Genomic DNA, 72,089 nt, shown 5'->3' with positions numbered 1-72,089 from the left:
CGCAGTAGGGATCATAATCGTTAAAAGTTCGCAGGCCGACTCAAGAGAATGCTACAACAAGACGATCACTGTGGCACGAAAGGAGAAACAGTTATCAATGATGACTATCGCCAAAAGTTTTTTATCACCAAAGGACTTAGAGGATACGATTGATCCCTGCATTCACAAGGAAGAACAGACGACTGGTCCAATGGGAGACTTATGAGAGATTGTAGTCAATGAGCAAGACCCAACCCGAGTCCTCAAGATAAAAAAAAACCTCGATGATGCGTTATCGTAATGGCTAATCGCATTTCTGAGAAAAAATTTGGATATCTTCAATGGGCACACGTCGACATGATAGACATCAATGCTAAGATCATAAGGCACAAGCTAAACATCAGCTCGGAAGTGCAACTAATAAGACAAAAGTGAAGGCCGATGGATGCCAAACGGTCAAAAGCGTTAAAGGAAGAGGTCGTCAAACTTCTCAGCAACAGTTTCATTCGTGAAGTAAAATACCCCAGCTTTATGGATGCATATTCTAGATACAACCAGATCCCAATGCATACACCCAAAGTTACGTAAACAAAAAAGTGACAATACATTATCATCGATGGCGTCTTGTCCACAATTACCAAAAAAGAAAAAAGAAAAAAGAGCAACAACAGGGGGAGAAAAATAAAATGCTTAAGCAGTTGGAGCCGAGGGTGGAGCAGTGTCGTCCGTCGAACATCTTCGGCTTAAGCAGCCGGAGCCGAGGATGGAGTAGTGTCGTCCGCTGATCATCTTCGACTTAAGCAGCCGGAGCCGAGGGTGGAGCAGTGTCGTCCACTGAACATCTTCGGCCAAATCCTCGCCATCGGAACTGACACCCTCATCTCCCAGCTCGCCAATCGTAGTAGCATCGACTGGAGATTTAGGTTCCTCATCAAGAATTTGGTAAAAAATTCCTACCCTAAACTTCCCCATTTCCACTAGAAAATGTTTAGGAAGATAGGAGAAATTCATATCTGGAGCATGCTTCCAAGTCTCCCTCAATCGATATAACGAAGTACTCCAAGCGTTAACTTCGCCCTTATGCTTTTCCTGGGAAATGGCCTATTCCAAGAGGCCATCTCTTCCTTAAGGGTGGTGACCCTAACTTTGGACACCTCGTTTCCGGTCTCGAGGGCCTACAATGTTGACTGCAATTCTAGCATTTGAAGCTTCATCGAGTCTTTTTCCTGTTTGATAAGAGCTTGAAAATACATATTTTGTTAGTGATTCAAATGGATTATTTGTGGAAGAATGTATTTTTAATGTGAAATTTGAGTTAATTATTTCATAAATATCTTTTATGGGATCACGAGGTGTATTTTGAGTCTTTTTAGGTTAAAAATGATATTTGAATGAAGAAGAATGATGTCGATGGAATTTGTGACGAGTAGGAACAAATGGTGCAAGAATCGGAGTTAAAACGAGAAAGTTGTGCTGTGTTGAATAGGGGTGTGGAAATTCGGTTAACCGAACCGGATTACCCAGTTTTCGAACCGAACTGGTTTTTTGGTTCAAGGGATAATCCAAACCAAAACCGAACCAAAACCAAACTGGATTATCTCTTGAACCGGTTATAGATTTGTTTATTGGTTAACCGGTTTTTAAATAAAAAATTTTAATTTTTTTCTTTATTAATTTCATCCAACAAAGCCAAAATAGTTTTTGAAAAAAAATTTGTCAAATCCTCTATCTACTGAAAATCCAAAAGAAAAATAGAAAATCTATAATCACAAATCCAAAGAAGAAAAACATTGTAGCAAGAAAGAGAGGCTGCCATCTTTTTTTTTCTTCTCTTTTCCCTCCTCCCTCTCTTTTCTCCTTTCATCTTTTTCTGTTCTTTGTTTCCTCTCTCTTTTCCTTCTTTCTTTCTCAACTCATCTTCTCAACAATTTTGACTTGTAAATTATGGTTGGATTTGAAGGGGTGAGTCATTAACCAGGATCTGAAAGGATGAGTCATTAACCGGGATTTGAAGGGATTTGAAGGGGTGACTATAGCCATCACATCATGGAGATGGAAAAGAAAAGAAAAGAGAAAAGAGAAAAGAGAAAAGAGAAAAGAGAAAAAGAAAAAGAAATAGAAAGGAAGGGAAAAGAAAAGGAAGAGAAGGTGATGTTCTGCCATAGATTGGGTTTTAGATTGCAATCAGCGGAATATGAAAAGTAAAAGAAAAAGAAATAAATAAAAGAGAGAATGAAAGATACGAAACTTTGGGTTTTAGATTTAGGATTTGTGTAGGGTAAAACCAGTTTGAAATTACCCTAAAACTGTTAACCAAATCGGTTTTTCGGTTTAGTCAATTTCGAAAAATGAAACCAAACCTGTTACTTTTTTTTTCATAGCCCTAGCATTGAAGATGAGACGTAAAACTTGGAAATATGTCAATATGAGCATGCTTCGATGTTTTTATCATAACTTGAGCTGTATAAATCGGAATTTGATGATTCTTGTGGTGTTGGAAAGATTATTTAGATATCTACAACGTTTGTGTGAATTTTCCAGATGATAAAGATTTGAGACTTGTGAGACAGAAAGAACAATCACCACAGTGACCGTTTCTATCACTGCGGCAATGGATCACGAGCCTGTTTGGGTTATTGTATTTTCCTAGTCCAAATCTGAATGGTTTAAGGCATTTAATTCTTTCCTAATTAACCTCCAAACCCTAGCACTATAAACAAGGGTATTTATTTAGTTTTTAGGGAGGTTAGAGAAGGAGAAAGAGTGGCTACTATTTTGGAGACCAGAATTCTTGCCGTTTTCGTTCACCAATTAGAGAAGGTTTTTTATTTTTCTTTCTTGAACTCGGTTGTTTTTATTACTGCAATTATGAACTAAATTTCTTTTCTAGGGCTAAAGATGTAGCCCAATTTATGAATATGTGTTAACTTTATTGCTGTTAATTTTAATTGAGCATTAATTCTAAGTTTTATTATTGTGCGTAATGCTTTCAATTCTTAAGCGCGTAAGAGTTGAATGATTTTATGGGTTGTGTTGAGATCGAGAGATGAAACCTATTAGTCTAAGGTAATAAAACCATATATTGAGCTAACGCTAGAGATAGGTTACCGCGATCTGTAAGGCTTTGGTAAATTCCATAGAACTTAATGGTCTCTTGGCTTCTAAATCCACTTTAGAGATATTTAGGGTTGTTGCCTAAGGGTTAATTCGCTAATTGTTCGAGAGAAAGTTAGTGAAATATTAGGGAGTTTGGCCTTTAGGATAAGCTTAATTAGGTTAGCAATAATTGTTAATGCATAGGATTAAATTGGTGTGAAATCTGTGTCCTAGGTTTAGTCTTATTGATTTTTTTACCACAGCATTAATACAATTATGGTTTTGTTTACTTTTTAGTTTGTTTTATTTTTTCATTAATTCATTCTTGAAATTCTGTTTCATCAAATAGCAATAAAATAGACTAGTTTGGTACTTGGTAGGTAGTTCTCTTGGGATTCGATATTCGTTTACTCAAGCTTTACTACTTGCATGATTTCATACACTTGCAAATAGCCTGTCACTGTTTGATCCTTTCCTTACTCACCAACACTTCCTGAAGCTCCCTGATCTCACGGTCCGACGATGAAAACAATGCTTCAAAGGCCTTTTTTTATTTGACCGTCTCGACCTTAGCCACGTTAAGCTCTCCTTCCATCTAGCGTGCCTACTCCCGCACAGCCTTTTTAACTCACTCAAGCTCCGCCATGATTTTGTTAGCACTTCCAAGCCCGGTGCTAGCTTCGTACTGAAACATCACACAAGTATTGGAACCCTGCGTCGGTAAACATAAGTTAGGGTAGCTTGGACAACACAAAAGAAAAAATGGCAAAGTAAAACCTCTTACATACCCTCATGATGTCATGCACAACATCCATGAGTTTATCACTGGAGGACAACTTCCATTTTTCCTCTTATATCTCATCAATTACGGCCTGATAGAGGACCATAGTCCCAGAAGCAATGCAGGCTGTGACTCGCACTCCCCCAATGTCCTCTTGCTCCTCACCCTACGATGAAGTGGTCTGTGACTCATCTTGGACCCAGAAGATGGATGGATCTTCATCCACCCTCGCCTTCTCTACGATGATAACCAACAGGCCATCTCACTGATCTTTTTGGCACCCCCCTTCTGGTGCGATGCAATGACATCAGGGGCGCTTCCCCCTGCTACTTTCTTTGAATTGATCTCGCATTGCTTTTTCATGGACACAAGCTGGTGAGATTCCTGCACTGGCTACTAAAGCCTTGTAGATGTTTGTCTCGAAACTAAGCGAGTAGATGCAACACTAGTCTCAGGTCTTTTGGCCCACATTCATGCAACCGCAAAGGACAATCAATGAGGACAAAAGAAAAAAAAAAGGGAAGCGAGCAATCAAATTGAAAAGCCTTACTTCTCTCAGGGACTTTGACAAAAATAGTAGGAAGGCTCGCTGACGTGAGACAAAATCCAAACTTGACTAAATTTTTGAGAGTAATCAATTTACTAACATCTTGGTTCTTATCCAACAATGAGCTAAAGTGCGCAAGATGTGTTTGCGACTCTATCGACAATCTCCTCTAATCACGATCAATTGTGAGCAAAAACAGTAACACATTAGCAATCTGGTAGTTCTTTGAAAACCAAAAATCTCGAAGGCATCTTACCCCTATCCTCCAACGACATGTCCCCATCAATCGGGCAAAGAAAATAGTCAGAATCCCATTCCAGGATCTTGTTTGGTATCCCAATCAACCTTACACTAGTACACTTGGTCTTACATAGGTGATACGACCAACCCTCCCTAGTTTTCTGTAAACTATACATATATACAAGCTCATCAATAGATAGCTTGCCAAACCTAGCCTTTCAAAAAGCGCTATACATGCCAATCATATATAAATATGAATTGGTTGTAAGTTGCAATAGAGCGATCTGAAACCACTCCATCACTATATCAATAAAACGATGTTTAGGAATCAATACCCCACACCTTAAAAGTGTCTCTGAAATAGCGACATAGCCCTTTGGCGGACTTTCAAGATGAAGAGTACTCGCCATGCACAGAGCGCAAGCAAAACCGTATTCCCGATGAATCCGTCCCAGTTCTTCTACGGGAAAAGCCATAGGGGGTTTCCCTTCGGTCTTATTGTTGCCAATGGGGGAACGTCTTCAGCATAGCCAACATCTGGCACCCTCAAAGGATCAAATCTAGCCACACTCAAATGACTCTTCATGGACAAATCTGTTCAGTCATCAGAAGACATAGTCACATGTCAGTTGCTATAGCCAGCCATTCCACGAGTCTGCTGTTAGATACCTGAAACACATAGGACAAGTGTAACAACCCATGTTCAACCTAAGCCAATGCGCTTGCACTTGCCCTTAGGGCAAGTTCTTGAAAGTTTCTCGACATCAAACACTGACCAACCCTATCAACCCAACCCCAAAACAAAGCAAATACCACAAATCCTATAAACCCTAGCCACACAAACCTTGAACAAACCTACATGCAAAGAAAAAGTAGATGAAACTTACCAACAGAAGTGCAATGACCCTCCGATATACGAAGAAATGCCAAGACAAAACAAACACCTAAAAAGCTGCATAATAACCGCTTTGATAATTCGCAAAGAAGTGAGAGTTGAGGTTTCGGAGCGAATTTATAAGGAATGCACCATAAACGGGAAGAGATCTAGACCGTTGCCTTTATGCCACATGCACTCCATCAGTCAAGATAGTGCACTCCCAGAGAGAAAAAACTAAGCATCATACACTGCTTGGTCAGATGACGCTACCATATGATTGACACACGCATTCAATACAAATTAAAATCCCCAAGCGGGACAAATACGTTTCTACCCCTACTCCCTCCCAAGCCATACAACCTCCTAAGGTGGGTTAGCCCAAACGAAAAATGGAGGGAAAAGTAGAAAAACAAAAGAGAGATCACAAAAAAATCAATTATTATTCTAGATAGTTTATCAACATGTACATTGTGTAAAAAAAAAAAAAAACAATATATATATATATATATAGAGAGAGAGAGAGAGAGAGAGAGAATATATATATATATATATATATAGAGAGAGAGAGAGAGAGAGAGAGAGAAAGAGAGAGAGAAGGTGATTCTTCGCCATTAAAACATGTACAGATGGCCTTAGCCCTTGCTCAGAACCGACGACCCTTGCAATTTTGCACCCCAAATGCTTCAACTTGCCGCCGCACCCTATCTCACTGCTTCCGAATGGTTGCAATGGTCTATTTATCCCTTCGCGCTTGCTTCTGAAGAGCTATTCTCTCTAACCGCAACTTGGCCACCACTTGATCCCTGTCCATGATGAGGCGACAATATAGTGCCACCTCCTCCTCATGCGCAACGTGGGCAATGTTTGTCGACCTTTTCGATTTAGCTAGCCTCACCTCGGCCAATCGGAGACTTTCTACATTTTCACTCAACCTCACAAAGTTGTTGTACGCTTCTTGGAACAATAGCATCAACGACGAAAATAATTGCATCAACGAAATGTTAAACAATGATGCCAATAGCAAAAACAAAACAAATACAAACAACACCGCGTACCTGCACTTGGTCAGTAACTAGTTTTTTTAGCAAATTAGCCTTGCTAAGAAGCTTGTTCACCTCCCATTCTGCTAATGTATCACAATCCATCAGGGCTCTCATTTGTTCACGTAGGTGCTTTGGGAAGGACACCATTGCTTCCTTTAGGGTACTTGATCCCACAACAACATGAATGGATGATGAGCCACCGGTCACACGTGCAGCAGACCACATCCACTCCCTATTGTTTCTCATTCACCTACCAACATATGGCGCCAACATCGTGTGACCGCCACTACCTATATTGCCCCCCACTACTGCTGCATCTTGCTCATCATCACGTTGCATGGGTGTAAAGGTAATTTCATCTTTTTCCCTTGACGTCTAAAAGGCTCGGTCTCATCAGTAAGTGTTCGCTGAAATTCCTACATTCATTCTAGCCACCCAGGTTTGCTATTATTACTATGATTTACACCCAAAACAATGTTCACAAACCCTAATTCTCAAGGCAATGCTACACAAACAAAAAGAAAGAACAAACTATAGATAACATAAGTGTATGCAATAGGCCATATTTATACGCACCCACGACACAGAAACAACTCATTGATGACTCGCCATGGTAATTGTTTAACTCCCAACTCTCCATAATGACTCAAATGAGGGCGACACACCTCTACCCAAGGCACTGTCAACTCCCAAATTCCAAGCAACGCAACCCTTGATTTGACAAGGTGTTAAATAGTAATGATGTGACAACTCAAAATTCACGCCCAATGAACAATCGAACCAGTCATTGATAATCCTAAAGATTATATTGTTTTTCTTATGATTTTAATAGGATTTTTAATACTTCTCATTGGATTCTGGCCTGATTGTTATCTAATTTGGTCTATTTTATGTTTCAGGCCTAAATCTTGTTTTGGAGTGGAACAGCGCAAAATTGAGCTCATTGACCTAGTTTTGATTGTTGTTGAGAAGATCGGAGAAGTTCTGAGGTTGATTGGAAGCACCCTTGAAGCTTGATCTGACAGGAAACCAAGAAGAGTGAAGATTAAAGTGAAAAGACAAGCGGAGAGCAGTTTCGTAAATTCAGGCCTCAAAGACAGAATTTCATCGCGACAAGGTTTTTACTTCGCCATGGAAAAACATTCCATGGAATTCTTAAGTTGCAATTTTGTTCAGCGAAAACTACGATTTTTTGTTTTTATCAAACGGGGCATTTTAGCTTAAGGTAGTTCATCCTTGGGTTCTTGGCTACTATTTAAAGAAAAGTTAGTCATTTTTTGAAGGAGTTCATCATTTGTAAAGGATTTTAGAGGAGAAGAAGAGTTTTTGAAGATTTGTACTCCAAATTAGAGAAGATTTATATCTTTTTCTTTGATATTATGTTGAACTCTAATTTCTTTATGTATTTGCTGTTTATTTTCATTTTGAACATGAACTAACTCGTTTTTGGGTTAGGGTTTTGATGGATCTTAGTTTACAATGATTTAATCTATAAGATCTTGTTGTTTTATGATTCTATTGCTTGGATTAAGTGTTTATCTTTGTTCTTAATGCATTTGAATGTTGGGTTTTTTATTCAAATGATTGTTGAGCATGATGAGACTAAGAAGTGATTCATGTGTTAGCTTCTTGAGATTAACACCATAGATTGAGCGAAAATTGGAGATAGATAAATGCGATCTATGAAATCTTGATAGGTTTCCACTTGCTTAAGGGACTTTGAACTATTGAATTTCATTTTGTTGAGTGCGGAAGTCTAATGGGGATAAGTAAGGAAATATAGCCTGAGAAGGTGTATTTTACAACCTAGGGAGTCCGATTTGTAATCCTTGCATGTGAATTTGAGAAAAATAGGAGTTATGTATTGAATTGGAGTAACTTGGTGAGATCAAAACCCTAAACTCTCTTCTTGAATTGAAATTCGTTGTTGAATTGCTTTTGTTGTGTTAAATTTAGTTGTCTATTCCATTTTGTTTTAATTTAGTTTTTGTTAGCTCCTGCAAATCCAATATTTTTGTGTTTTCAATTAGTTATAGGATTAGGAAAATCGGCACTTAGCACTCAATCCTCGTGGGAACAACACTATGCTCATCATATTATTACTTTTTACGACTAGTGCAGTTGCTACATATGCATGTTTGTGAAATCATGCATCAATCATCAGTACTACACCATTTACAGTGACTAAGTTTTTGAAGACTGATACACCCTCCAAAAACTTGGGGGTTAATGATCACGAGACGTCATGGCAAGCGGATATTAAACGACCTGGATAGGATAAAAACACGAACATTTAGTAAGATAATGAAGTGATCAACAAGTTCGAATAAAAGACGATGTTAGCATGTGGGTATTAAGCGACCTGGATAGGACGTCATGGCATGCGGGTATTAAGCAACCTGGATAGGATAAAAACATGAACATTTAGCAAGATAATGAAGCAATCAACAAGTTCGAATAAAAGACGATGTTCAGAATAACACATACAAGATACGCGAAAATAAGGTCGCATAAAAGCGATCGATAAAATACACATATATGTATAAAAATAGGGGCCATTAGGCCAATTTTTACAATATAGTCAACACAAAGAAAAGAATGTAAGCATTAGAACAAGTTACAACAAATATTTACAAACTATAGATTCCCCCTCACACCCTCAAAATTTGCAACAGTCACCAAGGCCTCCATATGCGCTGCAGCTTGACGAAGAGAATATCCCAAAGCCTTTGGACTGTTGTTGCTCGACAAGAGAGATCCCTTGCAAAAATTCCTAAGAAGATAGCAACCAGCTAGACCCACCAGGATGCCAAAGTAAGCATATTACCCTCCAAGAAGCTTATTAGAAGTAGACCCAAAGGAAAGAGCGGGAGTAGCTCGGCAGAGGCTCCACAAGACATTACCATGAAGCTGCATGCTGCACAAAACTCTCAAGGTTCTAAATAAGACGCGGGAACCTGTCAAGACTCTTCCAGGATCCAAAGAGACAGGAGGGGAGGCCAAAAAGAAGGGAGAGGAAAGGAAAAAGACAACCCACGTCTACCCAGCTCATCGGAAAAGCCTCTTCAAAAAAGGAACATACCAGCTCTCATTCGAGGAGGACTATGGCCGAGCAACTGATCAAATTCTCACAGCCATGAACATACCAACCGACATCTAGGTAGATACTAACCCTCGTATATGGGGGAAGTACGGGTAACTGCTTTCTAGGTGAACACTAATCCTCGTGAGAAGAAACAGAGTCTTGAGACTCTGCATCCCAAAGTGTCGCGGCAAGCCGACCTAGCCTCACATTTTCCGCATGCACCTCGATGAGTTCCTCCTAAAGGAACTTCATGCACCGATAAGTGTTGTGAAGAATGCTGTGCAAACTATCCATTTCCCTTTGATGTTTGGCGTGCGCTACAAAAGCAACGTCCTTTGACTGCAACAACTCGCACTCTACCCTCCAGAGTCGCTCTAAAAGTGTAGCCTTCTCCTGAGAATCGAAGGCCACAACCGAAGGGCTAGACTGACCAAGGTGGCCCGACACTTTTGTAGTCTCAACACCACAATTCGGAACATGATGAAAATACACCTTTTGATTGCTCTTGTTCCCCTCATCATGAGCGCGAAGAATTTTGACAGAAGGCATACGCATAAGAAAGCAACCACAATTAGGAAAACATAAGAAGCATAAATAGCGGTTGCAGAACCAAATAAGAGCGACATACCAGAAATTTTCTTTTTAGAGAAGAAGAAGAAAGCACGATTTGTGATGGTAGCAAATGCTACCACAACAATCATATTTATGGGTGAATGGGAAGACGAACTATTCACTGCCATCATTATTGCCATTTCCCAATGACTAGATGTAATGCCCCACTTGAGGTACGTTGTTATTGTTTCTTCTTTTGCTCTTATTTGAGTTGGTTTCTTGGTAATATTGTTTGGTTGACCTTTGATTGAGCGTTATGTTGAATACTTTCCCTGAAATTGGTTGAAAATAGAAGAAGTTCAGTATTCCAATCTTCACCGGGGCGAAGAAAAATCTTCGCCGCGGCGAAGAGGTGTTGAAGCCACGGGAAGCTGCTGGACAGTTTCACCGCGGCGACAGGCCGACCAAAATGTTTGTTAAGTTTTTGATATTTTCTTCCCTAAGGGCAATTAGACCATTCTACCCCTAATTAGCAGGAAAAGTGGGGAGTAAAATGCAAGGAATTTTCATGGAGAATATGTTGCTATGGGGGTGTGTTTGTAATGAATCAAAGGATATAGATAGAATTCCCAAAGAACAGTAAGGGAAAAATGGGAATGCTTGTGTATAAATTTCATTAAAAGGAATTAAGTCATTGCAAACCCTTCATTCTTCTTCTCCATCGCCACTCTCCTCTCTTGCTTCCTCTCAAATTCTCTTTCTTTTGATCAAGGAGTTTGTTAAAGGGTTTTTGAGTGATTTGGGGTAGAAATCAACCTAAGGCATCCTAAGGTAAGGACTTTGCTTTGGTTGTGAAGCTTTGTGAGTGTTTTTTGTATATACTGAATATTGAGGTTTTTGTTCTTTGTTTAAGAGTAGAGAAAAAGTCAAGCAAACCAAGTAAGAAGGAAGAATTAGTGAAATCTCTCCATAACAAGGTAAGTAAACCCCAACCCAAGTTGAGATTTGGAATTTTCTTAATTAGGGTTTTGATAGCACTTATGTATGTATGTTATATACATGTTATTGCCATGTTATTGAGGCTTAAATAGAGATTTCTAGTGCTTTGTGATTGTTTATACACCAAATATAAGAAGTGAGATTGGGGTTGGAAAGGTAGTTTGGGATGAATTGAAGGGTATTGAGGAATCCTTTTGGAAGTGTCTTCTTTGGCAGGGTATGTGGCTATGTGAGGGGGGTTTCTCCCCATTTTGGATGGTTAAAGAAAGATTTAGAATTATTGCTATAGTAGAGTTTTATTGCACTTGAGGGTTTGATGAATGCCTAATAGAGGTTTGAGTAGGAACTAATTCTTGCAACATTGCATGTTGGCATTCATAAGTGCTTAGTGGAGATGAACCACCATAGGCTTTAATGTGGCATTAAGAAGTGTGAAAGAAAGAGTAGGAGACTTTGTGTATGCACTGCTCTATGAGTAGAGACTTTGTGGATGAAATACTCTAAGGGTAGAGAGAATGAGAAGTGCTAGAATAGAGCGAATGAGAAGAGTATTAGAAATGGTGGATGCTTTGTGATCATCACCCGACAGTTATGAGAATCGGGTTGATGCTTTGTGATCACCACCCGAATAGCCATTAGAAATGGGTTGATGCTTTGTGATCATCACCCGATAGGTATTAGAAACGGGTGGATGCTTTGTGACCATCACCCGGTTAGTTATTAGAAAAGGGGTTGATGCTTTGTGATCATCACCCGATATTTATTAGAGATGGGTTGATGCTTTGTGATCATCACCCGACAGTGATTAGGAACGGGTTAATGCTTGGTGATCGTTACCCGAAAGTCATGAGGAACGGGTAGGTGCTATGTGGTCTCCACCCGATAGTTACGAAAACCGGGTAGGTGCTTCGTGATCCCTACTCGGTAGTCACTAAGAACGGGTTGGTGTTGTGTGAATTCCACCCGATAGTCATGAAGAGTGAGATGGTGCTGTGTGAACGCCATCCGGCCGTACCTCCGGTAAGATGGGGCCATGACGTTTAGTAGGAAACAACAGAAAATGTGAGGAAAGAATTAACAGTAATACATACGGGGATAGACAGATAGAGGGTTTTACTTACTGAGCATTATTTTGTGCTCACCCCGTTATTTTCCTTTGTGGATGCAGGATCTAGGTGATGATGCAGTCAGAGGGGCGTCGGCAAGCGAGGAGCAATAGCTACTCTGTTTCCCCTGTTTTGTCTTTTAAAATGACATTTTTGTAAATGACGTTCTTTGTGTATAAAAGACGTATGACTTATAATACAAAGGAAAAGTTTTGGGCCCATTTTCTATTGTTATTTTGCATGCATTGTATTAGTTTACAGCAGTTGTTACACTAGATAAGGAGTACAGGGACCATTTCATTTCTCCTAGCTACCGCTGTTTCCAACACACCCGTACATATAGAAAAAAGAGACCGACATGCCACCATTCATTGCATTGTGAAAAATCAGACAAAAGGACAACTAATATGACTCATCAGGAAGGAAACAAAGGGTGCCAAACGTGACTCTTTGCATGGACACGAAGTAGTGGACCAAGGCATTATAGCTCGCAAGAATGGCGAGCATCAAGACTCGTGCTCCATTTGACGCATACAGTCATCGGAGTAGGAGTTTTTAAAACCCGATAAGCCCTTCGAAAATTGGGAGGTTTATTTATGCCTGATTCCTAAATGGTCTAATTAATGCCACGTGTCTCTAAAGTACACAGTAGCCTAATGCCCAAGATCTTCCACGTGTCATCTTCTTGGTGTATAACTTCTTTTATAAGGAGATTACTACCATAAATACGTGGTAAGTAGCCATTAGCATGGCCTGGCCTGGCCTGCAACAAGCATGGGATTACTAATCTAGATTTTGATTAGGGGGATTATGCGTGCAAGGAACCCCGTAATACCTACTCTCACCCACTATCAGATGGAACGAGTATAAAGGGAGCCTTGGCCTCCGTTTCAAGGGATTTTTCTAGTATTAGTAAAGCTCAAGGAGAAAATACATTGATCTTCTAAAGAGAGTTAAAGAGTAGATTGATCATGGGGCTTGAACGCCTTAATTCACGCTCGTAATCTCACCTCCTCTATAAACTCATTGAAATTCATTGCACCTTGTAACACCCCTACAATAATAATAGAACAACGGATGTAGGTTTGGTTCTCATAACCGCTAAACCACTATAAAATTCCTTGTGTTCTTTACTTTAATATGTTGCCTTAGCGACCTTGCTGGTCATTCATGGCCATGCTCACATCTTGCTCAACCCCTCCTAGGGCTGGTTGAGTATCTCTAATTGATGCGATTTGTCTCATCAACATATTCTATTGCTATTATGACTTTATTGGTAATAATAGACTCATATTATGAGATAATACTTAGAAAGACTAAAAAAATGAGCTACCATAATTCCAGGATATATTCTCTGGAGGAGAGGATGCAACATAAAGCTTAAACACATTTCACATCTCAATTTTATCAATTTATATGATTCAATTGCTTATATCTAAACCTGAACTTTGCTTGAGCAAATTCTAATAGGATGAGAATGCTTCTTTTAGATTTTTAGACACATGTTTCAATTTTAATTTTAACCACACATCCTAACGCTTGTCCTACCAAGTGAGCTGCCCAAGGGTGGGTTTTTTTTTATATCTTTTCTCCATCGCCAAAGCATGTAATGAGATGGGCAAATGTTTATGTTATTAGCTTCTACTCTCGGGGAAGAACTGTTACTACAAGCTCATGTGGACAATCAATCAACAGTGTCCTTCATTTGTTTATTGGTGATCAAAATAAAATGTGCTTCAATTATTTTTTGTCTTTTTAAAATTATCAATGGTTTGTGTCATGCATTGAGATGAGTTGGTGTATACGGTAAAATCTACGGTTGATTCGGAAGGAACAAATCTTGTGAGAAGCGAGCCATTGACAATCTGATGGACCTACACAAAGAGAGAAAGGAAGCGTGAAAGCTCGGGTGGCACCAGTGTGATGTCTGTCGTAGACACTCCTACGTTGAAGTCAGTGAGGTTGAAGGTATGTTAGTGGCGATTGAGAGTGAGAAGGGTTTACTGGAATAATAAGGTTAGGGCTATACTAACACAAAATGGCCAGAGCCTAGCTTTGCGATGGTTAAGAGTGGTAAAGTTAGTCGGAACTAAGCTTTTTGGGTGGAAGATATGATGGTTCTTAGAAGCAAGAACTTTGAGAGCTTTAAGAGTTGTGGGTTATTTGTAAATGAATAATGAGAGGGTTTGCCCTTGTTTATATAGTGAACTCAAAAGGTTGGAGTCCTGGTAAGACTTTGAGTCCTATTTGGTATATGAGCTTTAACTAGGAAGGAACTATTATCGCTTGCCTTTTTCAAATCAAGTTTACCAATTCAAGTAAGATTCAGGATCTTAACTGAAGTGGAACGTAAATAGGATTCTGATTCCTATATTAGACTACTGTGGGCTAATGGGCTGGACCTCGATTTAGCTTAACTTGTAGGATAGCCCAACTCATAGAGTGGTCAGTTCACAAGGTGGACTTAAGTGTAGGCCCAATCAGAATTAGGCTAAGACACTAGACTGTAATATGTTTATTTTGTTATTGGATATCGTCAGGCCTAATACAACTTTTGGCCCACACAGTGGGTCCGAATTGCCTTCCATAGTAGTATTAAATAGGGAGAAAAGATAAGTCTTCGAAATCCAATTTTATTAACATATTTTTTTTTTCTATTAACAAATTTACGATGCTTCTAACTTACTAAGGGAGTTATGAATAATTGAGTGTTTTGCTAAACAGAGACCTGATTCTGTTACCTGGATTTTTGCAGATTGTTTGTGGGAAAAGAGTAGGAGCATTCACATGCTTGCTTGATGAAACAAGGAGGTATAACATCACTAATTTTGCCAAGTTGGATGCACCACTAGATTTCAAGGTGTCTTCTCTCACCGAGGTTTACTCAATATTAGAAGCAAATTTTGACCTGACTGAAAGTTGGAATGCATGGAGAATGATGCATGTGATACTATAATATGTATATTAGTAGTTTGCAAAAAATTTCAATCAAATTGAAAACAAGTAAGGTATGGCTTGTTCCCTTAAGTCCTTAGCAACCTTGGAGATTTTTTAATTTCAAGAGAAATTAAACAAAAGAATATCTACGCTAAGGTAAAAGAAGAATTAGGCCAAGAGAGACATTTAGGATTCTTAGAAAATTTTGATCTCTTCTCTAAAATTGATATATCTTTTTCTTTATATATGTAGCCTTGTAAACAATTTAATAATTGTTTTGCACTTCCTTAAACAATTCCATAATTGTTTTTGGAGTTGTAAATAATTCCATAATTATTATGAAGTTATTAAACTTCTTTAAATAATAACATTGGATTAACATTTAATCACAATTAATAATTTAACTCTTAAATTGTTTATATAATAATTTTATCCTTAAATTGTTTATATGTTTACAATTACAACCCATTGTTAAATTCAATTTAATATAAAGAAAATGATTAATTATGAATCAGAATTCCATTTAATTCCAATTAGCAATTTAACTCTTAAATTATTCATAACAACTAATATAACCCTCCATTGAATCTAATTCAATGATAATAATATAAATGACTTTATTACCCTTGGTAGGTGCTAGCCAACCTTAGATAATAAACTCTCTTTGGCTATTTCTCCATTCTCTATAGTTTTTATATGTGACCTCTTAGGTTCACTGTGGCCTAGCTGTGGGCCCAATATCATAGTCTATTCTGTTATGTTTTGTCCTAACTCTTTATGAACTAACTCTTTATGAACAAACTCTCACCGATTATGGTAGGCATCTAGCAATGCTCCATAACCCCTAAGTCACAATGAAGATATACTCCAACGAGCCCTTTTATAATCATATGCGTTGTGTAATCAAATCATTTCGTTGTCTAATCCCAATTAAGAATGAATTCATTGTATGTCAAAATCCTTATCTTAATTTTATATCAAATTGACAATCAATACATATGGAACGTGTCACCATGAAACAACCTTTCAAGTAACATTTTATATGCCCCGGTCAGAGATTTCCCTTTTCCAATGTATCTTGACATTTGTCTAGGAACTTGATATTAATCTATACCAAGTCAACGGATCCCATCTTGACTATCACTTGTCTTCACACATAAACAAAACATGGCCAAATTGACTTATTAACACATGACATGATTAGCCTCGTGTTTATACATCATATGAACCATATGCATTTATGCAGAATCCAACCGTGATATCTCAGGTCTAAGGATTAATAATACACTAGTACGATCTTATGATGCATCACTGACTACATTTTAAATGTCCATGTGATTCATCATAAATGGCAATCATGTATGATGGAATCATCAAAGATTTGACCTTTTCTAACTCGGTCTGTAACTCACTATAGGCTTGGGAAATAAAGAGAAGATGTGTATGAACGAGATATCCAACAATAAGAAGAAGGAAAAGGATTGAATATAGGAACTCCCGAACATTTGGCAATCTCAGATGTGTCAATATCAATGGTGACTCATTATTTCGATAAATCATTTCTTTGGACAGAAGAAGATTATGTAAACACTTACTCAAAATCTCACTTATCAGATTCCATTGTGGAAGACACAATTTTTTCTGAAGAATTCGCCATGATATATCTGATCCATGCATAATATCATGAAAAATGGATACAAATTTTTGACTGCTACTTAGTATCGGCAATAGGTCTGAAAAAGTATCTAAAAATATCAAATTTATTTATTTGTACCCTGTCAAAGCAAGGAGCCATGGCATATATGTTTGGAATAGATTCCATTTTGAGAGAGTTGAAAATGCACTGTCTCATTGAAAGGTTCTATACATCTGACCTTTCTCAATGCATTTCTTTAGACAAAGACTCTGTTTTTTCCTCTTTTTGGATGGTAAATATTTCTCAGAACATGGAGTGTGAATCAAATCCATGTTTGAATTGAAATTAAGATACTAATGCAAGTTCTTCTCTTCTGAATTAGATAGATTCATATCGGAAAGAGGTTGACAATAAGTTCTATCAAAATTGACTATTTGTCCCTCTATTAGAGGTGTTCCAGAAATGGCTACAATCGAGTAAATAGCTCTATGAACTAATAGATCAGATTGAATTGGAAAATGGAAAGATTTGTAGATGTTATATCTTTCGTCACCACTTTGTGGAAAATCGTTAGGTATGAATATGTTAGATACCTGTGACTCGATTGGTGAAATAGTATCTCTCTCCAAAAATGCATGTTTTTTTTACCAGTGCACAAAGAAAATAATTTGTTGCCAATGAACAAGATATTGAGGAATTGTCTGTACGTAAAATTAGAATGATTGATACGGGCCTTTCCCACATAAAAAGGGGAATCTCTTGTTACAATAGAAGCGGAAACGGTGTGGATTATTCAAGAATCAAAGTCGATTTGTTTTATAAAGTGAAGATATCAATGAACTTCTATGAAATGGTTTCACAGGATTCAGCCAATTGTCTTGATCGTGGGATATCATTGAGAAATAAGAATCCGTATTATCAAAAGATTTCCTTCAATTATTTCTAGTATGGAATGAGTCAATCATCCACTTTGGTATCTTATTGAACAATTCTTATTGAACAAAAATGGTGATATTCTTCCTCCATTGATAAAAAATTTTGATTTTTGTGAAGTATTATGATCATCCAATAAGAAGGGTTTCAATTTTTTCAAATGAACGATGTGAAGACCTATTGATTCTAACAACAGATTTTAGAGTCGATCATTCGGACCTTTCAATTCATAGATGTGGATCTCAGACCTATGAATGGGGATATTCCAGAAACTCCCTACGTCGTTACATTCCATCTAGGATTAGGAATAGGCGTAATCGGACCTGCTTTTTACATATCTCTCATTATTTGGGATCCTATTCACCCCTTTTGGATTCTGTTGAATCGAGAAATCGGTTTGATTGTCCATCTTGTTGGTATAATATTAATATATATATGGCATCCTCCGAATAATTCAAATCAAAGCAATTGGATGTCCAATTGGGGCCTATATGACATGACCGATCAATAGAAATACTCCAACACTCCACCTTTGTCATATATTCCAACACCACACTAGATAGATATCATCTTCATGGAATACAATTCACTTTCAAGATGCCTTGGTGGTGAAATGGTAGACACGTGAGACTCAAAATCTAGTGCTAAAGAGCATGGAGGTTCGAGTCCTCTTCAAGGCATAATATTGAGAATGCTCATTGAATGAGCAATTCAATAAGAGATCTCGGATCGAATCGATATTGATATACCGATTCGATCCGAGATCTTGGAATTGGAATAAGTTCGGCAGTGGATCATGAAATCTTGGTGATCTTCTCTATCTAATGAATGGGGAGTTCGCTTTGAAATTGTCTGTCCTGCACTCCTTTGTAGGACAAGGCTCCTCCTATACTAGCTCCAGTTCTTTTAACCACAGCTTCCGTATTTATTGAGAGTAGCAAGTAATTTATTCAAGATTAATGAACTCTTAGGCGATGAAGTTCATCAATCTACTTTTTACTTTAAAGACCGGATTAATGGACCTTTAACTAAACTCGTTATAGTAGAGGGTACGGAGCAAGAACTTCCACTCGTTCTCGTTATAGTAAAGTAAAAGCTTTAAGGGTTACGGATGTGGAAGAAGATCATACATATGCGACTTTGGGATCTTAAGNAATTAACGATACTTCTTTATCTTTTGAGTTGTTCTGCCGGATCGGTCGCTCAAGACCTTTGGTCTCTACCCGGACCCGATGAAAAAAACGGGATCACTTCTTCTGGACTCGTTGAGAATGATTCTGATCTAGTTCATGGCCTATTAGAAGTAGAAGACGCTCTGGTGGGATCCTCACGGACAGAAAAAGATTGCAGTCGGTTTGATAATGATCGAGTGACATTGCTTCTTCGGCCCGAACCAAGGAATCCCTTAGATATGATGCAAAATGGATCTTGTTCTATCGTTGATCAGAGATTTCTCTATGAAAAATACGAATCGGAGTTTGAAGAAGGGGAAGGAGAAGGAGTCCTCGACCCGCAACAGATAGAGGAGGATTTATTCAATCACATCGTCTGGGCTCCTAGAATATGGCGCCCCTGGGGCTTTCTATTTGATTGTATCGAAAGGCCCAATGAATTGGGATTTCCCTATTGGGCCGGGTCATTTCGGGGCAAGCGGATCATTTATTATGAAAAGTATGAGCTTCAAGAGAATGATTCGGAGTTCTTGCAGAGTAGAACCACGGCTCTCCAATGGACTTCACTTTTTTACCTTTCATCGAAGAAAGAGAAAATATGAGGTCTCTTATACCCAAATTGGTAAATGATCCAATTACCACCCTTCTTTTTTTTGGAGGAGTCCAAAAATACTATGATGGCCTCGTTGCTTTCTATATTTATTTCAGCATCCCAAAGTTTTTTTTTTTTTTTTTTTTTTAAAATGGCGGTTCAAATGAGTGATTCATAAGTCTAAATGACGAATCAAAAAATGATATAGTTGGGATCAGAAAAGACAAAAAGATCTTTCAGATCTAGTCATACCATTCCATTATATTGACAATTTCAAAAAACTCTTCATACTATGAGCATAGTATGATGGCGGTCGGGCAAGTATGCCCCCATCATTTAGTGGTTCAGGACATCTCTCTTTCAAGGAGGCAACGGGTCCAATGGAATTCATAGGTATAGGAAGGAGCCCTATCAAATAGAGATTTATTCTTTCGACCATATTTCGATTGTTAATACGATATATAAGGATCGCTACTACAAACAGTACTACATCATTGATCGTGAAATATCGGTTGCTTGTTGAACCCTGTGAATTGCGTGAAAATAGGATACTCCAAATTCGTGGGTCCAAGAGTTTTATAAAACGTTCTTGGTGGAAAAAAATGTGAATGAAAGATCCCATTGAATTGAATTAGGTCCATGAATCTAAGAAATAGTGAGAATTCTTGATCTCTCTCAATTCGAAAATCCAGGATTTGAATTGATGTCCTTTCATTGATTCATCCTAAATTGCATTGATTTATCCTATAGATTTCACTTCAATTGGAATTTGGTTATTCACCATGTACGAGGATCCCCGCTAAGCTATGAGCAAATAGAACTCCTTTTAGGAGTATCAATACAGTCACATGAATCGTAAATGCATGAATGTGATGTACCAAAAAATCTGCAGTTCCTAATGGAATAGGTAACAAAGCTACTTTGCCACCCACTGCCACTAATTCACCACCCCCCCAAGTCAAACTGGTGCTTGCTGCTGCACCAGGGGCCGTTTCACCAGGTAGGGGTGTTCAAAAGCGGTTAACCGAACCAGGTAACCGCTTTTTGAAACCGAACCGGTTTTTCGGTTCGGGAAAATTCCCGAACCGAAACCAAACCGGTTTTTCGGTTAACCGGTTTTTCGGTTAACCGGTTTTCCCTTTTTTTTATAAAACTTATTTTTTTTTATTTTTTCCTAAATTAAATTGTAAATATAAATAATACATATTCAAATAAAAATTAGACATTCATATATATCCATTGACTACTACTAACAATACATTAAAAATATTATTATTTTTTATTTAATATATAATATATAATATTATTATTTTTTATTTAATATATAAATATATATATATATTTTTTTTTTGTAAAACCGGTTCAAAAAACCGGTTTCGGTTAACCGCTTTTTATTTTTTCCCGAACTGAAAATTCAGTTTTTTGAATTTTTCGAACCGTAACCGAACCGTTTTTTCTATTAACCGGTTTTTCGGTTCGGTTCGGTTTTTGCATTTTTTTGAACACCCCTACCGCCAGGTGCTAAAGCGTAGATTGAAGCAAAATAGCTATTAAACGATAACTTTGGTTTACTAGAGGCATCGACCTATTCATATTCTATTTTTTTAGTTCGGATGAAACAAAATACTTTTCCTGAGTATTCTCTCAAATAGAAATAGAGAACGAAGTAACTAGAAAGATTGGTATTGTTAGAATCCCCTTCTTCTAGAGGGATCATCTAGAAAGCGAATTGTTTTGAATGGATTCAGACCAAAAAAGTTGACATAGATGTTATGGGTCGAATTTTTTTATTTCGTTCCCGTCTTATATCTGGGAATTTATCCATCTTCCATAAAAGAGCCGAATGAAACCAAAGTTTCATCTTCGGTTTTGAATTAGAGGCGTTAAAAATAATGACTGGACGCCGACTATAACCCCTAGCCTTCCAAGCTAACGATGCGGGTTCGATTCCCGCTACCCTCCCCATATGATAATTATATCAATTATTATATCAATTCATTGATGCATTAATTTAATTTTAATTAATGCATCAATGAATTGAATACGCAATTCCTTAAATTCTCTCCCATATTCTTTTTCTTTATTTTTTCCTAACAAGAGATAGGAAAGAAAAATGCGAAAAAAATTCGGAATGAAAGGTGTCCATTATATATATATACATAGGTTTAGGGGATGGGGTGTTTGGATCATACAATGTTTTATTATAAGGGTATATTATATTAATAGAAAGAAAAATCATCTTGAAGATTATTGGAATGTTTAAAAAATGTGTTTGGTTGGGAGAATAAATGGGTGTGTATGTTTTGTAGATTACTAAATTACCCTCCTTTTAAATATTAATATAATAGTATTTGTTATTATTATTTCTTGAAGCACTTTTTAACCCCTTACATTTGAAAATTTGCTAAAATACCCTAACCATATAAAATTTTAATTTATAGCAAAATCACCCCCACCCACCCCAAGCCACTGTCGGCAACTAGCCACCATCACTGGCCATCACCGATAGTCGACGAAACGGCACATGACTGATTGTATATGGCTTGCCGTGCACCAACAAAGCCAGAAATGACCATGGATCACAAATCTATGGCCTGAAAACGGCTAGATTTATGGCCATTTCACGGCAAAAAATGTGGCTGTGCCATTTCACGACTACATCTTTAGCCGTGAAACGGCCATAGAAACATCAAATTTGGCCGTGAAACGGTCATGAATCTATGATCCATGGTCAGATAAAGCCTTACTGGCATGCGACTAGTTAGATCTCGTTGATCGTGCATCATTATGGCGATTGAGCAGCCAATAGTGGTCTTGGATTACTGAGGTTATTTTATTAATTTTTAACCTTTTTTGTGGTTAGAATGTTTTAACTAATTTCTCAAATGTGGGGAAACTAGGCTAATTATTATTTGGTAGACATTTAAGGGTAATTGTGTTCTAAATAGTTTTTAATTAAAGGTAAAATGGGTAAAAAAATCATATTAACTCGATAATATTTTAATAACATCCCCTTTTAATTTTTTTTATCATAAGGGTCCATTTTTTAGTTTATATGTAAAATATAATTTTAGTTTAGTGAGTGGATCCACTAAACTAGAAAATTATATTCAAGCACAATCTTAATATAATTATATTAGGATAGTCCCAACTAGAAAATTTTCGTATAGTAATCATTCTTTTGTCATGAAGTCCTAATAATAGTTTCAGTAGAACTATGTTTAATAACCGTATGATTTATTTCATTGGATTAGGNTAAGTGTAGTATTACCCTTATATTTACAATCTCTCTTTGATTTTAGTGATTTGATTAAACATATTTTACAATTGTTTTTGATAAAACTTGTATAAACATTCGATATTGATTAATACTTTAATAATAATTAATACTTTGATATTAATTAATTATTAAATTTTTATGAAAACATACTTTAATAATAATTAATTTAAATTAAAATGTAGAGCCAAAGCCGGGATGGTCCCCCATGATACAAAATATCGAGCCCATTATTTGTAAAACAACAGAGAGAAAGCCTGAAAACCCCTAGTGTTTCAGTCTATAATCCACAAATCTTGATGTTTCGAATACTGGCAAAATACCCCATAAACTTAGGAGATGACATGTTAATGAAGGAAAATTGGCAAAAATTATGTTAAATTACACTAAAATGACTATATATAAAATTTTGGAACTGTCATATTTGGCTCCAGCCAATTCACTCATCAAGTGAGTAGTTTCAACATTATTAGAAACCTGAAACACCTGGCCAACAACAATGAGAAACTCCTTAGCATTAGTGATTTGAAATCAAACTACGAATCATGGAATTCAATCTCAATCTCTAATTCCCAAATCAACATATAGATTATAAAATAATGAATTAAATTTTGAGGGATTATCAAAATACCTATTTGTGCCATGATTTCCTGAATTCTTGAATTCCTAATTGAAGTGTCATTTCTTCCTTTCCAATAACACACGACTTATAAAATGGGTTTCAATTGTTCTATCACGTTTGGAAAAATGACAAAGCCAATTTAATAAGAGTCTATTGGATCCTCCCATTAAAGGCTCCATATATATTAAAGCTCATTACAGGCTTAAGCCCACACTTGTCATCAACCTATATTATTAAAATGAAGTGTAAAGAGCAATCCTGGAATGATCACATTAAATGATTAAACCCATCAAGATATCTCATTGGACCACATGTTTACCCGGTTTGGCTAAATCAAAATATATTAGCCCATAATTAAGAAATTTTTTAATATAAAAACCAGTCAAAATATGCAAAGATCTTCAAAATAATAAAAACATAATTAACCAGTTAAGGGGAAAGAATATTGACACCCTCTTAGGATTTCAAAATTGTCAATGAGACCCCTAACTATTAAGGAAGGGGTTAAATGTAATATAAATACAAAAAAAACCTTCCCCAAATTCATGAGAAAATAAAAGTATAAAACATGAAAAAGAAGCTTCATTTGTAAGTATAGCTAGTTGTGAATTTAATTTAGGCTTATTATTGTTACCTCCGTGAGGTTTCAAGTCAGTAATCCTAAGCCCCCCAAACTATGTGAAACCTATATTGTCTCCTCTTTCAAATTTCAAACATTCTTCAGTTCGATTTAGTGAAAATTTAAATTAGTCATTCAAAATACATAACTAAGTAAAATAAGAGAATATCCTCCAGTGTTGAGGGAATTGCACAGATAGAGATTCAAAAAGAATTGATCTAATTCAGGTCATAATTTATACAGGATTTCCAAAATTATTAATAGAAAATCGACCACGGAGAATCGAAGAATTACAACTGAATCTACAAAAAGAACTTAATTGTGTGAATCGAAAACTAAATATTACTATTACAAGAATTTCAAATCCGTATGGACATCCTAATATTTTTACAGAATTTATAATGGCACAATTACAAAATAGAGTTTCTTTTCGTAAAGCAATGAAAAAAGCTATTGAATTAACGGAACAGGTGGATACAAAAGGTATATATATATAAAGAAATACACGGTAGAAAATATTTGAATGAATTCTGTATTTTTTCCGATTGCTGAGTCTTGAAGTTATAGCTGTATATATACAAATAATTGTAACATATTTCCTAAATATTTGCAACATGTGAACATAATTTAAATGTCTATACAACTATACAAGTATCTCTAAATATCAGCAAGAATCTCGTGGAATAATTGATTTGTTATCTTCAGTTACATGCAGGTATAGCAGACTTGATTTTCTAGTCTTCGGCAGGATCTTCACTGGAATTATTCTCCTGATTTTCAGTAGTGATTTTAGATGAAATCACTTGATCTTCCACACGCCCCCTCAATCTGAAAGGGAGATCACAGACATTCAGATTGTTCTTGACATGTGTAAATTTCTTTGGTGATAGGGGCTTTGTGAGTGCATTTGTGAGCTGGTCACAGCTTGAAATGAACTTAACTTTTAACTGTTTCTGATTAACTTGATCTCAAACAAAATGGAAGTCGATCTCTGTGTGTTTTGTTCTGGCATGGAATACCAGATTAGATGTAAGATATGTAGCACCAATGTTGTCGCACCAAAGAGTAGGTGGTTGCCGAAGTGGAACTCCCAGCTCATGTAAAATTGATTTTAACCACATTAGCTCAGCTGCTATGTTTGCTAAAGCTTTGTATTTAGCCTCAGTGCTGCTTTGTGCCACTGTTGGTTGTTGCTTACATCTCCATGAGATCAAGTTTGGTCCTTGAAAAATGCAATGAGCTCCTACTGATCTTCTGTCATCGCGGTTTGCTGCCCAGTCCGAGTTGGAAAAAGCTTGAAGATCAAGATTTGCAGCTTTTGATATTGACAAGTCTGGTGAAACAATATATTTAAGATAGCAAAGTATGCGCTTGACAGCTTGCCAATGTGTTTCAAGAGGATTATGCATGAACTTGCTAACTTTGTGTCCTTCAAAGGCTCCGTCAGGCCTTGTAAAAGCAAGGTATTGCATACTTCCAACCATGCTTCTGTAAAGATTTGCATCGATGCATGGTTTGCCATCTAAGGCAGTGAGAGTGCAAGTTGAGGCCATCGGACTAGAGCATGGTTTGGCTTGATCCATTTTACTCTTTTTGAGCAAATTGACTATGTATTTCCTTTGCGTAAGGTAGATACCTTCCTGGAACCTGAGAGCCTTGACACTAAGAAAGTAATTAAGAGGCCCCAATTCTTTGACAGCAAAGTCTGTCTTCAAGCTTTGAACGACTCGGTTGATGACTGTTGAACTCGATCCGATTATCAACATATCATCGACATAAATTAAAACATAAACAGTGGTAGTTTTTGTTTTAAAAATGAACAATGATGTATCAGCTTTGCTTTCATGAAAATGTAGTGATTTGAGCTTGTCTGAGAGTTTAGAAAACCAACCTCTTGGGGCTTGCTGCAACCCATACGGTGATTTATGCAACTTACAGACATGATTTGGAAATTGAGGATGAATAAAACCTTGTGGTTGTGTCATGAAGACTTCCTCGTGTAGATCACCGTGCAAAAATGCATTTTGCACATCAATTTGTTGTATAGGCCAATAATGAGTGATCGCAATTGAGAGAACCAATCTAATTGTACCATGCTTGGTAACCGAACTGAAGGTCTCAGAAAAATCAATACCTTCTTGTTGGTGAAAACTTTTGGCGACTAGACGAGCTATATGACACTCTATAGTCCCATCAGCTTTCCTTTTGATTTGGTAAACCCACCGACAACCAACAATTTTTGCATTTGGAGATTTTGGAACCAAGGACCAAGTTCCATTTTGAAGTAATGCATTGAATTATTTGTTCATGGCTTCGCTCCAATGATTTGATTTGGATGCTTCTGTAAAGCAGGTAGGTTCTTTGGCTGTGGAACTTTTGGTTAGCAATGCTCGAGGTAGAGGATGTTGAATAAGTTCATCAGAGTGCTGGCGAGGTTTGTGAATATTGTTCTTGGATCGTGTTGTCATCGGATGATTTGGAGATAAGAGGCACATCGGATGGTGAAGATGTTCTGTTTTGTGGCAGATCTGAGCGCAAGTCTGTATGATGTGGTGGAACTGTGGCATCCTGGTTAGTGATAGCGGCACCTGGACCTGTAGGAAGAGACAAACAAGATGCAGAAACATTTCTAATAGGATGGTTTGATTGTAAATCACCAGAACTGGGAGAAGGAGAGATATTGATGTTATGAGGCATTGGAACCGAATGATGTTGTGAGGGTGGGGAAACGTTTTCTTTGGTGTAAGGGAAGAGATTTTCATCAAAGCTTATGTGCCTTGAAACATAGATTTTACCAGTAGATAAATCAAGGCATTTGTAACCTTTATGACCAAGACTATAGCCAATGAAGAGACATGTTTTAGAGCGAAAGTTCAGCTTGGTTGAATTGTAAGGGCGCAGTTAGGCCAACATGCACAACCAAAAACACACATAAAGGAAAAATGGGGCATGCGGTTGTAAAGAATCTAAAAAGGAGACTTTTGCTTTAAAACAGGTGTGGGTAGCCTGGTTATGACGAAATTTGTGTTTGGAAGGCTTCTTCCTAGTAAAACATCGGTAAATTTAAGTGTGCTAACTTACTTAGGCCAACCTCGATAATGTGACGGTGTTAGAGCTCTATAGAACCATCATGTTGATAAGTGTACGGACATGCTAGTCTATGATTTATTCCGGTTTGTTGAAAATAATTGTGCAGATGTCGAAACTCACCTCCCCAATCAGATTGGACAGATTTAATTTTGCGTTCAAATTGTTTTTCAACATACACTTGAAATTGAAGAAATATAGATTCAACGTCGGATTTGAGTTTCATTGGAAATAACCACACAAACTTGGAAAAAATATCAAGAAAACTAACATAATATTTAGCACCATTAGTAGAAACAACGGATGCTGGACCCTATACATCAGTAAAAATTAAATCAGGAGGATAAGAAGAAACATTAGAAGAAGACTTAAATGGCAAGTCATGACTTTTTGCCATTTGACATGCAGGGCACACTGAATGCTTTTTATTGGACTCGACTGGAACATTGATGAATGAGAGGACTTTATTGACAACTGGTGTGGATGCATGTCCAAGATGACGATGCCAATTATGATGAGAAACACGAACGGTAGAGAAAGCTTGCGAACGGCGAGACTAAGATGTGAATTGGTAGAGTCCATTAATGAGATGGCCTTGATGATGGACCTTCCCCAAGTAATCCTTCACAAGAAAGAATTTGTCAGGAAACTGAAAATAGACATGATTATCAATACAAAACTTTTGGACAGAAAACAAGTTCTTATGAATTTCAGGAACTAGAAACACTTGATTAAGAACAAAAGTAGTATTGGACGTAGAAATTTTAGAGGAACCAGTTTTTGAGATTTGCAAACCTTAGCCATTGCCTACTTGAACCTGATCTGTACCCTGATAATCATCATTCTGAAGGTTTAGATTATTGAGATCATTAGTATGCATGGCACCAGTGTCAGCATGCCATTCGATGTCCTAAGTGCTAGTAGGTGCAGCGACCATAACTTGTTTATTTTCTGGTTTTGGATCCTGGTAAGACGGATCAAACCAAAAATAGCATTTTCGAGCTGAGTGGCCCGATTTATTACAGACATGACATATTACTAACTTGTGATCAATAGTACGTGTGGTGTTGTTGTAACCAGCACAATTGGAACGACCTCGTCCCCTAGAACCACCTCTGCCATGATTTGGAGATGAGTTGTATTGTCGTTGGACAACATTGACAGAGGTAGGTTGACTGGGAGATGACAAACTGGTGGCGAGAAAGTCTGGCTTCAGTGGCGAGCAAAAGCGAGTAAATATCCTCCATTATTACCTTGCCAGTGCGAGCCAAGATTGAGGCAACAAAGCTGTCATATTCGTGGCCTAATTCTGCAAGAACATAGGTGATGACATCTTCACAACTCATAGGCTGTCCTGCAACAGCTAATTCATCAGAGAGTTTCTTAATAAAAAGAAAATATTGTTGCCTTTTGTTGCTGTTGAGAGTTGGGTTCGAATCTGCACAGTTCGTGCACGAGATCGGGATGAAAAATTTTCATCCAAGGCATGCCACACAACAGATGAAGTAATATGGTTTACTACTTGAGCAAGCACTCCTTTAGTGAGAGAAGACATGAGAGTACTGAGGATAAGATTATCCTAGCGCAGCCAATGAGAATAGGCAGAGTTAGTTGTTTTGGAAATGACATGAGTTTCTGGGTGGGAAACAGAGACATATTTAGGAGGTTTGGGGATGGTACCATCAAGATATCCAAAAAGGTCTTGGCCAAGAAAATATAGCACAATTTGTGCCTTCCAGTGAATATAATTATGGGGGTTGATTTGACAGGGACTATGTTAGACATAGTGAGAATACAGGGAGGCAGGTTTAGCAGATTTGATTTTCTGGTCTTTGGCAGGATCTTCACTGAAATTATTCTCCTGATTTTCAGTAGTGATTTCAGATGAAATCACTTGATCTTCTACGTGAGATAAAGCCAAAAAAATAAACGAACATAAAACATTTTAATTTATTAAAACTAGTTGCATTCAAACTTAAGAGTAAAAAACAAACATCCCCTAACGTCCATACAGACTTTAGATGAAACTAATATAGACATATTAGAGGGAATAGAATTCGTAAAGAAATGGGTTTGCATTTACAATATCATTTGGATTTATTCGTATTCGACTTTTGATCCGACTCAAACACAAATCCGACGTCTAACTCCCACCCACCAATCTTATAACAATTTTCTATTGGCACATTGTCAAAAGAAAGATACAAAAAAAGTTCTTCTTAGTCATCCATCAATCAATATCTCTAAACCCATCCACCCTAATTTATAAATAAAACTAATAAAAAAAATTATTATTTTTTAGAAAATTTTCAAGGGAATTGATTTTTAGCCCTTGCTATAAGTATCTTTAGTGCTCACCTTTAATTTTACGTGGTGATATATTTGTAATAAAATAATTTATTGTTCTTCTTCCATTTTTTTTTTTCATTACAAAGCTTTATATTTAAAGTTCCAAAAAATTAAAAGTAAATTAAATCAAATCGTAATTAACAATAAATTAAAACACAAAAGTTTCTCAATGGAAATTTGTGACACTGGGTGTTTCGTTTTAACGGGTATGAAATCGTGTTTTTCTTCTATTAAGACGAGATTTAAAAGTGATTACTTGATTGTGAGAGTTTTGAAGTTGTGCTTCAGTAAACAAATTAATTTATATTTGTGCAATAACAAATTTATGGTTTTTCTTTTGTCAAGATAGGATTTAGAGTTAATTACTTGGTTGTAAGAGTTTTGAATTTCTAATCTCGTAAGCAAAATTTATTAGCTTAAAATTCCCTGTTGCATCTGAGGTTCTTGAGAAATTGGTTGTGGTCATGGCTGCCACGACTGTCTTCTACACCATTGCAATTCCTTTTCCACTGAGTCTCAAGTGTGCTACTTGGGTTATCTATGTTGTCAACATGCTTACTGTTGTGATCTTGAACACCTTCTAATAATTTGTTTGTTGTATTTGATATGAATATTATTGTCAGGTTTTGTAATTTAAATTTATACTTGATGTAAAGACACTATTAATTAATCATTTATGATCGATTAATTTTAATCTAATAGGGTTAAGAGTTGTCGAGTTGGTTAAGCACTTAGGTTTAGAATTCTAATTTTCTGTCAGTCACTTATGTATTAGTAATTTAATTGTCACCGATGTNCATAAGTACTCCAACAATCTCTATACAAGACAACTATGCAGCACGTGAAGAAAGAATAATGAAAGAGAACTAAAATATGAAGAACATGAAGGTGGTGAGTTTGAAGATGAGACTAATCCAACATAGTCGACTTATGAAGATCAAGGATTATCTTCCTTAGATGCATCATTTGATGTACACATCGAAGGAGTTAAAGACTCATCACCACAACATCTTCAAAAATAGAGCACCGTCGATGAAAGCGTTTGTGATCTTATTATTGATAAAGAAATCAGTTAAAACATTATGGTTGTAACCCCCATACAAACGGAGATGCTCATACATTGTTCACAGGTATGCAAAAACAGTCGTCCCTTAGAGAATGAATAGGCTTAGGAATGGGATCGTTCCATAAGGAACAACTTGCTAGAGTGAAACGAGTGTTCCAGGTGGACAAAACGATGAACGGTCTATGGAACGATGTCGTTCATGCCTAGAATTACATGCCTATAAGAGGAACGGGCGTTCCATGATTGGTCAAAAAAGGGGGTGCAATTGTTATTTTTTAAAGCATTAAATCGAGTACAAGTAAAAGATAAAAATTATGGGGGCAAAGTGATTACGGGAAGGAGGAGGAGAGAAAAAAGAAAGAAAAGAATGAAAAGAGAGAAAGGAGAAGGAAATGGGATTTTTAGCCAAAAGAGAGAGAAAGAGCGAGAGAGGGAAGAAGAAGAAGAAGAAGAAGGAAAAAAAAATGAGAAAAGGGGGAAAGGAAGGAAGAATTCAGCCAAGAGATAAATTTGGGGGAGAAATCGTAAATTCTCAACTTGGGTATCTCAAACATGTAGATTTTTCCTCATTTTGCTCCTCAGTTTCTATAATCTGAAGTTTCTAAGCCTTTTCCCCAATTTTGGCTAAATAGGAGAAGAATGGGAAATTCTTAGAGGAGTGCCACACCAATTGGGTTGAGCTTCAAATTTGTTTAGTGGAAGATCCTAAATAGGGTTGTTCAACAAGGAGAGTCGCTTGTGAGCCAGCTCAGCTCGGCTCAAGTACAGCTCGTTAATGACTCGTCTCGTGTGGAATCGAGCTAACTCGCCTCAATTTGTTAGAGAGCATGAACCAAGTTTGAGCCTGTCTCGGCTCAGCTCGTTAGGCTCACGAGCCAAGTCAGACTCAAATTATAGGGTCGTTTTAGGGGTTTTATAAAGTATGAGGGATTAAACTAAAATTATCAAAACAAAAAGTTTACAAAAATGACAAAGAACTCCGATGTTAAAATCCTTAAAAACGAAAGGAAGAGAAACATGAGCCATTAGAGAGAGAGAAAAGAAGAAAAAGCAACAAGAGAAGAGGAAGATAGGTTAAAAAGAAAAGAAAGGGGTTAGGGGAAAGTTAAAAGAAAATAAGTTGAATTTTCTTTTCAATTTGGAACATGGGTTTTGTTACCAAGAGAGATCAGGCAGAGAAGAAAATAAAAAACCCTAAATCAAAAGGGCAGTGAGAATACCTTAGAGTTGGTGGAGAGAGCAAGGGAAAAATGAGAAAGAAAGGTAGAAAGAAATAAAGAGAAACAAGAGAGAGAGAGAGAAGAAGAGAGCAAATGGGTAATAAATGAGAGAGAAAAATGAAGAGAAAGAGATAATAAATTAGAGAAAGAGAAAGGAAATGAGTAATAAATGAGAGAGAGAGAGAGAGAGAGAGAAGAAGAAGAAAAAGAAAAAGGAAAGTGTAATAAATTGGAGAGAGAAAAAGTTGCTCATTTTTTTTAATAGCTCGAGAGCTCTAACTCGGCTAGTTAAGTCAAACTCGAAATCCTTTCCTCTCTTCACGAGCCAATCTGAGTCAGAAAATCAATAGTTCAGCTCGAACTCGAATTTTTCTCCTTTTTCACAAGTCGAGCTCGTTAAGATAAAAATTCGGCTTGAAAACAACTCTAGTCTTAAACTCTTATTTTAGCAAGTTTATCTCAATTTCTTTCCAATTTTATTAGAAATGAAATGAATTGCAAAATGTGTTATTGTTCATTTATGCCATAATTGTTAATTGATATATTGAAGATGAGATTTATTATGATTGATGGTTGAATTATGAAATTGTACGGATAAAAGTGGGCTTTGATTATTTGGACAAGTGTTTGCATGAGAGGTGGAAATTTTGGGTTGAAATTGTCAATTTTGAAACATGTTTGTGACACTTATATTTTTACCCCTATGTTGATATAAGATATTTTAGTATAATATATGTCTTACAAATGAAAGGAGGCATTTGTTTTATGATGAGAGGTTTTGAGAACATATTTGAAAGCTTGCATTTTCGTCCTTACAAGACTTGAGATGTTATGGGATTATTATGTACTTTTTGGAAATGATGAAATGCATAGAATTTATGAAAGGTATATGGTTATGAGAAAGATGGTTTGAGAATAATTTATGGCAATGTTTATTTCCAATGATGTTTCAAATTCCTTATAATTGTGCTATCACTTAAAGCATGATATTGATTTATTATTTCTTGAAAGTTTTGTTGATTGATTTTAGAAAAGAATTATGAAGTATGTTTCAATTCAATGATTTATGTTTGTCCTAGTATGCTTGGTATTGGTTGAATTTCATATTTCAAAATGAGTTTTACTTCTAATAGGGCAAGCGGTTTGAATAATGAAAAGATATGTATTAAGTTTGCTAAGTTGAGAATGGTTTGGGTGAATTACATGTTTACCCATTTTCATTTCATAAAGTACTATGATTTTAAACATGTATTAATAAAGAAGGAAATAATAAGTTTTTGAGAAAGAGTATAAGGTTTTATGAAAAAAGTGATGATTGGGAAAGTAAAGATAGAAGTGGTTTTCAAACCATCCCGCGAAGTACCCAGTTCCTTCATATTCAATTATGATAGATTATGATATTCTACTTGAACGATGCGAATTATGTTGGGTATGATCGATTTTAGTGCTCTGCCCGAGCAATGCAAATTCCGCAAGGTATGAGGGATTATGATGTTCTACTTGAACAATGCGAATTCCGTTGGGTATGATTGATTTTAGTGATTTGCCTGAGTGATGCGAATTTCGCTGGGTATGACGGATTATGATATTCTACTCAAACGATGCGAATTCCATTGGGTATGATTGATTTTAGTGCTCTGCATGAGCGATGCGAATTCCACTGGGTATAATGGATTATGATCTTGTACCCGAACAATGTGAATTCCATTGGGTATGACAAATTACAGTTTTTGGCCCGAGCGATGCAAATTTTGTTGGGTTTGACAGTTTTAATGCCAAAGAGATGCGAATTCCGCTTGGCAAGATGAATTTAGTGGTTCTACCAGCACGATGATAGATCTTGCCAAGTAAGATGAATTTACCCTGGGTACTAGTGGTGATAAGAGTTTTCGCATAAGATTGAGAGATGGTTTAGATCTATATACCATATTATTAAAAGAAGACTACATAAGTGCAAATGTTTATTTGTATATAAAATGTTATAAAAAATGTTTGGGTCTTACAATATCAGAACAACTATTATTGATTTATGCTAGCTCATGAGATGACTTCAGATTTTTGAAATATGATTATAGAAATGTTTCTGGAAATCATGAATAGTTATTACTTGCTTCGCATGAATGTTTATCGTTATATGATGTTTTCATAAAACGTTTTGCAAAGCACGCACTCACCATGTATTTCAGCTCACTCTTTAAGGGTCGTGTCAATGGTGTCCAAAACCATGGTTGATAAATTGCATCTGAAGACATGAACTCCCTGCATCATTGTGAGCCTCAAATTCGATGAACTTGATTTGATGCGCCTCACGTAAACCAAACAAATCCGATGAACACATGATCATGCTGTATGGCTAAAGGCTCAAAAGTAGTAGAGGCTTCCCAAGCATAGTAATGTGATCTGATCTAAAAACCGTATTTGGTCTTGAAACTGTAGGAAACAGAGAAATATTTGGTGGCCATATGATTTGGAAATTCTAAATAGCGCAAAAAGCCAAACCAAACAAGATTTTATGGTCCCAATATGGTGGAACTTCGATACTCATAGAAGACCCCATAACTTGAAAGATAAACCACTCTGGAATTTCATTTCCCGTATAACAAATACAACTCTGATAAAATTCCTATACCAAGAAAATCATCAATTATAACATAATTTTAACATCTGAAATATATAATAATAATGATAAGAGGAGAGAAAATCATCCATGGTTTCACTTCTTGAGCTCTTAGTAGATGACCTTTCAAATTGTCTTGCAGTGCATTCCTATCAAATTTGAAACAATTGGCGAGGTTAAATCTGCATAGATCTGATAAATGTCATAATTTTTCCAATGATACACAATTTTAGGCATCTACATTTTTTGTACCCCTGGAAGCTCTGGTAAGGATTGAAGCCTTCCACAATCATGAAGAAAATTCAGAATAAGTTAACTACCTCTAAGTAGTTTGGCGTTGCATGGGGTTCTTGGGTGTATTACTGAAGAAGTTTTGAATTCAAATTCTCACGACTACTATAAGGGATGGTCACTGGAGGCTTACTTGACCGTTAACTTCAGGCCTCGGGGGACTAATAAGATATACACAAGTTGTTTGGACACCATCAGATTAAAAAAAAAAAAAAAAAAAAAAAAAAAAAATTGGAACAAGTTTCTAATAGTGTCAACATTTTTTCTAAATACTACACCCTTGAATCAGAAGAGTATTGATTTGTAATGTGCTACAGCAGATTTGATTTTGGCATTTGAAATCTATTTTTATATAGCTTGATTAAAGAGGATTTAGTCATTAAAATTGTTAATTATAATTATTCAATCACATCCCAATTAGAAGCAAATCAATCCACATCTATTTGTTCTGTAGGCCACTTTTTTGTAATACCTCTTAATTGCATTATGTTTAACTACAAAAAGACAATTGTAAAAACAAATTTAAAGATACTAACGTATCAGATTTGATTAAGAAACCTCATCCATGCACAACAGGCTAATTCTCTTTGTTTGGTTGACACACTCTTAGTTTGTCCATCACTATGTGGTGTATTTATGTGGGTCCATCAAATATACACACCATATCAATTGTAAAAAAAAATTAAATTTAAAAAATATTCGCATTTGTTTGTTTTGTATGTCTACATCTATTTGACATCTCTACTGTAAAATGTTTTATTTTCCTTTAAATTATGATGCTGTGTAATAGAAATAGATATTAAATATGCTCTAGTGTAGTAGCTCAAATCCACGAACATGAATCTTGAATCCATAAGAAGTCGAAATTACGACTTAACAATTCGTAAGGAACCAATTAAGAAATTTATTGAAAAATCATTCTTTGTTTTTAACATAATAACCTATATACTAAATTATTCCTAATGGTAATAAAGAAATTCTAATGAAAAAGGGAAACAAATAAAAAAAAATTAAATAGAAAATAAAGCTTACCTAAATAAAAACTTTCTAATAAACTAAATTTCAAATTAAAATAGAAAACTACTTAAATTCTTAATATGAAATCTTAAATAAATAAGAAAATCAAATAAATAAAGGAAAACAAAATCAAATCACAATTTAACAATATTTCTCCTACATCAGATTATTTGTTATATTTATTTATATGTCTAGTCAAGCTACACTAGGAAGTATAATATTACACATTAACGGCAGTAACTACACTTACCTAATGTAGAAAAATACTATAATTTATGCCATAATTATTTATTACCGTATCTCAAATTATCATATTGGTCTACTACATATACCATATCATCATATAATTCCAAATTAATCTTGAGACAAAGAAAATTTCCTTTTTGGGCCCATACTTTAGTACTAAGTATCGGGATTTTCATAACAATGAGGAAATAATAATTTATTTTTCTCTATATAACTAATATTCAAAATAAACCTTGTATCTCTCAATTCCTCACAATATATATCGTTCTTACGGAGATAAAAGAAAACAAATGACGACGATAAATCTCCTTAAAGAAATTTTTGTCAAAAATGATGAATGAATCCTTAGACGAACGATAGAAAAGCTTGAGAAGAAGATCGCCGAAGAACGACAAAAGGCTATTAATTTAGTGAAGCTCAGAATTATAAGCTGTCGGGAAATGCTCAACAAGAATCAGGGAATTAGAAGGTGAACTTGAAAAGCTTACCAAAAAAAAAGCTCTAAAATTTTAGAGCCAAGGCAGTCATATTAAAGAGTATAATTTCTTTTTTTTTTTTTGAAGTATTTAGTTTAATCCATGTAGGATTTTTATATGAATTATATAATTTATTTTTGAATTTGTTTCATGATGTTCTGTATGTTGTTAAATTAATAGATATTAATTACAAACAATATTGAAATTTTATATTTAGATATTGCGAATATATAGTTTTACATGCTGGTAGGAGAGCCACACTGCACACCACACAAACAAGTTAAAATTCTTATCCTGAGTTTGATTTGACATAAGAAATTGAAGATGGTATTTTTCACCACATTTTAGTTCACTAGAAAAATCTTGAAACAGTATAAGGCAGATTCCATTTTTGTCCTTGTTGTTTCGATAAATGATATTAAAAATACTCTGTTTTGAATACATCGTTTTGTTCTTTTGAGTCAACGATATAGATTCAAGATTTTACTCAGTGGGGCAATCGAAAAAATTTCAAATTTATCGTCCATGAAATTTGAGTTTTTATTTATTCATTTTTGTTAATGAATTTACTATACAAAATAATTTTGTATTTATTTATGTATTTGATTGATGACAAAAGAAATAATAAAAATATTTGATATTACATGTACAAAACAAAATAAAAGTTCTAAAATATTGGATTTAGGCTATTTTGATAAAAAATATATAAAGGGTTGTTAACGTTAAAACATAGAGTATAACTAAAATTTTCCTAAGTTCAGTGGGGTCATGAGCCCCCACTAACCCCTTAGTTGCTCCATCCACATAACTTTATAACCTAAAAATAATGAAAAATGTGTTATACAAATAAACAAACACGTTAGGCCCTAGTATTGTTTCTGTATAAATTTCAACCAATATTTGAAAAGAGTGTAACTGATATAACCAGAATGAAAACAATTCTCTCCATATAAGTTAATGAGTTACAATATGAACAATTATATGACGAGAAAATTATTTTGCTCATTCAAATTTCAAAGAGAATAAAAGTAGAAAACTACATTTTTTTATTTCATAAAATAAAACTGCCTCGAACGGATTTCATTCAAACCCAAATTGTTTAATAGTTAAGGGGTTAATCCATTCTGTAAGTAAATTTTTTTATTTTGCAAAATGATGTTATTGAAATATGAAGATTTTCGAAACAGGAAAATGATGCTGAAAATAATAATAATAATAATAATATAATGACAAGGTATAATCTAAAAGTTTTAATAAAAAGACTTACCAAGAAGTATTTACCAACTTTAGAAAAATAAATCGTATAAAAAAAAATAAAAAGGGTTGTTTTTATTCGTCTAAATAGTTAAAGTCTCGAACGTCTTAACAAGTTTCAAAAAATTAGATGGCTTCCTAAAATTAACAAAACCCCCAAAAAATATCATAAAACTTTTGAAAATGTCAAAAAGCCTTTACAATATAAAAAATATCAGATGGCTTCCTAAAATTACCAAAAACCCCCCAAAAATATCATAAACCTTTTGAATGTCAAAAAGCTTACAAATAAACCTTCATAAGAGTCTTAACAAGTTTTCAAAAATATTAGATGGCTTCCTAAAATTACCAAAAACCCCAAAAAATACATAAAACCTTTTGAAAATGTCAAAAAGCCTTTACAAATATAAAAAGATAAACCTTCATAAGAGGTGTTTTTAATACTTTGCAAATATCACTATGATTCTTTGACACCTAACTATTCTTGAGGAAACGAATGAAATAAACAAACAAGAAGAATTTAAATATTTTTTAGATAAAAATGTCTAGAAAAATATCTATTAACCAAGTATCACACAAAAAACCCTAAAAAGCTTCTTCTTTTTTAATTAATTTTTTTTTTTTTTTAATAAGCTCTATCAACTGTTTTTTTTTTCTGAATACCACTTAATATGAATTCTTAATATTAGAATATTCCTCTATTTTATCGCTTGGAGGATTAGACTTTATCCACTTAAATTTTTAGTTATTTTTCTATTACAATCTAATGGTCTAAAAATTGCCTGATTAGTATACAAATAACACCTATAACTTTTACAACCATTGAATTGCAATAGATCAAAGACTAAAAAATTTTATCAACATTTAAACTACATATTTAAGCCGAAAGAACCTGACTACCTTGTCCTATTCTTTTAACAAGAAGCCATATATTTGCCCTAATTTTTACAACAAAAACCTTACAAAATTCTAATCTCCTACTATTGCTCCTTGGCAGACAGCCTCTTATATTCTCATTAACAATTTCCTACAGAGTAAACCAACTCAAAACTAAAAAGACTATCACTTGATGTCATGTTCCTACATTTGCTCTGTCTAGCAGCTTCAATAATGGCTCATTTTAGCAAGATCTAAGACAAAAAGTACAAATAAAATATGCTCTTGTTGTCTTTAGATTGATTCTGACAATACAACACATGCAACAACGGCGAATAGAAATAAAAACCATAGGAGAGAGGTTAATCAGGCCAACAGTATAGCAATTTCAGTTTATAATCATGTGCTATTGATTGATACATTTCTATGGAAGGACATACCTTTACACAATATACATGACTGTTTCGACATATAAATTTAAGTTTTTACACGGATTCAAAAAGGATTAAGTTAAGACATAGAGAGTACAGAAATTCATATGTATCTGTAATGCATAATATGATATAAACACCCAAACAAGAGCTTATAAAATTTGTGTGACATATGACTTAAAGATATGGGACTCTACACATAATTTCCTAAAACTTTCATGCCACCGGAGCGTAGAATAACATAACTCCAGAATTAGATTTTTATGCATGTTGTCGGACTGTAAGTTGATTCCATTCATTAACTTTCCACGGAATTTGTTCTTATAAACTATTATATGCAGTCTCTAGAGTGATTAAACCGAAAACTTACAACTTTGATTTCAATCATGAACGAATGCACCCAATACCTTTGCAGATCGACAACCAAATGAAAAATAGTACAAGACAAACAGCTGCCTCAATTGCAAGAACAATTCGTACTGACGCCACCATTTCTTTCGAACGTTTGGAGTTTGATCTCATCCTCATTGAACCCATTCCTTCTGCAATGATATTGAGGAACCAGCCCATTTTGGTTATTAGAATCAAAGTTCCCGAATCAACCTTGACTTTATCGTAGATTTCCGGTGCTCCTCCAACTCAACACTCTCACCAGCATTATATGATCCTTAGCCTTCTTTTTGTTTGCTTGCTGAATTTCCCAATAACGGGCCTTTGTCGAATTAACAACTTCAACTTGTCGTTAGCATTACTAGGTGATGGGGAGAGACTCATAGGATCCGACAAGGGAAGCTCACTGTTCCAAGCATTGCTGCTTTGAGAGACATTTCCAATGAAGTTATCAATCGTGGATAACAGGCACTAGTTGCTCTGCACGCCAATGGCATTCATTCCGAGAAGTTCCTCTTGAACCCTTTTTAGCCGCTTGAACTCATCTCTCAGGTGCTCCAGAAACTGGAGTGCACCCAGCTTTCCTAATCCCTCATCCACAATCATGAAATAAACATACCCATCTTCCATCAAAAAACCGTAAATCCTTTTACCCATGGTCTCAATACCACTTATGGAACGCGGGAGTCCGTTCAGAACACAAGCAGCCAGATTCTCAAACTCATGATCTCCACTATGTGCATACCGAACCGTGTACCCTCGCACAGAACAAAAGAACAGTATTCGAATCGAACCATTTACTGACGCCAAACTGTCTCAATCCACAACCAATCTAGAAAAATCAAGTTCTTCACCACACAGTAAGCCATTTAAACTAAAGTTCAGCACTTTAATATCAAGAATTGGCAAATACAAACCCAATAAAATCCTCAACCAAGACACCAAAACTAAACAAAATGCAATCACTTCTTCAGCAACAAATCAAAAGCCCCAAATATATACCAACAAAGTCCTTCAGCTAAGTCTTCAAAGTCGAACAAATCCCTCATTCCTCTCGAGGGTTGTCACAAATACCCATATAAACTAATCTTGAAATTATAAAAAAAAAAAAAAAAAAAATTTACACAGAACCCATATTAGCATCTCGAATCTAACACAACCCCATCAAAATTCATCAACTGAACTCCAAGTAAAGCTGAAACTTTGAAATCACCCCAAACCCACATCAAAGTACTGCCCAGAAATCAAAAGTGAATTATACTCAAAGATCCAACCAAAACATTGAAACATTAGGGTTTTTAATTTATGATTAAATTTTCCATCATTTTTTCAGAACCAAACAGATCATTAAAAGGGTATTCAGAAAAGATTACCTGACCTCCAGTGTTCCTCAAAGCAAAAATACGAAAGAAACGGGTGTTCTGAATCGGGGAAGTTGAAAACAAAACTGAAAAAAAAAAAATAAAAAGACAGAAAAAGGTTGCAAAAGGAAGACTTTGAAATATGATTGAGACAGTTAAAGATAAATAAATAATTTCACTGATTAAATTTTCAGAAATTATTGAGTAAAATACTGTGATGATTATCTATAAGGTTGATTTTTGACTTCTTCCATTATTGTTTTATTTTCATTTTTTATTTTTTTTTCTCTAAAAGGAACAAGACAAAAGCACTTTTTTTTTCTTCCATTTTGGAAATATAGATATGGGTATGGGTTCAAGTGAAAAAGATTTTTTTAAGGAAAATAAATAATTTTTTATTTTTTAAAGTATACTTTATTAAAATAATTAAAAATTATTGGGTGCGTTTGGTTAGTATTTGGTGAGGATTTTAGGGATAGTATTGGGTTAGGATAGGGGAGTATTACGAGGTAAATTAAAAATTATGAAAAAGCCCTAGGTTACTAATTTAACTAAAGACCCTACATATAAAATGACAAAAACACCCCACCACCTGCAGTGTCAGATTCCGGCCACCACCGCCGGAATCTGGCCGGAAAATTTCGTTAGGCACAGACCGGTCAGATCTGTGCCGTAACACTTCGTTATGGCCTTTTCCGGCCAGATCCAGGGGATCTGTGGAAAAGGCCAGATCTACCGTCTCTTATGGCCGTCAACGGCCGGAAAAGGCAAACGAGGCCATCTTTGGCCGAGTGTGCGTCGTTTTCGGTCAACGACGCCATTTCTTGGCCGTCGCTGACGGCCAGATCCGTGGTGGATCTGGCGGAAAAGGCCACAGCGGTAAACTTCCGGCCATTTCTGGTCGGAGAGGCCGTTTGTACAGATTCCGGTATCACTGACGGTGGTTGCCAGAATCTGACAAGTTGGGTTGATGGGGTGGTTTTTGTAATTTTAAACTTTTTTCAGGGGGTATTTAGTGAAATTATAACCTTATGGGGTTAAAATGAATTAAAAATAGGGAATATTTTGGAGTGTACCAACATTATTTGGAGAATAGGATCCAGAATAGGGATAAAAATATTAAGCCAAACATGCAGATTGTTTTCTTTTGAACAATATCTCGAGAGTTGTTTTTATTTTATTAATAAACGAGTAATTAAAAGGATAAGCTATAAATCTTTTAAAACCTGTTCATCTGTATAAATATTATAGTTCAAATGTTTTTATTTGTAACATATTATACTATTTAAATAAAAAGCTTAAATAATTAAAATTAAATATTAGGTAATGATCGATCAAAATTTTCTTTATTTGACTGTCTTGTATAAACTATTATTTTTTACATTTCATAAATATTACTAATGGCTACTTATAATTAAATAATGTTGTTATTAAAATGTCCTAGTCAGATATTGTTTTATATTATATTAAACTGTTTAATATTTGTCAATACTTAACGGTCCTGAAGTTTGATTAGTAACAAAAAACTCCATAAATTTTTTGAAACAACAGAAATCTTGTAAAGAAATCTAGGTTCAATCAGCCATTTTGGTCATAGTAATTAAACAAGATCCCTAGAATGAAAATAGTTAAAAACTTATTACTAGTTTCATTTAAAGTGATGCAGGTAAGAACCTCCAAGCGGATATGCGCAAGATGTATTTGCATAGCTGTGAATCAAGAGACTTAGGTACCTTTAGAGGATAACAAGAAAACCTACATGGAAACACACAAAGAGCATTGGTAGTTGCTGGTGTAGAGGAAGTTGGAGAGGAATGTAGAGCGTGGGAAAAAAAAAAAAGGAAACAGGGAAGGGAAGAAGGGAAGGGTTGTAGGGTGCTACTGAGTTCCGAGTTAATTAAGATGCGTGCAATGCTGTTAGACATCTTAGTTATAAAAATTAAAAAATAAAAGGGAAGGGTTTGATATTGTCTTCCTATGAGGTTTGAAAGTTTAGAAGCTTGTGTACGAAGTTTGCAGGTCATGATGTTCAATGTATAATGAATCAAGAGTCAACTAATTACATAGCCATTTAGAGGACCATTCTATCATAAGTACTCCAACAAACTCTATACAAGACAACTATGCAGCACGGTGAAGAAGATATGAAAGAGAACTAAAATATGAAGAACATGAAGGTGGTGAGTTTGAAGAGAGACTAATCCAACATAGTCGACTTATGAAGACAAGGATATCTTCCTAGATGCATCATTTGATGTACACATCGAAGGAGTTAAAGACTCATCACCACAACATCTTCAAAAATAGAGCACCGATGTGAAAGCGTTTGTGATCTTATTATGATAAAGAAATCAGTTAAAACATTATGGTTGTAACCCCCATACAAACGGAGATGCTCATACATTGTTCACAGGTATGCAAAAACAGTCGTCCCTTAGAGAATGAATGGCTAGGAATGGGATCGTTCATAAGGAACAACTTGCTAGAGTGAAACGAGTGTTCCAGGTGGACAAAACGATGAACGGTCTATGGAACGTGTCGTTCATGCCAGAATTACATGCCTAAAGAGGAACGGGCGTTCCATGATTGGTCAAAAAGGGGGTGCAATGTTATTTTTTTAAAGCTTAAATCGAGTACAAGTAAAAGATAAAAATTATGGGGGCAAAGTGATTACGGGAAGGAGGAGGAGAGAAAAAAGAAGAAAAAGATGAAAAAGAGGAAGGAAAGGAAATGGATTTTAGCCAAAAGAGAGAGAAAGGCGAAGGAGGAAGAAGAAGAAGAAGAAGAAGGAAAAAAAAATGAGAAAAGGGGGAAGGAAGGAAGAATTCAGCCAAGAGATAAATTTGGGGGAGAAATCGTAAATTCTCAACTTGGGTATCTCAACATGTAGATTTTTCCTCATTTTGCTCCTCAGTTTCTATAATCTGAAGTTTCTAAGCCTTTTCCCCAATTTTGGCTAAATAGGAGAAGAATGGGAAATTCTTAGAGGAGTGCCACACCAATTGGGTTGAGCTTCAAATTTGTTTAGTGGAAGATCCTAAATAGGGTTGTAACAAGGAGAGTCGCTTGTGAGCCAGCTCAGCTCGGCTAAGTACAGCGTTAATGACTGTCTCGTGTGGAATCGAGCTAACTCGCCTCAATTTGTTAGAGAGCATGAACCAAGTTGAGCCTGTCTCGGCTCAGCTCGTTAGGCTACGAGCCAAGTCAGACTCAAATTAAGGGTCGTTTTAGGGGTTTTTAAAGTATGAGGGATTAAACTAAAATTATCAAAACAAAAGTTACAAAATGACAAGAACTCCGATGTTAAATCCTTAAAAACGAAAGGAAGAGAAACATGAGCCATTAGAGAGAGAGAAAGAAGAAAAGCAACAAGAGAAGAGGAAGATAGGTTAAAAAGAAAAGAAAGGGGTTAGGGGAAAGTTAAAGAAAATAAGTTGAATTTTCTTTTCATTTGGAACATGGGTTTTGTTACCAAGAGAGATCAGGCAGAGAGAAAATAAAAAACCCTAAATCAAAAGGGCAGTGAGAATACCTTAGAGTTGGTGGAAGAGCAAGGGAAAAATGAGAAAGAAAGGTAGAAAGAAATAAAGAGAAACAAGAGAGAGAGAGAGAGAAGGAGCAAATGGGTAATAAATGAGGAGAAAAATGAAGAGAAAGAGATAAAAATTAGAGAAAGAGAAAGGAATGAGTAATAAAAGAGAGAGAGAGAGAGAGAGAGAGAAGAAGAAGAAAAAAAGAAAAGGAAAGTGTAATAAATTGGAGAGAGAAAAAGTTGCTCATTTTTTTTAATAGCTCGAGAGCTCTAACTCGGCTAGTTAAGTCAAACTCGAAATTTTCCTCTCTTCACGAGCCAATCTGAGTCAGAAAATCAATAGTTCAGCTCGAACTCGAATTTTTCTCCTTTTTCACAAGTCGAGCTCGTTAAGATAAAGACTTAAAAAAAAAAAAAAAAAAAAAAAAAGGGGAAAAACTTTGAAGTGAGTTTGATTCTTTGTCACTATACAAACAAACTGTTTTTCTCCCTTTTTTTTTTTGGTTGGCCTGGGAGGTGTTGTTGAGAATCATTGCAATCCTGAAAAGAAAATACAACTAGCTAGCAACCATAAACGATCTTCATATATAATTTCTCTACACCTCCCTATCCTGGAGAAAACTTGCGGGCAACAGCAAACATAAACCTCCCACGCATAAACCCCTCCTGCAAATTGCACATTCCCCTAGCTCTTCCCCGTGATACCCAATCATGTGGTCAAACACCACCAACACAAGACAGTAACTCCTGCAAAAGGAGCCTTGCATTTCCAAACAGAGTTGATAGAAAGACCCAAGAGTTAAGAAATGAAGAAGTTAAGAGAGATGGAATGATGAGATCAATGGTGGAATGAAGAAATCGCAAAATGGCAGAGTGAAAATATGGGTTGGGGCTCAATGGAATGAAAATTTAGGGAAACCGGTGAAAAATTCAGATTTTAGTAATAAAAAGAGGGGTGTAATGGTTGACCCGGTTTTTCCTAGAAACCAATTGGATCGACAGGTTGCTACAACACCCCCGGTCCAATCGCGGGTTATTCTGGGTGAAATCACGCCTCGGGTTTTATGCTAGTCCGCCTTGCCTCACAGGCTGGTTCCCGATCGAACTGGTTCAACCGATCAGGTCGGACTAGGTTTTAAAACATTATTCATTGTACTAGTTAATGTCAAATAAAAATTAAACAGTGGGTTAAAAGATGTACTCTATTATTTCCTTCATACTAGAATATTTAAAAAATTAATTAGTTACAAAAAAAAAAAAATGATAATTAACTAAGAGAGATATAATGATCGTATAACACTTCCCAATACTACGTATACCTAAGGGCAAAAAATGAAAAGTCTATATTAGAATTTTTATATAAAATTTGAAAAGTAAAAAGTATTTTATCAACGTTTAGAACAAAATAATTTAGTGAAATACTATCATTCTTGAATTCTTTGTGAAGCATAATTATTGATTAGGTTTTAATTTACTTTTAATTGTTAAGATAGGGAAGAAATAATTAGCTAAAAAAATTATTTACATATGAATTATATGATTATAATATAATATATATTAAATAAGGAAAAATTACATATTAATATTAAATAAGGGAAAATTCCACAAACCCTTCTCTTTACTGAAAAACGTCACCTACCAAACCTTTTTTTAAACTCACAAAAACCTACTAAAATAAATAAAATCTGTTAATTAACGGTAGACGAATAAGGAAGTCTTTTGCACTGTCTACCTTCTAAGATAAGACCCCGAGGATTTCTTAAAGAGAATCCAAGACCTTTATTATAACAACTTTATTTTAACTTATTTCAATTGACTACTCTCTTCATTTAAAATACTTGTATGTATAGTAAATTGCAAAGTATAAAGATAAAAAATTAATACAATACAATAGATTAAGATAAAAAATTATTCCCATTAAATCCCTAAATGTCCTAATTTCTTGAAAATCCCCTAATTTATTTTAAATTGTTTGATATAAAGTCAGCACTTTTTTTATATATATATCATGTAACAATTATGTCGCTTGAATTTGTATATTTTCTAATATGATAAATACACATGAAGAAAATTCAGAATAAGTTAACTACCTCTAAGTAGTTTGGCGGTTCGCATGGGGTTCGGGTGTATTACTGAAGAAGTTTTGAATTCATTCCACGACTACTAATAAGGGATGGTCACTGGAGGCTTACTGACCGTTAACTTCAGGCCTCGGGGGACTAATTAAGATATACACAAGTTAGTTTGGACACCATCAGATAAAAAAAAAAAAAAAAAAAAAAAAAAAAAATTGAACAAGTTTCTAACTAGTGTCAACAATTTTTTCTAAATACTACACCCTTGAATCAGAAAGAGTATTGATTTTGCAATGTGCTACAGCAGATTTGATTTGGCATTTGAAATCTATTTTTATATAGCTTGATTAAGAGGATAGTCATAAAATTGTAATTATAATTTTCAATCACATCCAATTAGAAGCAAATCAAATCCACATCTTTTCTGTAGGCCACTTTTTGTAATACCTCTAATGCATTATGTTTAACTACAAAACAAGACAATTGTAAAAAAAATTTAAAAGATACTAACGATCAGATTTGATTAAGGAAACCTCATCCATGACAACAAGGCTAATCTCTTTGTTTGGTATGACCACTCTTAGTTTGTCCATCACTATGTGGTGTAATTTATGTGGTCCATCAAATATTAACACCATATCAATTTGTAAAAAAATTTAAATTTAAAATAATTTTCGCATTTGTTTGTTGTATGTCTATACGATCTATTTGACATCCTACTGTCAAAATGTTTTATTTTCCTTAAATATGATGCGTGTTAATAGAAGATAGATATTAACTATGCTCTAGTGTAGTAGCTAAATCCACGAACAATGAATCTTGAATCCATAAGAAGTCGAAATTACGACTTAACAATTCGTAAAGGAACCAATTAAGAATTTTATTGAAAAATCATTCTTTGTTTGTAACATAAAAACCTATTTATACTAAATTATTCCTAATGGTAATAAAAGAAATTCTATGAAAAAGGGAAACAAATAAAAAAAAATTAATAAGAAAATAAAGCTTACTAATAAAAAACTTCTAAATAAACTAAATTTCAAATAAAATAGAAAAACTACTTAAATCTTAATATGAAATCTTAAATAAATAAGAAAATCAAATAAATAAAGGAAAACAAATCAAATCACAATTTAACAATATTTCTCCTACATCAGATTATTGTTATATTATTTATATGTCTAGTCAAGCTACACTAGGAAGTATAATATACATTAACGGCAGTAATCTACACTACCTAATGTGAAAAATACTATAATTTATGCCATTATATTTATTACGTATCCAATCTCAATATTGGTCATACTACATATCCATATCAACTATATAATTCCAAATTAATCTGAGACAAAGAAAATTTCCTTTTGGGCCATACTTTAGTACTAAGTAACGGGATTTTCATAACAATGAGGAAATAATAATTTATTTTCTCTTAATATAACTAATATTCATAAATAAACCTTGTATCTCTCAATTCCTCACAACTATAATCGTTCTACGGAGAATTAAAAGAAAACAAATGACGACGATAAAATCTTCCTTAAAGAAATTTTTGTCAAAATGATGAATGAATTTAGACGAACGTATAGAAAAGCTTGAGAAGAAGATCGCCGAAGAACGACAAAAGGCTATTAAATTTAGTGAAGCTCAGAATTATAAAGCTGTCGGGAAATGCTCAACAGAATCAGGGAATTAGAAGGTGAACTTGAAAAGCTTACCAAACAAAAAGCTCTAAAATTTTAGAGCCAAGGCAGTCAATTAAAGAGTCATAATTCTTTTTTTTTTTTTTTTGAAGTATTTAGTTTATTAATCCATGTAGGATTTTTTCAAATGAATATATAATTTATTTTTGAATTGTTACATGAATGTTCTGTATGTTTGTTAAATTAATAGATATTAATTACAAACAATAATTGAAATTTTTTATTTAGATATTGCGAAATAATAGTTTTACAATGCTGGTAGGAGAGCACACTGCACACCAAAACAAACAAGTTAAAATTCTTATCCTGAGTTTGATTTTGACATAAGAAATGAAGATGGTATTTTTCACCACATTTTAGTTCACTAGAAAAATCTTGAAACAGTATAAGTGGCAGAATTCCATTTTGTCCTTGTTGTTTCGATAAAGATTATTTAAAAATACTCTGTTTTGAATACTATCGTTTGTTCTTTGAGTCAACGATATAGATTCAAGATTTTCCAGTGGGGCAATCGAAAAAATTTCAAATATTATCGTCCATGAAAATTTGAGTTTTAATTTATTCATTTTTGTTAGAATTTACTATACAAAATAATTTTTTATTTTTTTATATTGATTGATGACAAAAGAAATAAATTAAAAATATATTTGATATTACATGTACAAAACAAATAAAGTTCAATAAATTTGGATTTAGGCTATTTTGATTAAAAAAATATATAAAGGGTTGTTACGTTAAAACATAGAGATAAACTAAAATTCCTAAGTTCAGTGGGGTCATGAGCCCCCACTAACCCCTTAGTGCTCCATCCACCTAACTTTATTAACCTAAAAATAATGAAAAATGTGTTATACAAATAAACAAACACGTAGGCCCTAGTATTGTTTCTGTATAAATTTCAACCAATATTTGAAAAGAGTGTAACTGATATCACAAGAATGAAAACATAATTCTCTCCACTATAAGTTAATGAGTTACAATATGAACAATTATATGACGAGAAATATATTTTGCTCATTCAAATTTCAAAGAGAATAAAGTAGAAAACTACATTTTTTATTTCATAAAATAAAACTGTCCTCGAACGAGTTTCATTCAAAACCCAAATGTTTAATAGTTAAAAGGGGTTAATCCATTCATGTAAGTAAATTTTTTATTTGCATACAATGATGTTATTGAAATATGAAGATTTTCGAAACAGGAAAATGATGCGAAAATATAATAATAATAATAATAATGAAAGGTATATCTAAAGTTTTAATTAAAAAGACTTACCAAGAAGTATTTACCAACTTAGAAAAATAAATCGTATAAATAAAATAAAAAGGGTTGTTTTTATTCGCTCTAAATAGTTAAAGTCTCGAACGTCTAACAAGTTTCAAAAATATTAGATGGCTTCCTAAAATTACCAAAAACCCCCAAAAAATATCATAAACCTTTTGAAAATGTCAAAAAGCCTTTACAAATATAAAAAAATATCAGATGGCTTCCTAAATTACCAAAAACCCCCAAAAATATCATAAAACCTTTTGAAAATGTCAAAAAGCCTTTACAAATAAACCTTCTAAGAGTTAACAAGTTTTCAAAAATATTAGATGGCTTCCTAAAATTACCAAAAACCCCAAAAATTCATAAAACCTTTTGAAAATGTCAAAAGCCTTTACAATATAAAAGATAAACCTTCAAAGAGGTGTTTTATACTTTGCAAATATCACTATGATTCTTTGACACCTAACTATTTCTTGAGGAAACGAATGAAATAAACAAACAAGAAGAATTTAAATATTTTTTAGAAAAAATGTCTAGAAAATATCTATTAACCAAGTATCAGCATAAAAAACCCTATAAAAAGCTTTTCTTTTTTTAATTATTTTTTTTTTTTTTTCAATAAAGCTTCTATCAAACTGTTTTTTTTTTCTGAATACCACTAATATGAATTCTTAATATTAGAATATTCCTCTATTTTATCGTTGGAGGATTAGACTTTATCCACTTAAATTTTTAGTTATTTTTCTATTACAATCTAATGGTCTAAAAATTGCCTGATTAGTATAACAAATAATCACCTATAACTTTTACAACCATTGAATTGCAAATGATCAAAGACTAAAAAATTTATCAACATTTTAACTACATATTTAAGCCGAAAGAACCTGACTACATTCCTATTTCTTAAACAAGAAGCCATCATATTTTGCCCTAATTTTTACAACAAAAAAATTACAAAAATTCTAATCTCCTCTATTGTCCTTGGCAAGACAGCCTCTATAATCTTATCATTAACAATTCCTACAGAGTAAACCAACTCAAAACTAAAAAGACTATACACTTTGATGTCATGTTCCTACATGCTCTGTCTATGCAGCTTCAATAATGGCTCTTTAGGCAATGATCTAAGACAAAAAGTACAAAAAAATAGCTTTGTTGTCTTTAGATTGATTCTGACAAACAACACATGCAACAACGGCGAATAGAAATAAAAACCATAGGGCATAGAAGGTTTAATCAGGCAACAGTATAGCATTTCAGTTTATAATCATGTGCTATTGATGATACATTTCTATGGAAGGACATACCTTTTACAATATACATGACTGTTTCGACATATAAATTTAAGTTTTTTACACGGATTCAAAAAGATTAGTTAAGACATAGAGAGTACAGAAATCTCATAATGTATCTGTAATAGCAAATACTAGTGATATAAACACCCAAACAAGAGCTTATAAAATTTGTGTATACATATGCATTAAGATATGGAACTCACACAAATTTCCTAAAACTTTCATGCCACCGGAAGCGTAGATACATAACTCCCGAATTAGATTTTTATAGCAGTTGTCGAGACTGATACGTTGATTCCATCATTAACTTCCACGGAATTTGTTCTTATAAACTATTATATGCAGTCTCTAGAGTGATTAAACCGAAAACTTACAACTTTGATTTCAATCATGAACGAATGCACCCAATACCTTTGCAGATCGAAACCAAATGAAAATAGTACAAGACAAACAGCTGCATCAATTGCAAGAACAATCGTACTTGACGACCCATTTCTTTCGAACGTTTTGAGAGTTTGATCTCATCCTCATTGAACCATATCCTTCTGCAATGATATTGAGGAACCAGCCCTTTTGGGATTAGAATCCAAAGTTCCCGAATCAACCTTGACTTTATCTGTAGATTTCCGGTGCTCTCCAACTCAACATCTCTCACAGCAAATATAGATCCTTACATCTTTTTGTCTTGCTGCTGACTTTCCCAATAACGGGCCTTTGTCGAATTAAAAACTTCAACTTGTCCGTTAGCATTACTAGGTGATGGGGAGAGACTCATAGGATCCGACAAGGGAAGCTCACTGTTCCAAGCATTGCTGCTTTGAGAGACATTTTCCAATGAGTTATCAATCTGTGGATAAAGGCACTAGTTGCTTTGCACGCCATGGCATTCATTCCCGAGAAGCTTCCTCTTGACCCTTTTTAGCCGCCTTCTTGAACTCATCTCTCAGGTGCTCCAGAAATGGAGTGCACCCAGCTTTCCTAATCCCTCATCCACAATCATGAAATAAACATACCATCTTCCATCAAAAAACCGTAAATCCTTTTACCCATGGTCTCAAAATACCACTTATGGAACGCGGGAGTCCGTTCAAGACACAACGCAGCCAGATTCTCAAACTCATGATCTCCACTATGTGCATACAGAACCCGGTTACCCCTCGACACAGAACAATTAAACAGTATCTGAATCGAACCCATTTACTGACGCCAAAACATAGTCTCAATCCACAACCAATCTACTGAAAAATCAAGTTCTCACCACACAGTAAGCCATTTTAAACTATAAGTTCAGCACTTTAATATCAAGAATTGGCAAAATACAAACCCAATAAAATCCTCAACCAAAGACACCAAAACTAAACAAAATGCAATCACTTCTTCAGCAACAAAATCAAAAGCCCCAAATATATACAACAAAGTCTTCAGCTAGTCTTCAAAGTCAAGAACAAAATCCCTCATTCCTCCCGAGGGTTGTCACAAATACCCATATAAACATAATCTCTGAAATTTATTAAAAAAAAAAAAAAAAAAAATTTACACAGAACCCATATTAGCATCTCGAAATCTAACACAACCCATCAAAATTCATCAACTGAACTCCAAGTAAAGCTGAAAACTTTGAATCAACCCAAAAACCCACATCAAAGTAGCCCCGAAATCAAAATAGTGAATTATACTCAAAGATCCAACCAAAACATTGAAACATTAGGGTTTTTAATTTATGATTAAATTTTCCATCATTTTTCAGCAACCAAACAGATCATTAAAAGGGTATTCAGAAAAAGATTACCTGACCTCCATAGATGTTCCTCAAAGCAAAAATACGAAAGAAACGTGGTGTTCTGAATCGGGAAGTTGAAAACAAAACTGAAAAAATAAAAAATAAAAAAGACAGAAAAAGGTTGCAAAAGGAAGACTTTGAAATATGATTGAGACAGTTAAAGATAAATAAATATTCACTGATTAAATTTTCAGAAATTATTGAGTAAAATACTGTGATGATTATCTATAAGAGTTGACTTTTTGACTTCTTCCATATTGTTTTATTTTCATTTTTTATTTTTTTTTTTCTCTAAAGGAACAGACAAAAGCACTTTTTTTTTCCATTTTGGAAATATAGATATGGGTAGGGTTCAAGTGAAAAAAGATTTTTTAAGGAAAATAAAATTAATTTTTTTATTTTTAAAGTTTACTTTATTAAAATAATTAAAAATATATTGGGTGCGTTTGGTTTAGTATTTTGGATAGGATTTTAGGGATAGTATTGGGTATGGATAGGGGAGTATTACGAGGTAATTTAAAAATTTATGAAAAAGCCCTTAGGTTTACTAATTTAACTAAGACCCTAACTATAAATGACAAAACACCCCCACCACCTGCAGTGTCAGATTCCGGCCACCACCGCCGGAATCTGGCGGAAAATTTCGTTACGGCACAGACCGGTCAGATCTGTGCCGTAACACTTCGTTATGGCCTTTTCCGGCGATCCATGGTGGATCTGGCTGGAAAAGGCCAGATCTACTCTCTTATGGCCGTCAACGGCGGAAAAGGCCAAACGAGGGCCATCTTTGGCCGATGTGGCCGTCGTTTTCGGTCAACGACGGCCATTCTTTGGCCGTCGGCGGCCAGATCCGTGGTGGATCTGGCGGAAAAGGCCACAGCGGTAAACTTCCGGCCATTCTGGTCGGAAGTAGGCCGTTGTACAGATTCCGGCATCACTGACGGTGGTTGCCAGAATCTGACAAGTTGGGTTGTGGGGGTGTTTTTGTTAATTTTAAACTTTTTTTCAGGGGGTATTTAGTGAAATTAATAACCTATGGGGTTAAATGTAATTAAAAAAATAGGTAATATTTCTGGAATAGTGTACCAAACATTATTTGGAGAATAGGATCCAGATAGGTAAAAATATTAAGCCAAACATGCAGATTGTTTTCTTTTGAACAATATCTCGAGAGTTGTTTTATTTTTATTTAATAAACGAGTAATTAAAAGGATAAGATATAATTTTTTATAACCTGTCTCATCCTGATATAAATATTATATGTTCAAATTGTTTTATTTGTAACATATTACTAATTTAAATAAAAGCTTAAATAAATTAAAATTTAAATATTAGGTTAATGATCGATCAAAATTTTCTTTTATTTTGACTGTCTGTATAAACTTATATTTTTTACATTTCTATAATATTTACTAATGGCTACTATAATTAAAATACTGTTGAATTTTTATTAAAATGTCCTAGTCAGATATTGTTATTTTATATTAAACTGATTTAATATTTTGTCAATACTAACGGTCCTGAAGTTTGATTAGATAACAAAAAACTCCATAAATTTTTTGAAACAACAGAAATCTTGTAAAGAAATCTAGGTTCAATCAGCCATTTGGTCATAGTAATTAAACAAGATCCCCTAGAATGAAAATAGTTAAAAACTTTATTAACTAGTTTCATTTAAAGTGATGCAGGTAAGAACCTCCAAGCCGGATATGCGCAAGATGTATTTTGCATAGCTGTGAAATCAAAGAGACTTAGGTATCCTTAGAGGTAATAAACAAGAAACCTACATGGAAACACACAAAAGAGATTGGTAGTTGCTGGTGTAGAGAATAGTTGGAGAGGAAATGTAGAGTGGGAAAAAAAAAAAAAGGAAACAGGGAAGAGGAAGAAGGGAAGGGTTGTAGGTGCTCAATGAGTTCCGAAGATAATTAAGATGCGTGCAGCTGGTTTAGACATCTTAGTTAAAAATTAAAAAAATAAAAAGGAGGGTTTGATATTGTTTCCTTATGAGGTTTGAAAGTTTAGAAGCTTGTGTACGAAGTTTGCAGGTCATGATGTTCAATGTATAATGAATCAAGAGTCAACTAATTACAAGCCATTTGAGGACCATTCTATCATAAGTACTCCAACAATCTTATACAAGAAAACTATGCAGCACGTGAAGAAAGAATATGAAGAGAACTAAAATATGAAGAACATGAAGGTGGTGAGTTTGAAGAGAGACTAATCCAACATAGTCGACTTATGAAGATCAAGGATTATCTCCTTAGATGCATCCTTTGAGTGTACACATCGAAGGAGTTAAGAACTCATCACCACAACATCTTCAAAAATAGAGCACCGTCGATGAAAGCGTTGTGATCTTATTATTGATAAAGAAATCAGTTAAAACATTATGGTTGTAACCCCATACAAACGGAGATGCTCATACATTGTTCAAGGTATGCAAAACAGTCGTCCCTTAGAGATGAATAGGCTTAGGAATGGGATCGTTCCATAAGGACAACTTGCTAGAGTGAAACGAGTGTTCAGGTGGACAAACGATGAACGGTCTATGGAACGATGTCGTTCATGCCTAGAATTAATGCCTATAAGAGGAACGGGCGTTCCATGTTGGTCAAAAAGGGGGTGCAATTGTTATTTTTTAAAGCATTAAATCGAGTACAAGTAAAAGATAAAAATATGGGGGCAAAGTGATTACGGGAAGGAGGAGGAGAGAAAAAAGAAAGAAAAGAATGAAAAGAGAGAAAGGAGAAGGAAATGGGATTTTTAGCCAAAGAGAGAGAAAGAGCGAGAGAGGGAAGAAGAAGAAGAAGAAGAAGGAAAAAAAAATGAGAAAAGGGGGAAGGAAGGAAGAATTCAGCCAAGAGATAAATGGGGGAGAAATCGTAATTCTCAACTTGGGTATCTCAAACATGTAGATTTTTCCTCATTGCTCCTCAGTTTATAATCTGAAGTTTCTAAGCCTTTTCCCCAATTGGCTAAATAGGAGAAGAATGGAAATTCTTAGAGGAGTGCCACACCAATTGGGTTGAGCTTCAAATTTGTTTAGTGGAAGATCCTAAATAGGGTTGTTCAACAAGGAGAGTCGCTTGTGAGACGCTCAGCTCGGCTCAAGTACAGCTCGTTAATGACTGTCTCGTGTGGATCGAGCAACTCGCCTCAATTTGTTAGAGAGCATGAACCAAGTTGAGCCTGTCTCGGCTCAGTCGTTAGGCTCACGAGCCAAGTCAGACTCAAATTATAGGGTCGTTTTAGGGGTTTTATAAAGTATGAGGGATTAAACTAAAATTATCAAACAAAAAGTTTACAAAAATGACAAAAACCCGATGTTAAAATCCTTAAAAACGAAAGGAAGAGAAACATGAGCCATAGAGAGAGAGAAAAGAAGAAAAAGCAACAAGAGAAGAGGAAGATAGGTAAAAAGAAAAGAAAGGGTTAGGGGAAAGTTAAAGAAAATAAGTTGAATTTTCTTTTCAATTTGGAACGGGTTTGTTACCAAGAGAGATCAGGCAGAGAAGAAAATAAAAACCCTAAACAAAGGGCAGTGAGAATACCTTAGAGTTGGTGGAGAGAGAAGGGAAAATGAGAAAGAAAGGTAGAAAGAAATAAAGAGAAACAAGAGAGAGGAGAGAAGAGAGAGCAAGGGTAATAAATGAGAGAGAAAAATGAGAGAAAGAGATAATAAATTAGAAAAGAGAAAGAAAGAGTAAAAATGAGAGAGAGAGAGAGAGAGAGAGAAGAAGAAGAAAAAGAAAAAGGAAAGTGAATAAATTGGAGAGAGAAAAAGTTGCTCATTTTTTTTAATAGCTCGAGAGCTCTAACTCGGCTAGTTAAGTCAAACTCGAAATCCTTCCTCTCTTACGAGCCAATCGAGTCAGAAAATCAATAGTTCAGCTCGAACTCGAATTTTTCTCCTTTTCACAAGTCGAGCTCGTTAAGATAAAAATTCGGCTTGAAAACAACTCTAGTCTTAAACTCTTTTTAGCAAGTTATCTCATTTCTTTCCAATTTTATTAGAAATGAAATGAATTGCAAAATGTGTTATGTTCATTTATGCCATAATTGTAATTGATATATGAAGATGAGATTTATATTGTGATGGTTGAAATTGAAATTGTACGGATAAAAGTGGCTTTGATTATTTGGACAAGTGTTTGCATGAGAGGGGGAAATTTTGGGTTGAAATTGTCAATTTGAAACATGTTTGTGACACTTATATTTTTACCCCTATGTTGATTAAGATATTTTAGTATAATATTGTCTTACAAATGAAAGGAGGCATTTGTTTTATGAGAGAGGTTTTGAGAACATATTTGAAAGCTTGCATTTTCGTCCTTACAAGACTTGAGATGTTATGGGATATTATGTACTTTTTGGAAATGATGAAATGCATAGAATTTATGAAAGGTATATGGTTATGAGAAAGATGGTTTGAGTAATTTATGGCAATGTTTATTTCCAATGATGTTTCAAATTCCTTATAATGTGCTATCACTTAAAGCATGATATTGATTTATTATTTCTTGAATTTTGTTGATTGATTTTAGAAAGAATTATGAAGTAGTTTCAATTCAATGATTTATGTTGTCCTAGTATGCTGGTATTGGTTGAATTTCATATTTCAAAATGAGTTTTACTTCTAATAGGGCAAGCGGTTTGAATAATGAAAAGATATGTATAAGTTTGCTAAGTTGAGAATGGTTTGGGTGAATTACATGTTTACCATTTTCATTCATAAAGTACTATGATTTTAAACATGTATTAATAAAGAAAGAAATAATAAGTTTTGAGAAGAGTATAAGGTTTTATGAAAAAAGTGATGATTGGGAAAGTAAAGATAGAAGTGGTTTTCAAACCATCCCGCGAAGTACCCAGTTCTTCATATCAATTATGATAGATTATGATATTCTACTTGAACGATGCGAATTATGTGGGTATGATCGATTTTAGTGCTCTGCCCGAGCAATGCAAATTCCGCAAGGTATGAGGGATTATGATGTTCTACTTGAACAATGCGAATTCCGTTGGGTATGATTGATTTTAGTGATTTGCGAGTGATGCGAATTTCGCTGGGTATGAGGATTATGATATTCTACTCAAACGATGCGATTCCATTGGGTATGATTGATTTTAGTGCTCTGATGGCGATGGAATTCACTGGGTATAATGGATTATGATCTTGTACCCGAACAATGTGAATTCCATTGGGTATGACAATTAGTTTTTGGCCCGAGCGATGCAAATTTTGTTGGTTTGACAGTTTTAATGCCAAGAGATGCGAATTCCGCTTGGCAAGATGAATTTAGTGGTTCTACCAGCACGATGATAGATCTTGCCAAGTAAGATGAATTTACCCTGGTACTAGTGGTGATAAGAGTTTTCGCATAAGATTGAGAGATGGTTTAGATCTATATACCATATTATTAAAAGAAGACTACATAAGTGCAAATGTTTATTTGTATATAAAATGTTATAAAAAATGTTTGGGTCTTACATATCAGAACAACTATTATTGATATGCTAGCTCATGAGATGACTTCAGATTTTTGAATATATGTATAGAAATGTTTCGGAAATCAGAATAGTTATTACTTGCTTCGATGAATGTTTATCGTTATATGATGTTTTCATAAAACGTTTGCAAAGCACGCACTCACCATGTATTTCAGCTCACTCTTTAAGGGTCGTTCAATGGTGTCCAAAACCATGGTTGATAAATTGCATTGAAGACATGAACTCCCTGCATCATTGTGAGCCTCAAATTCGATGAACTTGATTTGATGCGCCTCACGTAAACCAAACAAATCCGATGAACACATGATCATGCTGTATGGCTAAAGGCTCAAAAGTAGTAGAGGCTTCCCAAGCATAGTAATGTGATTGTCTAAAAACCGTATTTGGTCTTGAAACTGTAGGAAACAGAGAAATATTTGGTGGCCATAGATTTGGAAATCTCTAATAGCGCAAAAAGCCAAACCAAACAAGATTTTATGGTCCCAATATGGTGGAACTTCGATACTCATAGAAGACCCCATAACTTGAAAGATAAACCACTCTGGAATTTCATTTCCGTATAACAAATACAACTCTGATAAAATCCTATACCAAGAAAATCATAATTATAACATAATTTTAACATCTGAAATATATAATAATAATGTAAGAGGAGAGAAAATCATCCATGGTTTCATTCTTGAGCTCTTAGTAGAGACCTTTCAAATTGTCTTGCAGTGCATTCCTATCAAATTTGAAACAATTGGCGAGGTTAAATCTGCATAGATCTGATAAATGTCATAATTTTTCCAATGATACACAATTTTAGGCATCTACATTTTTTGTACCCCTGGAAGCTCTGGTAGGATTGAAGCATTCCACAATCGTTTTAAGTAAGGTAACTTAACTGGAAAGGCTTTGAGTTTGCTGGTATCCTTAAAATTGTTTCTACCAAATATGTTGCAGTGAAATAACTAAAGGTGAAACAAATGGACTGGGTTAGACGGGTCAACCCTAACCCAACCCGCATATAGAGGGTTCAACCAGCATACAACCCACAGGCAGGCTGGGTTGCTATTTTGTTTACAACAGCCAACCACGGGTTGGCAGAAAAAAAAATTAAAAAAGTTAAAACTAATTATTTTTTTCAAGTTTCCCCATTTTTTAATTTTTAATAAACTATTATGATCAAACTCTTACAAAATATTTTACACAATAATATTAAACTATACTTCGTAATCATAATATTAAAAATATATAAAACTTCGTAATCATATAATTTGACACATTGTTATATTATTTTTTATGGTACGTAAAATATAAGAAAATTAAATACTAAAGTCTATCTCAAATTTCCATGTCTTGTATAAAATATAATTCATTCTTCTGCTAAAGTTTCATCAATGAAACCTTATACAAATACTAATAAACTGTGATACTATCACATTTCACAATTAAACTACATAAATTTAAAAAAATAAAAAAGATAATCCAAAATATTATTTATTATTTATAATAAATTTTTAAATACTTTAGCACTAAAATATATTTAATTAAAAAATCAAACATTTTTTAAGACTAAGTCCTAATACGACCCATTATAGAACGACTTCTTAACAAATTGACCATTGATGACCCAAACCGATACAACATTCTCATACAATATTTCTCATATAGCATTATGTGGTAAAAGATGATTGAGTGTAAGTTTAATTTAAATTTAAAATCATTCAATCTTATTTTGTCATACAATATTGTATGTGTAAACCACTCCCAAATTAGTTGTTTTGTAAATTGTAACTTGTAAATTAATTGTTAATTATTATTAGGACTGTTCAACGAGGCGAGCTGCTCGTGAGCCGACTCGACTCGACTCGTTAACGGCTCACCTCGTCTGAAATCGAGCCGACTCGACTCAATTCGTGAGAGAGTACGAGCCGAGTTTGAGCCTGCCTCGACTCGTTAGGCTCGCGAGCCAAGCCAGACTTGAATTATTAGGGGTATTTTAGGAGTTTTATTAAGTATAGGGGATTAAACGAAAAATTTGAAAACACAAAGTTTGCAAAAATGACAAAGAACACCCCAATGTTAAAATCCCTAAAATCGTGACTCTAATCTTTTCCCCTAAAACCAAACCAAACCAAACCATTTTAGGCAAGTTGTGGGCGTCAGATTTGGTGGAGAGTGCAGGGAAACAAAGAGAAAGAAGGAAAGAAATCAGACTTGGTAGAGAGTGCAGGGGAAACAAGGATAAAGAATGAAAGAAAGAAAAAGAAATTAGGAAAAAAAGGAGAAAGAAGGAAAGAAAGAGAAAATTTGTATGCTTTTTACTGGCTCGCAAGGGAAACAGGGAGAAAGAAAGGGAAAAAAGAAGAAGAGAGAGTCGTGAGCAGGAAGAAGGAAAGAAAGGGAAAAAGAGAAGAAGAGCAGAAAGAAGGAAAGAAAGGGAAAAATATAAGAGAAATCAATGTCAAAGAGAGAGTAATAAATGAGTGGTTGAAAATCTGTGCCGAATTTTTTAAAAAAAAATTCAGCTGGTTATCTGGCTCGCGAGTCAGGCTCAAAATTTTTGTTTTTCTTTAGGAGTCGAGTTGAGTCAGAAAATTAAAGGTTCGGTTCAACTCCAACTCGACTTGATTTTTTTTCTTTTTAACGAGCTGAGCTCGTTAATCCAAAAACTCGGCTCGGTTCGTTAACAGTCCTAATTATTGTACTTTTTTTTCTTTACTAAGATTTTTTTCTATTGAGTTTTTCTTGATGAGGTTTTTAACGAGACAGTAATTGTTGTAATTTTTTATTATATTTTATTTTTTAATAAATGAATAAATCTAATTTTTTTATATTACAATTTTATTGTATAAAATTGAATTAATATTTGAAATGTTAACAAAAAAAATTAATTTAATTGAATTATTGATATTTGAAAAGTTAACTAAAAACAATTACATTTATAATTTATTCATTTATAAATTATTTATTATTTATTTAAAAAGTTAACTAAATAAAACAAAATAAAATAAAAAATAAAAAAAGAGGGCTAATCCGACCCAACCCGCAGCCTAACCTAATGGGTTAGGGTTGGCAGGCCGGGCTGGGCCAGCCATTCCCCCAAAAATGGTAGGCTTAACCCGGCCTGCCTTTGTTGGCAGGCGGATTAGGATCGACCTGCTAAAATTAGTAACCCGTCGCAGACTGGGCCGGGCGAGTTACTTTTCCAGCTTTTAAGTATAACTCGCCAATACTATCAGGTACCTCGATGATTCGACAGCAATTCAGATTTAGAAATGTCAAGGAGCTCAAACCTAATAAAGAAGGCAATACCAAACCCTTTAATGATCGAGTTTTTATGTACAAATGTCCAAGTTTGCTCAGATGTGTGATGGACAATGGTACTTCTCTTATGGCAGTTCCATCAGCTTGAAGTTGCTCTAAAGCTTCCAAGTTTCCGAATTCATCGGGCAATCTTTCCAGTCTTGAGCAACCAGAGAGAGTAAGATATTTAAGAAATTTCATCTTACAAAAGCTGCTGGGAATACTCTCAAGCCTTGAACAGTTTTCCATATGTAATGTACATAGTCTTGAAGGGTGTTCAATCAAGGGAAATTCTCTTATTGCTGTTCTGTCTAAATATAGAAGTATCATGTTACTTGGAAATGTCGGTGTTGTCTTGAGATTTGAGCAGCCAGAGAGAATAACCTTTTCTAAAGATCTTGAATGAATGCTACTTGGAAGACTGACAAGGCTTTTGCAATCTCTTAGATTGAGGATAACTAGCTTATCGAGATATTGGATAGACGAGGAAACCTCAACCAAACTTTCACAACATTCTAGACTCAATCTCTCAAGATTCGGGGCTAGTGAAAGATCCGGAATCCCTTTTAGATGCTTAAAGTAAATGACGTCAAGTTCTGTTAAGTTAACAAGATGCTGAGGAAAAAATTACTATCGAAAGATTGCCAAATAAATATAAAAATTTACCTGGACACCATCCCACAGATGTTCAACTTTGTTATGACACAACACAAGTGAAACAAGGAACTCTACGTGAAAATTTGTTTCGAGTGATTTCAACGGGCATCCAATCCAGTAAAGATACCTTAGCTCAGTTGAGCTACATTGGAGATATTGAGAAGCATGCACCTGTTGCGCTGAGCACCATGATGAGCTATAGAATTTGAGGAATCTTAATGGACGCATCTTTCTGAAGGCACAAGAATTTATGTGTATGTCCTTTGTTAATTTAGACATATCCAAGCCTATGCTTTCAATTCTTTTGGTTCCCTAATAATCATGAACAAATGACAAGTTAAAATCACATTTATAAAAGTTAATAATAACTACTAAGTGATCAATTAATTAAAAATCTCAAATGCATAGAATAAAGATAATAACTTAATTCCTTTTGGTTTCACCGTATTTTTTGTCGATACAAGAATGATATCTTCATGGTGCCGCAACCGACTGCGTTTTTCGAGAAAACGAACAACTTCCTTGCCCATCTCTTGAAGCAAATCATGTAATTTATCTGATGCACTTATTAGAGACATATCAATGAGATCATCTATCCCAATCTCAGCAGAGAAGCCACTGGCATCCAAGAATTTTATTGCACAATTTTTGCCCTTCCCTTTAAGAAATCATGTAATATCAAAAAATATCTCATGTTCTTGATCATCTAGTCCATCATAACTTACTTTTAATACACTTATGGATATCCATATGAAGAGTTCTTTCTAGTTTAACTAATGCACTTTGCCAATCTTGTAGTCTTCCATCAAATAGAAAGCAAACGATTACTTTAAGCGCCAATGGAACACTTTTACAATATTTAACTACCCTTTCCGAGAGCTCTATGTAGTCTTTGGAGGGAGGGTTTTGTTTGAAAGCATACTGATTGAAGTTGAAGAGAATCACCTTGACCTAATCCCTCAATCTAGCTTCCATTAATAAGCTTCATCTATACCACAGTTTTTAAGCACTATCTTATCTCTTGTTGTTACAATGATTCGACTTCCAGGGAACAAGCATTTGCAATCTCTTATTAAATCTTCTATTTGTTTTCCTTGTGTTACATCATCAAAAACAATAAGAACATTTTTTGATTGAAACCTTTCTTTGGTGAAGATGAGTCTTATATTAGGATTTCCCTCTGTCTAGTATAGTAGAAAGAAGTTTCTTTCGCAATTGAAGTAGTTTACATTTATCTATTCTTCTATGAGATTGTAAGCGAAACAAGAATTTTGAAACTGGCTTAAGATTTTGTTGAACACAACATCGGAAATAGTTGTCTTAACTATACCAATACCCCAAATACCTAGTCCGAAAACATCACTTGACCCATTGCATAACAGCGACTCAATTTTCTCGATGCTAGATTTACTCCAATCAAGTCATTATTATCACTTGGGGACATATGATTCAATCTCTTCAAAATATCTTGAATTATTTTCTCTATAAGTTGTGATTCGGACCTAATAAATACCAACAGAAACAAAAGCATAGATAAAAGATAAAAGAAAAAGAAATAAGTTAAATTCAGATAAGCCAGCTCCTCCATTCTTTAACATGGGAAACTTCTCTAACATATATATTAAGAAAAACAAACTCTTGAAATCAAGAAGATGCCAACGAGGAATAATCACTAAAACATATGCCACTCAGGCTTAGTTTGGAGTTACTATAAATTAAGAAATAATTATTTATTTTTAAGCAAACAACAATAAATATATGGTAAATTCATTTCAAAAGTTATTATATAGAAAGTTGATTACGAAATTAAGTATTTTATAAAAGGCTTTTAAAAGCAGGTTAGAATAATTTTTTAAAATCAAAAGTTGACTTGTGAAAGTTTAATTACTATAATATACTAAGGATCAATCTAAATTCTAAAATTACTTTATAAAATGATCTTTTTGATAATTTTAGAACTTTAAATTGGTCAACGGAGTCACTAGTTAGTCTCTGACAATGATGACGTTGTTGTCGTTAACGACACATTGTGATTCTTGTGTGATAATTTACGCAATGGTGTAGGGATTATAGCCCCAACGCCAGCGTTATACTAGCACCATCGTATAGATCACCTTTGGTGATTGTAATGGTGTCAAGAGTACCCTCATACAGCCAAAATTGGAGACCAGATTTATTTTTTTAAATTAAAAAAAAATTATTAATATATTTTTGTAATTAAAAAAAATATCTCTCAAATGAATTTAAATGCTCAAGTTGATTTTGTTGGGAGGTGGGTAGGCTATAAATTCAAACCATTTCTTTCATTTTATACCAACTGAATTGAGAAGAGCTAATAAGATTCCATTATCTTAGCCCTCTTTATTCTACTCTTTATTTTTTGGTCCCTATTGATTTATTTTATTGCAATTACAGCACCAAATTTATCACATAAACCTCTAAATTGCCCAAAGCATTTTTTGAGCTCTTATCCTATACTCACTGATCGAACTAAGTCTCTTAAAGTGGCCGGTAAACCACAAGGCTAAACCCTTTGGGGGGGTCTCTCTTTCCCTTCCATGAGAGTAAGCGTCCAATTTTGATCTTCATTTGGATGTCAACTCCTCTTCAAATTGATATGAAAAAAAAAAATCATATCACTTAACAAATTAAAATAAAATAGATCTTAACGTGTGTCTTATAATTATTTACACAAACAAATAAATACATTTTCTGTCGTATTGATTTCATAGAAATTTTCTTTTATTAAAGTAATAAAATTTAGAAAATAAATTTCACTTCCCCAAATTACCCTCAAGTAGAGCCATACAAATTGGTCAAGTAAGGCAGGGCCAATATAGTCTTTTCACGAAAAGTAAAACAAATAATTAATCTGTTTAATGAATTGGCTCCAAACCTAAATTTGAAACTCCATTAAACCCTCTTCAAGACTTCAACCAACTCCAGGTGTGACTCTATCTCCCTTCAACTTCTTTTTTTCTTAATTATTTTTGTTTGTTGTTAGTGTTGGATCATGAGTTTGCTTTACTTTGACTTGATTTTCTGATTGGGAATTTTTATTTCAAAGAAGGATGTTGTCACTGCTAATGGGTTAGTATTCTTTCTTTGTGGGATTACTTTTTGGTTGAATATGCAAAATCGGGGTATAATTTTGTTTATTATCGATTTCCAGCTAGAAAATAGAAGAAATATTTAGGATTTGTTGGGTATAGCAGACTGTTTTTCATGGCACATTTTTTGAATGAATATTTTTGCTAAGCTTCTTTAGAATTTTCAGGTTTCTTAATATTTTTTTTATCTTTTGTAACATATGTAGGTCACCTGCTTGCTTTCAATTGATGGCCTTTCAAGACGGACTCGCTGTTTCTGTTGAGGCCTAAGAAGTGGGAAAGGGTTGGTTTTACTGATGAGTTCTGGCACAAAATTAGCTTTGGATTTCTTATTTATAATTTTGAAACATTATGCAAGGCACATCAAAACTGTTTTCGCATTTTTCAATAAAAACTTTAAGTAAGAATATTAGGATGGAAAATGAATCTTTAAAAGTTTAATTTTGATTTTTCTTGACAATATGGAGTTGTTCATTTCTTGGTTCTGTTAAGAGTAAGGGATGCCTTGCACGGAAGAAAAAATAGTTTTATCTCTGTCATTAAGGGTGGATCAAATTCGTAGGTGCAAGGTCTTGAAACTTTTAATGTCTGGACTCTGGACGGATGATGACAAGTTGTTAGCATTGATTAACATTTTGTTAAGCTAACGACTAGTCATCAGCTTGATTTAACATTTTGTCGAGCTAATGACTAGTCGTCAGTCCTTATTCCGTTTGTTTAATTTATTTGAATATCTTTTTCACCTGAGAATAACTATGAGGTTGGTAATCGTTCTCTTGATCATTATATTTTATTGTGATCCAAGTTACAACTTTTGTTGTTTCCTATCCCAGGAAGAAAGAAAACTTAGTTGTGTATATAATGAAACTGTGAGGAGGTCTACCTAAGTGTTTACTGTTTTTGCTCTTTATTAAACAGTATGATAATTCAAGGTTTTTTGAAAATTTTAATATAAATGGGGATTCTTTTTGTTATGTAGGTTATGCAATACTCAGAAACTATGAGTGCAGAGAGGGAGACAATTCAAATGAATGCTGGTCTGAGGAAACCCCGTATTTTACTTGCTGCAAGTGGAAGTGTAGCTGCTATAAAGTTTGGGAATCTCTGCCATAGTTTTTCAGAGTGGGCAGAAGTGAGAGCAGTGGCCACAAAGTCCTCTCTACACTTCATTGATAGAGCATCACTTCCTAAGGAGGTGATTTTTTACACTGATGATGATGAATGGTCCAGCTGGAACAAAATAGGTGATAGTGTACTACACATTGAACTCCGCCGCTGGGCTGATATAATGGTTATTGCCCCATTGTCCGCAAACACACTTGGCAAGGTAATTCCTTTTGTATCTTGGAATTCCTATTTCCCATATTATTTATTATGTTTTCATTGGTAGTCAGATGTGTTAGAAGAGCATGCACAATTGACAGAATGAGAAAGAAATAGATTCCTTGAAATAGATTTTGACAAAATAATCAGAAACAAATTCACTGTTTTGTTAGGTTGTTATGTGTTCATATTGAATGCATTGATTTCTATGTCTTATAGCTTGTATACTAGGAACCAATTTCTGTGTTCCTTTATGCACTCTGATCAGAGCATATCAATGTCTTACAGCATGCTTTCTGATCACTAGATTGCTATTGTGGATGCTTATCTCGCTTCCAATTATTAAGTTGGCATTGTGATCTAAAACTTAAAATTAGAAGTATTTACCATGATTTTTCAAAATTTCTAGCGATGAATCCTGTGCAGATTTCTGCTGGCTCCTTCTGTTTAAGACATGGAGTGAAATCTGGAAGGTCTGTGCTTTTGCTGAGTAATAAAAGAGTGTCATATATAAGCAATGTTTTGTTTTGAGTATAATAGTGTGATTTTTAGGTCACTGTCCGATGTACCTGCTGTGAGTGGCTTCATTTGACTGTTTTTGTTCTCTATTTTTGCTTGTGTATTACAGATTGCTGGAGGACTGTGCGACAATCTGCTAACATGTGTTGTGCGAGCATGGGACTATAGCAAACCACTCTTTATTGCTCCTGCCATGAACACTTTCATGTGGAAAAATCCTTTCACAGAGCGGCACCTTATGTCAATTGATGAGCTTGGTATTTCTCTCATCCCACCTGTCACAAAAAAGCTGGCGTGCGGGGATTACGGAAATGGCGCAATGGCTGAACCTTCTTTGATCTATCAAACTGTGAGACTCTTCTACGAGTCGAGGAATCAATCAGGTGACGGAAGAGTTGGTTAATTTTGTATGGGCATTGAATACTCGATCTGTTGGTGTTTAGTTATGTCCTTATTTGGTGCATTTTTATTCTTACTCCTGTTTAAAACTGTGGATCCAGGCATCCAGCTTGTACATTTGGACAATACCCTCTTAAAAGTTGTGTTGATTATACTTAATGCTCAAAAGTGCCACAGTTTCTTGCCTTCAGCTTCAGTGACATTAGAACATTCAAAGAGAAAGAAGTGGAATAACATCTCTTAGCTATCCCTATGCTTCCTTATTTAACATTTAAGTACTTTTTTTTTTCAAAATGGAAATCGCTTAATAGACTTCTATATTATAGAAAGTGCTTTCACATAAATTGATGATGTGTCATTGAGTATGAACAACCTGAGCTGAATCGAAGATCAGAAGTTTCAATAAATTTCAACTAGTTTCAATATTTACTCCAAATTTAACTATATATCTCAAATTACACTTTAAACTGCACATATACAATGTACCCTCTGTAAATAGAAGTTCCAAGTTAAATACAAAGAAGCCTTATAATATATATTAAATTAAACAAAACATCATTAATAAGCCATATCCATCCCAAAACATCCACTTTTGCTCTTTCCTTTCTCTCTGCCCACGGATTTTTCTTCGAAAATCCTTGTCATTGATCAGTTCCTCGAGCCCGGGGTCACAACGGCGAGGAAGCATTAGTTGAACAATGATTTGTTCATTACATTTACCTGGCAAATGAGAATTTGTCATCTCAGAAGTTTCGTGCTACTCAACTGGTTTTGCCTGAAGAATAGGTGTGCGTGATGGCATTAGGTTTCATCATTGTGACTTTACTGTTATGGTGTGTGCATGATATCAAGCAGATCAAACACGATCAAAATATGTCACCAACTATAATACACTTTGATTTTATTTTTGCATAAACAAGTCTGGATACTATATAAATGGAAAAACAAGAAGGCCTTCCCGGTTTACCACGGACCACAGAAAAATGAAAATCCAGCTTCTGGTTACTCTAATTTATATCAAATGAACGTGCTTGTGGCTGGTTATAAGATTAAATTAATAACAAGAAATGATAAATTAGTAACTAAATCAATCAAGGTCTCCGTATGATGGTCTTTGCACAAATCAATTAGCAACTACAACTACTATAATTTAGTATGCCCATTTTGGCTGAATTATACTTTAGTTCAATTAATTTAAAATAAAAAATAAAAAGATGCCATTCGGTTATTTAATATGTTCTCACTGAGTCTTGAAGTTGAAGTATTCTGCATAGTTTAACATCTCAACATCATTCAGCTTCAGAATCAGAATCAGTATAATTTATGTGCGTCAAGGCAGAATGCAGCACAGTCAAAACTAGTCAATTGAAGAAAATTGCATTTGTCACACAAATAAGTAAAAAATGAAATGGGCCTAATTATATCAACTAAGCAAGTTTGGAAGGAACTACAACTCACCCGTGATCTGTCCGCTATGCTCATGCTCTTTACTTTCATCCCTTGTATCCTGAAATTCGCTTCCTTGGTCAACACATTGAGGACTTCTTTCCTCTTCTTCAGAATTGTTTTGGGCTGTTCCTGTATTCCCATCCCTCAACTCAGAATGTTCTGAAGCTTGAGTTTCTTCACAAGCCTCAGATGTTGGTTGATCAGATGCTCCATCACTATTCTCCATGGCAGAAGATTCTCGACTAGTTTCTTCTTGGATGTCAGGTGATTCACTAGGAGCTTTAGGAGAAGGAATGAGGGAAAGACGACAGAGTGGGCAAGTGGTGTGGGTGGCAAGCCAGTGGTCGATGCAATCCATGTGGAATGCATGGCCACATGCGGGTATCTGTTGAAGTTTATCTTCTGCTTGGTAGTCCGCAAGACAAACTGAACATCTGCAACAATAATAGCATGTCTATTTAGTAAAGGAATGCCGAAAGCTTGCAAGCTTCAATTTCCCTATTCATGTTTACTGATTCTACATATTGTACTCTTCACATATATAAAAAATATACACAGCAACTTCATTTCCTTTTTTCTATAAATCCATATCAGGAGATTCCATGCAAGCAACTATTTACTTTGTAGAATTATGTATGGAAAACTGGTCTGATTTCAGTATAATCTAATTGACATAAATGCAATCAGAACATAATAAATCGTTGTATGAGTAGGAATGGTATTTCAAAACGCAGTCAGCTTTTTCTTTGATGACACGTTTGAGTGAAGATGTGGCATATATAGTGTTCATCACAATTCTTCTTTCATTCTAAACAGTGAAGGCAATCTTTTTGGCCCATTTTTCCTTTTATTTTATCTCCACACTATTGAAGAAACGTCTAAGTCATAATGTATCAAACTAAAAAGCTGAAACAGCAATTATCCCATAAATCTTGAATATCAATAAGCATAGATCAACACGCACTTCAAATTTGGAATACTTTCATAAAATGTCTCAAGTGGCATGCGCATCATAATTAAGCCAAAACCGATTGGCACACGTTGCAGGGTTAGGGATAACCAGATATTTGATTCGGCCTTGTGGAAGAAAGAAAATGCTAATTTGATCTGTTACTCATTGCTATAGAGGGATACTACTCCAAGGTGCAGGCCAGAGGTTAATTACAGAACCATTCAGTCATGTTGGTCCCAGCATATAAAATGCTTACGGTATAAAAATGTTTTCAGGACCTCAAGGAAGATCACATTTTGTCTTAACAAACCTGCAGAAGTTATTCCTCTAAATAAAGTAATAACAACATAAATCTACTTCTTAAAATATTACGGAAGAAAAGTGCCTGATAAATCAATGGTGGTGGTGTGGGCCGGGATTAACTACCAACCCAGCTAAACAACCTACATAAAACGCCTTAACAAGTGCGATAATTAAAATCAACATAATTAGAGAAAGTTCACTCACTGTGTGTCTTTGATAGAGAAGCTCTCTTTATATATAATAATAGGCAACATCTCTCTCAATTCTTTCTTTAACCCCATTTCAGCCTGTCAATAACCAAAACAAAAACCAATCCAAACATAGGTATATACACAAAAATAATATAAATACTTGGAAGAAAAAAAATTCATTGCAAAATGATCAAATGCATACCCTTGAGAGGTCATTGTTTTGTAGAGAGCTTCGCATTCGAAGAGATGCCCAATCAACTCGCCTGCGGCGAAGATAGAACAAATAGAACAAAAAGAGGAGGATAAAAGTGAAGAAAATTGGAACAGAAAAAATAAAAGCTTGGTAAAGCTTCAGCTCAGCTGTAGCGGTTGAAGATGTTGATGAAGGGCAACAATTAGATGAGTCTGGATGGCTGTAATAAGACATAACAAATTGTTTCTATTTCCAACATAAAAAGATCACAAATCCGATAAAAATTGTGAAAAGAAATGCAAGTATTTATGAGTTGTGGAGAGAATCAAGATGTGGAAGTGAAGTTTAGAGATTGATTTGACTTGTAGAAGAAAATAGGCACAAATCAAGAGAAAGAAGCAAAGTAGTGAGGCCACATCAAGCTACAAGAAGCAGGATTTAAAGGTTAAGTATAAATCAAACGGAGTTTCTTCTGTGGCTTATTTGAGCAATAGTTTACACAAATGAAGCTGAAAGCAACAAGAAAAAGTTCAATAACGTAAGTTCAAGAGAATACCCAGAAGGGAAAAAGAGTGAAGAAGTTGAATTGTGGCTTAATAAGTAACAGCAAGTGGAGAAAAAGACAGGATCAGAAATCAAATGGATGTCCTTCAATGACTTATTTTAACACGAAATCATACAAATGAAGCTGAAATGAATCAGAAAAAACAAACATGGAAAATGCTAGTTTCGGAGGATATTCAGAAGGGGAAAGAGGGAAATAATTGATCTTTTAGTTTAGTAATCAATGGGTATCCTTCAATGGCCAAGTTAAACACACTTTTTTACACAAATGGAGCTCAAATGAACCATAAAAGAGTTTAAAAGGAAAGTTTAGAGGATACCCAGATGGGAAAGACAATGACGAACTTGAATTTGAAAGCTTTAACAAAAACTCAAGTGGGTATCCTTCAATGGCTTTATTTCAACAAGAATTCACACAAATGAAGCTGAAATGAACCAAGAAAAATTCAAAAAATGCAAGCTTTGGAGAATACCCAGATGGGAAAAACAAAGAAAAACTTAAAATAGAAGGCTTCAATATAAACTCAAACTTCAACTCAATGGCTTATTTCAACAAGAATTCACACAATAGCTGAAGTGAACCAAGAAAAGATTCAAAAAATGCGAGTTCTAGAAGATTCCCAGATGAGAAAAGCAAAGAAATACTTGAAATTGGAATCTTAAATAAAAACTAAACAACAACTAAACTTTGAAAAATGCAAGCTTTGGACGGGTAACAAAAACCAAACACTTGAAACTTGGTCAAAAAAAGTCAAGATTAGATAAACAAACACAACAGAAACACAAGGGGCAATGAGGAAGAGAGTGAGTAAGAGAAGTTTGAAGAGGAGAAAGAGACAGAAGATATGATTAAGTGGAGGATCAAAGGAAGATAAAAGGTGGAGGAAAGAGTTTAGATTTTAGCGGAAAAACTGGATAGACAAAAGAAGGCAAAGACAGAGTCACACAGAACATGAAGAGTCAGATGAAGATCAAGATGCCATCTTCTTCAGTTACTTTCCTTGTTTGTGATTTTTTTTTTTTTTTTTTTTAAATTTATGTGTTTTTATGGTTATTTTTATTTTATATTAAATCGAGTTTTAAGTTTTAACGAATCTTTCCCTTAAAATATTTCAAACGTGTTAACATCATATTAATAATTTATAATAATATACATTTGTTATCATATGAATTAGTATTTATGTAATGTTTGA

At 34.6% G+C, this 72,089-nt stretch overlaps 2 protein-coding genes and 2 pseudogenes across 4 annotated transcripts; 1 reads left to right on the top strand and 3 right to left on the bottom strand.

The window, feature by feature from the left end:
• Positions 1-39,313: 39,313 nt before the first annotated feature.
• On the bottom strand, positions 39,314-40,462 carry LOC116110063 (annotated as a pseudogene).
• A 10,492-nt stretch (positions 40,463-50,954) lies between these two features.
• Positions 50,955-51,845, bottom strand: LOC116110060 (annotated as a pseudogene).
• A 12,904-nt stretch (positions 51,846-64,749) lies between these two features.
• On the top strand, positions 64,750-67,248 carry LOC116110067 (probable phosphopantothenoylcysteine decarboxylase). Of its 3 annotated transcripts, none has more exons than XM_031396302.1 (5): positions 64,786-64,839; positions 64,964-64,983; positions 65,210-65,286; positions 65,983-66,330; positions 66,955-67,248. In XM_031396302.1, the coding sequence occupies exons 4-5, from the start codon at positions 65,986-65,988 to the stop codon at positions 67,246-67,248; spliced, it is 639 nt and encodes a 212-aa protein (XP_031252162.1). In that variant the 5' UTR covers positions 64,786-64,839; positions 64,964-64,983; positions 65,210-65,286; positions 65,983-65,985. The 3 variants fall into 3 exon arrangements, with proteins under 3 accessions (XP_031252160.1, XP_031252162.1, XP_031252161.1); XM_031396301.1 differs by having other exon boundaries at positions 64,814-64,839; positions 64,961-64,983; XM_031396300.1 differs by lacking the exon at positions 64,964-64,983 and having other exon boundaries at positions 64,750-64,839.
• A 1,285-nt stretch (positions 67,249-68,533) lies between these two features.
• Positions 68,534-71,900, bottom strand: LOC116110062 (RING-H2 finger protein ATL7-like). Its single transcript, XM_031396297.1, has 4 exons — positions 70,342-71,900; positions 70,153-70,235; positions 68,703-69,127; positions 68,534-68,601 (listed from the first exon to the last, which is right to left on the bottom strand). The coding sequence occupies exons 1-4, from the start codon at positions 70,564-70,566 to the stop codon at positions 68,534-68,536; spliced, it is 801 nt and encodes a 266-aa protein (XP_031252157.1). The 5' UTR covers positions 70,567-71,900.
• Between the last annotated feature and the right edge of the window lie 189 nt (positions 71,901-72,089).

This window comes from Pistacia vera, unplaced genomic scaffold, assembly GCF_008641045.1.
Source record: "Pistacia vera cultivar Batoury unplaced genomic scaffold, PisVer_v2 Contig594, whole genome shotgun sequence".
NCBI lineage: Eukaryota > Viridiplantae > Streptophyta > Magnoliopsida > Sapindales > Anacardiaceae > Pistacia > Pistacia vera.
This window is presented reverse-complemented; position numbering and strand designations above follow the sequence as displayed.

What these genes read in the sequence shown, in the direction of transcription:
- LOC116110062 (XM_031396297.1), bottom strand. Translation starts at nt 70,566, where the DNA reads ATGTCTTATTACAGCCATCCAGACTCATCTAATTGTTGCCCTTCATCA. An exon ending in TTCTCTATCAAAGACACACA is followed by an intron (nt 69,128 to 70,152) that starts GTGAGTGAACTT and finishes TTATTGTTGCAG; the next exon opens with ATGTTCAGTTTGTCTTGCGG. An exon ending in GCATAGCGGACAGATCACGG is followed by an intron (nt 68,602 to 68,702) that starts GTGAGTTGTAGT and finishes TCAATTGACTAG; the next exon opens with TTTTGACTGTGCTGCATTCT.
- LOC116110067 (XM_031396300.1), top strand. Translation starts at nt 65,986, where the DNA reads ATGCAATACTCAGAAACTATGAGTGCAGAGAGGGAGACAATTCAAATG. An exon ending in CCGCAAACACACTTGGCAAG is followed by an intron (nt 66,331 to 66,954) that starts GTAATTCCTTTT and finishes TGTGTATTACAG; the next exon opens with ATTGCTGGAGGACTGTGCGA.